Source organism: Suricata suricatta, chromosome 4, assembly GCF_006229205.1.
Source record: "Suricata suricatta isolate VVHF042 chromosome 4, meerkat_22Aug2017_6uvM2_HiC, whole genome shotgun sequence".
Lineage (NCBI taxonomy): Eukaryota > Metazoa > Chordata > Mammalia > Carnivora > Herpestidae > Suricata > Suricata suricatta.
Genome location: NC_043703.1, coordinates 127,808,971 through 127,881,059, shown reverse-complemented (window position 1 = coordinate 127,881,059; position 72,089 = coordinate 127,808,971). Strand labels below are relative to the sequence as shown.

General features: G+C 44.7%; 1 protein-coding gene across 1 annotated transcript; it reads right to left on the bottom strand.

The window, feature by feature from the left end:
* Positions 1-11,778: 11,778 nt before the first annotated feature.
* Positions 11,779-45,817, bottom strand: RPIA (ribose 5-phosphate isomerase A). The gene is made up of 9 exons (XM_029937763.1): positions 45,481-45,817; positions 36,721-36,781; positions 35,255-35,310; positions 24,225-24,284; positions 21,907-21,971; positions 20,501-20,569; positions 19,643-19,784; positions 17,790-17,889; positions 11,779-12,098 (listed from the first exon to the last, which is right to left on the bottom strand). Exons 1-9 carry the CDS (start codon positions 45,766-45,768, stop codon positions 12,001-12,003), a joined length of 939 nt encoding a protein of 312 aa, XP_029793623.1. The 5' UTR covers positions 45,769-45,817; the 3' UTR covers positions 11,779-12,000.
* Positions 45,818-72,089: the final 26,272 nt, after the last annotated feature.

The window sequence follows — 72,089 nt, the reverse complement described above, 5'->3', positions numbered from 1 at the left end:
ACATTTCATCCAAAGCAATCTTTAGCTTTAAGAGATTTTATCTTGTTTCCCAAAACAGAAAAACATAAAGTTGTAAAGCATCCTGTACTTATTTACCGGGGAAAGCCACATAAATAAAAGCAGATGGTCTCAGAGAGTAAGGGAGGGAAAGAATAAACTATCTAGAATTACATGACATTATTCTCCCACCTCACTGGATCTCTCCTGAATTTTTCAAAACACCACGTGCGCGCGCACACACACACACACACACACACACGCAGCAGACTGTAATGGATACACAGCCTGGTGGGGAGTTTGGGGGGGGGGCGTGGACTCCAGCATCCAGCTCTTACCCCGGAGTTTCTGTACCAGCTGCAGGTTGAAAGCACTCACTGTGGGGGCCCTAGTGGCAGCCCAGGGCGACTCCTCATGAGGCTATGGGTGCCTTCAATATCAGAGCCCCATTAAGGTTTTGCAATGTCTGCTACTCAAATTCTGACTCATTCTCCCCTGGGAAAGCCTACGCATTCCCGTGAATTATGTCCTGTGGCCCTGAGGACCTGTATGTAGATGTCTCAGAAAAATGATCTGCCTGAAAACCTCCTGGAGGAACTTCAGGGCAGGCAGGATTCCGGCCCACCTCAAACTGCACCTTCGACAGTGGGAGAGCTCTGTGCACCCATTAGAGCAGACAGAGATAAGCAAGCAGAAGTACCAAATGGTGATGCTACACACCTTAACACAAAGAAACGTCCTGAATAACACAGCTCTCACTGCTCCTGGCACTTTGCTGGTTAAGTGGCCCAAACTGATCTCTCAGAGTCGGTCACTTTAGGTGAAATGCCTTGCAGAAACTGTAAAATGTGAAGCTTTGCACTCATCAATTTGAGGTACTTGTTTAGGGAAAAGCCAAGATGGTTTTATAGAGCATTTATTCATATACAACACTCAGGGCCGAGAGCTTTCCCCAATGACCCAGTACCTCCATGCAAGCAGAACCAGTACTGTAAGGCCTAAGGGTCAGTGGGCACCATACCAAACACTGCAAAGGGCCCAGGAAGGACCCACGAGTTCCAGTGGTGGTTGGTTTTCCCAGGAGTCCTCCCAGTAGCCTATAATGAGAAGGAGCAATTCTGAGAGACTCTGGGAACCCTGGCCAGCCACCAGGGCAATGTCTCCTCTAGGGTTCTGCTCTGCAATCGCTGGGCAAATTCCAGTAGATCAGGCTCAGCCCGGGAAACCTTGGTGTGCTGAGCTGGAGCGCCCCCTGCTGGCACCCACCAAGGGAGCACTCCCAGCCTTGGAAGGTCCCTGGCAAAAGTCTGCAGCCTAAGGAGATTCTGTTGTTAGCATCACATCCATATTTACATACTTACTAACTTCGTAAAAGTGTTATTTGGCACCTCCCACACACACACTTGCCATATTTTAATAACATTGGTTGGGTTCTTAGACTATACAGAAGAACATATGAAAATAAATCCTATCCAATCCCATCAGCAAAAATAACGACTTTTAATATCCTGTAATATGCACAATTTAGACCTAGTTGAGATCACACTGTGTGGCAGTCATTGCCCATCTACTCCCTAATCCATTTCCTGCCCTGGGCTCCAATGCCAACCGGCTACTGGCTAGATTTGGCTAATGGGAGGCCACTGGTAAAAGCTTGGAAAGTGCAAAGAAAGGATAAGCCAAGGTATTTGTCCCTTTCTCTGCTTCGAGGAGGAATTTTCCACCAGTGGCTGCATCTCCTCTATGGTTTTAGATTCCACCAACTGCCCGATTTGTGGCAATACCACCTTCTCCAGTCCTGCGACTGGATTCAAGTGGCTTATTTCTGGGTTGCTTCAACATAATGATTGGCCTCTCTGCCTTTCCATCACCTGTGAAGCATTTCCTACAAAAATTCCTCTTTGTTTGAAATACCTGGACTGGTTTATTTTCCTGATTAGGTCCTAACTGATATGTCACATCAATAATTTTTAATTTATCACTTAATATTACCCTACAAAAGTTCTCCTATATCTTTACTTCTTTACAAGCCTTTCTTAATGGCTGCACAATACCTCATTACATCATACCTTCACTGACTTGTATCATTCAGGTTTCCAAGGTCTGCTAACATGTAACATTGGTGGAAAATCTTCATGCAGACATTTATATCTACATTTCTAAATGTTTGCTTCAATATTTAGATTCATTCAACATTCAATGGATTCTTGGAAAGGATTAAAAAAGAATGATCCATTTAAAGATTCTTGGTAAACGTTGCCCCAAAAATCCCCAGGAAGGTTAGACCAGTTTACCACCCAGCCAGAGGCCTAAGAGAGTTTATCTCACTATGCTCTCTACAACTCAAATCACAGCATTAATTTATTTGATAACTTGGTAGGCAAAAAGAAAAAAGGAAGACATGTTGTTACTGCTTTAACTTAGATGTGCTGTAGAACACATTTTCCAGGTATTTATTAGCGTGTACATTTCCTCTTTTGTAAATTATCTGTTTTACCATATAGTTCTTAGTCATTCCCTTATTGACTAGGGCATCTATCAATGTTCTAAGATGCAAACAATAGCAGTTAGCTCTGACTAAGTTAAGCAGAAATGGGGTTTATTCAAAGCATAGTATGCAGTTCCAAAATGGATAGGAAGGCTGGAAAATTAGGTTAAAAAATTGAACCCAGGGAACCTGGTAAGCTGACCAGGAAATATGACCAAGTCTTATCCCTGGAAAGGTCTGAATAAACGCCAGTGTTGATGCTGCTCTCCTGAGTGCTGTTCTTGGCGTTGCTGCTACCCGCCACCAAATTCTAGATGCCACTAGCAGAACGAACATTCTTGCACCTTTGTCATTCCCTGGGACAACTTGCAAACTCTGCATCAATTCCTTCTCTCTTCAAGAAGCAGAGTCAATTTCTCCACCTCTTTGAGTCTGGGCTGGCATTCTGAATTGCTTTACGCAATAAAAGTGAGAGTGACGTTGTACAATTTCTGAGGAAGCCTTGCAGCTTCCATGAGAATGCCCCTTCCGAGACTCCAGCCGCCATGCTGGGCGGAAGCCCAAGGTGGGGCGTACAGAGAGAGAGGCCCAGGCGTTCCCCAAACACTTCGGCCTCAGCCAAACTGCCCCAGCTGAAGCCACGTGCAACAGAAGTGAGTTATCCCACCTGTGAGTCTGAACCACTTACAGGACTGTGCAAATGAAGAGTGGTGGTGGTCTGAAGCCTCTACATTTTGAGGTGATGTTATGCACCAATAGATGATGGAGACACTGTCTTTACCTTCAAATCCTGGGCAGGAACGGCCAACTGGCAAAGCCTAGGTCTGTGCCCTGGTTGCCAGAGAGCAGGGAGAATGGACATTTCCACTTCAGTAGAGAGCAGAGGCGATATGCCCACAGCAAGTTCCTACAGTGAGGATTTCCCCAAATAGAAAGAGGGGGTTCAGACAGTAGGGAAAAGAAACAAACAAACAAATCTGTTAAACTTAGTAACTGCCTTTTGTATGTTTTTTATATACGGATTTTTCTCTACAGATATTGATAACTGTGGCTCCTTCCCAAGAATTATTTGTAGGATTCTTAAACAATGGATCACTTCAATGGAAATACTTTCAAGTTAACTGGATTTAGGAAGTTTCAGAGTCCCTGCCCTCGGGGTAAATAGTGACATTGCATAATGCCTTGAACAAAATGCCCACATGAGGGGGCACCTGGGTTGCTCAGTGGGTTAAGTGCCAACTCTTGATTCCAACTGAGGTCATGATCTCATGGTTCATGAGATCAAGCTCCACATTGGACTCTGAGCTGGTAGCATGGAGCCTGATTGGGATCCTCTCTCTCTCTCTCTCTCTCTTTCTCTCCCCTGCCCCCCATCCTCCCTCCCACTGCCTCTCTCTATCTCAAAATAAATAAATAAACATTTAAAAAAATACCCACATGAAAGAATGTTTCCTGACAGTGGCAGTGGAAGCTTCTTTCCCAACCCAGACTTGCTGTGCCGACATGGAAAAGAAAACATTCCATCATCCTTAAAGAAAGTCTTCAAGTAAAGAAGGAAGCTCCTCAGAACCACTTCTATAGACTCATCACAGATACCCTGGCCCAGACTCTTCCTCATCCGTTCCACCCTCTTCCCTGCAGCCAGCAAGGACACCGACCATGCCACTCCACTGCCAATCACCCCCACTGTCAGAATTAAGGCCACAAGTCCTTAGCTGTGGTGAACATGGCCCTTCAGTATGTGTTCCCTGCCTTCCATCTCTTCTCTCTCCAGAGGCATTACCGATTAGCCACACACTGGTCAGCCACACACAGCTCCTTCACATTATCTGTACCCACCAGGTCCTCACTAACCCTTGTCTTTGCACATTCTGTTCCCACTTTATGGAGTGCTTCTTTACATCTCTTCCACTCCTCCCTGCCTGCCTGGCGGGCTTTCACTCTTCCTGCAAGATTAAGCACCTAGAGCAACTGCTGAGAAAGCCCCTAAAGCATATACAGTAAAAACAAACAAAAACCAGAGGAATCAAAAAGGCATGCTAAAAAATATTTATTTAAATCAAGATGGTAAAGGAGAACTAAAACAACAACAAAAAGGAAACAATGAAAACATACATCCATACAGAAACACGTACATTATTGTTTACAGCAGCATTAGCCATACAACCCAGTGTCCATCAATTGACAAATGGAGAAATAAAATGTGGTCCAGTCATACACTGGAATGTCATTCAGCAATTAAAAAAAGAGAAAAAGAAAAGAGGCATTGATCTATGCTACAACTTGGACAAACCCTGAAAACATTATGCTAAATAAAAGCAGCAAGATACAAGACCATGTATTTTAAGATTCCATTTATATGAAATGTCCAGAAGGGTGGGAATCTATAAACCGGGGTGAATTCACGGTTGCCTAGAGCTGGGGTGGGGAGTCCTGGGGGAACAGAGGGAGTGCCTGTTAACAGACACAGGGTTTCTCTTGGAGTTGATGAAAATGTTGTAGAATTGATTGTGAGGGTTACACAACCCTGTGAATATACTAAAAAAACACTGATTTTTACACTTCAAATGGGTACTTATAAACGGCTTTAATCTCACGAAAGCTGAGAAATTTTTAAAACATTTTTTTTAATGTTTTATTTATTTTTGATACAGAGAGAGACAGAGCATGAGGGAGGGGCAGAGAGAGAAGGAGACACAGAACCAGAAGCAGGCTCCAGGCTCTGAGCTAGCTGTCAGCACAGAGCCTGATGCAGGGCTCGAACCCATGAACGTGAGATCTGACCTGAGCCGAAGTCGGAGGCTTAACCAACTGAGCCACCCAGGCGCCCCTAAACATTTTTTTAAAGATTCAAATGACGACCTACTGTACCGTGTTTCCCTGATTTCCCCAAGCAGAACACACATACACTTATCTCAATTAACCTATGTGGCATTTCACTGGGGCATGTAAAATTAACAATTTTTTCTTTCAGCAAATTCTAGGACAGAAATTGGCAAGTCATTTTAAGAAAAATGTTATGGAAAATAGCATACATATAAAAGTAGAGAGCAGTGGGGACGCCTGGGTGGCTCAGTCTGTTGAGTGTCCAACTTCAGCTCAGGTCATGATCTCACGGTTGATGGGTTCGAGCCCCACGTCCAGCTCTGTGCTGACAGCTCAGAGCCTAGAGCCTGCTTCAGATTCTGTGTCTCCCTCTCTCTCTGCCCCTCCACCTGCTCATACTCTGTCTCTCTGTCTCAAAAAAATATAATAAAATAAACATTAAAAAAAAGAAGAAAATTTAAAAATCCAAGTAGAGAGCAGTGAACCTCCATGTCCCTAGGACTCCACTGTGCCCCCTCCCCATCCTACCAAATTATTTTCAGCAAGAAACCTGGAAACTCTAAGTCCAAAGCAGCCTAATAGCAATGTGACATTTATTAAGTGCTTTATGTGCCTACAACTGGTCTAAACACTTGGCATGATGCAGCACTCTTAATCCTGGAAACAATCCTAAAAGGTAACATTATACCCATTTTACTCTGCAGAAATGAAGGCTTAGAGATGAAATAACTAAGTGGAAGATAGATATTCCAAACCGAGGCTACTAACTTAATCACATGTACCTCTCTCAGAAAAAGCAGCATAACACACCTAACGTAATCATTTAACTTAGAAGCTGAAGGAATGGTATTCTCTTTCCTGGAGTTAAGGCCACTTGCAAGGTCAAGAAGCAGAGGTGAAGTACGGATGGTCTCAGTCTACACTGGGGCTACTGAGTGGACCCCCTGGGGAGCCCTCCATTTGTCTCAACTCTATGGGCTCTAAGAAATATCCAGGCCACAGGAGATCCTCAGGCTTGCTCTAAGAAATCAAAGGAGCCTTTACAAAGCCAGAACAGGGGTGCCTGTGTGGCTCAGTCTGTTAAGGGTCCAACTCTTGATTTTGGCTCAGCTCATAATCTCATGGTGTGTGGGATCAAGCCCCGTGTCAGCCTCTGGGTTGACAGCATGGAGCCTGCTTGGGATTCTCTCTCTCTCTCTCTGCCTCTCCCCTGCTTTCTAGCACACACTTTGGTCTCTCTCCCTCTAAATAAACAAAAACAACATCAACAACAAAAAAGGCAGAACAAGGACAACACTAGAGGCGCCTTAAATTTTAGAGCTGTGCTCACCAATCTATTAGTCACCAGTGTGGCCACTGAACACTTGAAAAGTGACACGTCCAAACTGAGATGTGAAGTGAAATACATACTATATTTTGAAGACTGAGTACAAAATGTCAAATATTGATTACGTGTTAAAATCGTAATTTTTTTAGGGTTTATTTTAAGGTGATTTTTTTTTAAAGTTTATTATTTGAGAGAGAGAGAAAGAGAGCACATGCAAGCGGGCCAAGAGGGGGAGGGAGAGAGAATCTTAAGCAGGCTCCACGCTCAGTGCAGAGTCCAACGTAGAACTCGATGTCACAAACCGTGATCATGACCGGAGCCAAAATCCAAAGGGGGATGCTCAACCGACCGGAACAGTAGTATTTTAGATATGTTGGATGAAATAGGAGGTTATCAAAGTTAATCTCACCTATTCCCTGGCACCTTTTTAGTGTGGCGACTAGAACATTTAAAGTCACATGTGTGGCTCAGCTTTCCACTGGGCAGGGCAGTTCCTGATCATACCCGTGCTGCTCCCTGCAGGCTCTCACCGCGCAAACCCTTCTCACAGGGGGCAGCTCCGCTGGCACAGAGGAACATGGGCCAAGTGTGGCTAAAATCAGCTCAGAGCTCTGGAACCTTCAGAACTCACATGGGACTGGAGACCAGTCCAACCCGCCACTAACACCTTCTGAAATAAGATGTGGAAGAGCACCTCTATTTGAAACTCCGACTGGGATACCTCCAAACCTGGGAACGCCCTCCAATGTAGTTCTGCCACCAAGGAGACATTTGGGAGTCTTACTGCCACTAGGCCAAGACCTACAGAGATGCAGCCAGGGCTCTAGTTCCCAGAGATGGAGCCGTTTCCTCCCGCACCTTGCTGCCACGCAGAGATGCTTCTCCATGATCGGACACAAAGGAATCAATTTCAGTGCTGAATTTATTTCGTGCAGGATTCTGCTAACGTATTGACCACGGGACACTGGAATTGCCAGTCCGGGGACGGCCTTTCCCTCCCTCTCTGGATCCCACCCCCACCCACTGCCCACATTCACACACACTCTGCCCTTCTCAAAGCACCATTACAGATGTTGATTTGCAGAGGCAGCACGGGCACATTTGAATGCTGGGCTATTTTGGAGTGTTTTGCTGCCCTGCAAGACAACTTGGTCACTAAAAAAGCACAGGCACCGAACCTGTGACAGAAACACCATCTGATTACCGGGTTAGCGGAGAGTGGAGACTGATGCAGTCCTAAATCGGGCCGCCTCGGCTGCTGGGTGTGACAGGAAGTGAGCAAACTGAGGCATTTGCAAAGAGCTATGAGACACGGTTGTCATGGCATCAATGACGTCTTCGGAGGCCAGAGCCACATCATGGGTATCGGTGGCCTGACTCCTCCATCCCAGGGTCCAGTACACAGCAAGTGCTCAAGACTTGTTAATTAAAGAGAGAAGAAGACTTGATTACAGAATGCGCAGGCCTCCTGGTTCCTGGGGTCTGCATATCCTGAGAAAGAGAAAGGCAGCCCTGGACTAGCTCCACGGCCAGGCCTCGGTGTTGCTACGGGCGGGCCTGGCACCCACGGCAAGGCTGTGGTGTCCTCGTGAGGAACATCAACAATTTCACAGAACTCCAGCAGACATGACTGCTCTGGGACCGTGACATGAAGACAAAAGCCAGCCGGCTCCATAATTAGACCTCAACATGACAAAAATGGAACGTTGTCCAAATCACAAAAAAGGACCAGCCATCCGCATGCTCTGGCTGAATGACTGCTGCTTCTGTATCAATCCCAGATTTTTAGCCTTATTCTTCTGACCTACTTGGTAAAAGCGAAAATACCCAAACAGAATTTTCCTGCTTCCAATCCACTTCAATCCAACCCGATTCAATCCAGAGCAGAGCCCTGCTTCCTTGAGCCCTCCTACAGACCACCAGACACAGGCCCAAATCCCCTAGGCCGTAACACCCTCTGACTGAGACACCCCACAGCCCTGCATGGCATGTGACTTCCCTAATCCAATGGGTCAATAAAACCAATTCTGTTCAACCATGCGCTCCTGAAGTCTTTGGCCAAAAGGCACTAACAATCCTTGGTCATAAACACCGTTTCCCAGGCGAGCCATGCTGCTGATTGCCACTGTACCTACTATTCCCCAGGCCTGGAAAGGACAAAAGGGAACAAGCACAGGGGTCAATGTCAGTGGTGGCAGATGAGGACTTCTCCAAAGGACCCTTTCTCACGGCTCACCCTAAATTGGCGCAATGTTCTATTCCTTTCTGACATTTAAAAAACATTTTTAATGGGTTTTAAAATTTATTTTTGAGAGACAGAGACAACGCGAGCAGGGGAGGGTCAAAGAGAGAGGGAGACACAGAATCTGAAGCAGGCTCCAGGCTCTGAGCTCTCAGCACAGAGCCCAATGCAGGACTCGAACCCACGAACTGTGAGATCATGACCTGAGCTGAAGCCAAAAACTCAACCAACTGAGCCACCCAGATGCCCCTCCTTTCTGCCATTAAAGCTCATCCAGAAACAGAAATTAATATTACAGGATGACTCAGAAGCCTACATGCCACACACACACACACACACACACACACACACACACACACACACACCATTTCATTAACTTTAGTCCTTTAACAAGTTACTTGGGGCTCAAGTTGCAGATCATGGACACAAGCATGAAGGAATACAAACTATTCAGAGTCCTACAACTACTTGAATTAGGGGTAAGGCCTGCAGCCAGTTTAGGCTGGCCTGCTTTCCAAGGTATGACCTGAACAACTTAAACCAAGTTTCAGGTCTCACCCTGCAAATTAAGAGGTCAGACACCATGATGCTGGCGTACAGTAACAGGGCAAAGGCCAAGAACCACACCTGGCACAAGGGGGGTGACGATGGGTAGGGGGCTGTTGCCAGTCACTCCATAACCGCTTTTCCCACCTGCTGGCCCTCCTCTTCCCCACTATGCTGACAATTCCTTCATATCACTGCTCCATCCCAGCATTGCTCAGTCAACCTGCCAGGGCTCATCCACCAGGGTGGAAGCATCTAGAGCATGACAGGGGTCTTTACTAGGAATTGGCGCATGATGGGAACTCAGAAAAAGGTGAATAAATGAATCAAAACTTCATGAGCTCAATCTGAAACCAAAATTGAAGTCTTATTCAAATGCAAGTGATTTCCCCCCTCTGATGCCTCCCAGAAGTGCGGCAGCTTAACTCAGTTACAATCTTTCCCAAATGGCAAAACCTACAGCTTGCCCTGTGCCCCTTGGATTCATCATGTGCCTGAACATTTTTTCCATCCAATGTATCACCTGCAAGATCACATTACAATTTTGCTGAAGGATCTCCAATCAAATCTGACATCTAGAACAGAGCCCTGTATGTGTGCCTGAAGCACAGAGCTTGTTTACTTCGAGAAAACCTCACAGTAACTCACTGGAACTGCAGTCTGGCCACAGGTGTGAACGCCCCTGAAACCCGCTGAAAATGTCCACAGGATGTGAAGCATGCAGGTGGCTTTCAGACACCCAGTTTAACTTTATCTCTATCCCTGAATTTAACCCACGCCACAAGAGCGCTAAAGGATTCCAAAAACTAGTTCTATCAAGTTTTCTATGCTGTGCCCATTTTGTGCAAAACTCAGCATCTAGTCCAGAACAGGCTTGAAGAAAACTAAAGCACTCCTACCAATAGGTTTCCTTAGAAAGTATGGGGCGGCCACTTTTAAAGAGCATCCTGGGGTGCCTGGGCGGCTCAGTCCCAGGGTCACAGGATTGGCCCTGCATGAGGCTCCGTGCTGAGTGTGGTGCTTGGGATTCTCTCTCTCCCTCCGCCCCTCTCCCCAGCTAGCACTCTCTAAAAAAAACCTAAAGAATAAATAAAAATACACAGCACCTTAAGAGCATAGAAAAAGAGAAGGAAGTTGGCAAGGAAAAGAGCCTCCTTAAGGCTGGTTCTGTTCGCTTTCATCGCGCTACCTGGTTCAGCAGGAGCCGAGGCCAGCCGGCAAGCTCGGTAGTTAGAAGAGAAGCTTCAGAACGGAGGGCAGGCGCAGGGAGACGGCTAATCCGGGTCTCGTGCGAGGTCGGCACCGGGGAGACAGGGCCATGGGCCTCAACACCTAGCGGGCTGCATTCCTCAGTCCCATCCAGCATCCCCACCGAGGGGGTCGCGGCCTTCCCCCGGTCTGTGAGGCTTTCTGGCAGCTCTCTGCCCACTGGGCACACGGTCTGAAGTCTGGTGAGAATAAAGAGGGAATACGGGGAACCTGCTTCATGCTTGTCAGCTTCTGTGACACAAGGTCTGACTGACAGAACACGTGGGGATAATCTGGGACTTTTGTTCGGCTGAGTTATCTTCCATTAACGAAGAAAATCATGTTTGGCAAAGGTCTCTGGCATAAAATTGACATCCAGCTCTCAGAAATAAAGGAAATATTAATCAAGTCTTTGGCTCATCATTTCTCGAGTAAATTCCACCCCCTTTCAAAAATCCAATGTAAACTGGTGAGCAAAATTGAGCTCTATTTTAAATAGTAAAGACAAAGAGTCAAAATGGCACCATACTGTTTTATTTCAACCCTCAACAGTAAGAGGAGAGGACAGCTTCTGAAGCCCCACGCAGGTAACAATAAAGGAACAAAAACAGTAACAAAAAGATAATTACTTAAAAGTATTTCACATTTCACAGCAGTGCTTTGGCAGTACTGGCAACTATTCCTGGCCAATTGCTTCCCACAACAGGGGTCTGAAAGAACCCCCGGATCTTAGCAAAAGAACCACATTTTCTCCCTGACAGTTTATGCTCTGAGTCACTATACACCACACTGCTCCACTCGCCAGACTTGTGTAAACCTCCCCTACGTGTTGTACATGGTCACAACAAAAACTAAAGACAAGACAGTGTGGTAGAAAAGTAAACTCTAATGTTTCCAGTAAGGCATCAGGGAATCACTGCTGGCTGGGCCCTTCATTCCACCAGTTTAAAGAAAAGTTTTGATTTACATTTCTCGGCAAACCCAACATTCAGAAACTTAACCAGCAGACTCAAGTTAAAAGTTTAAAAGACAGTTCCCTTTTTTTTTCTTAATTTTTTTTTTGGTAAATGTTTCATATAAAACATGAAATCAAGTTCTACGTTATTAAAAAAACAGTATTTTTAATAGTAAAAATATATATGTTTATATTTCTCTTTTTAAAAAGACATTAAATAACAATACTTCAGGAGACTAGGTTTCACCCCCACCCCCACCCTGCCAGCGGTCTATCTGGCGCAGAGACATTAAGGCAAAGGCTCCTGGAGAGGCGTGTCTACCTCAGCCTTGGGCTGGGTCTCAAGGTGAACACACTTCGCTCCTGCGCGGTCAACAGAAAGGCTTCTCCCTCATGTTCACTGAGCCGTCCTGCATTCCAAAGTAGACTCTCTCGGCCATGTTGATGAAAAGGCCTGTGTCCACCACGCCTGCAGGATGAAGGAGGAAAGCGGGCATTAAGTTTCAGCTTCCCAAAGCAGGAAGAGTCAGGGATCATAGGGTCAGTAGAAGCAACTACCATGAGCAGCACTGGACAACCGACAGGTCTGAGGTTTTTCCTTTCCCAGACAATGAAAAGAGATTCTCATCATTTTTATTTCTTCTTACAATCCTTTCTCCCCTGCCAGCTTTCTATATCCAACGTGCCAACTTTTGAGCTGCCTCAGGGCCTTTGTTCATGCTACTGTGTGCTAGACTAGTCATCTTTGAGCACTTCAAGGGGGTGGTTCCTCTCTTGTCCTTCAGATACCAAATGACAAGTCTTCTCTTCAGAGGGGCCTTCCATTGACTACTCTAAGTAATCTCCACTCCCAGTTATTATTTTTTAATTGCAGTATAGTTGCTAGATTAGTTTCAGGCACACAATATTGTGATTCAGCAATTCTGTACATTACACAATGTTCATCACGGTTAAATGCAGCTTCCATCCGTCACCATATAAAGTTATTACAATATTATTGACTGTATTTCCTAGCCTATATTTTTCCTCCCATGACCTCTTAATCCCCTTCACCTATTTTGCCTATACTCCTCTCCCCCTCTGGCAACCACTGGTCCATTTCTGTGGTTTTTTTCCTGTTCATTTGTGTTGTTTTATAGATCCTACATGTAACTGAAATCATATGGTATTTGTCTTTCTAGGACTTATTTCACTTAGCTTAATACTTCTAGGCCCATCCACACTGTTGCAAATGGCAAAATCTTTCTTTTTTATGGTTGAGTAACATTCCATTGTACATAAACACCAAATCTTTATCCATTCATCTCTCAGCGGACACTTAGGTTGCTCCCGTATCTTGGCTACTGTAAATAATGCTGCAATAAACATGGGTGCTATATCTTTTCAAATCAGTGTTTTCATTTCCTTTGGATAAATACCCAGTAGTGGAATTACCAGATCATGTAATACTTCTATTTTTAATATTTTGAGGAACCTCCATATTGTTTTCCATAATGGCTGCACTAATTTACATCCCCACCAATAGAGCATAAGGCTCCCTTTTCTCCACAGCCTCGCCAACATTTGGGGTTTTTTACATTTGTTATTTCTTATCTTTTTGATTCTAGCCATCACAGGTGTAAAGTGATATCTCTTTGTAGTTTTGATCAGCATTTCTGTGACGGTGAGTGATGTTGAGCATCTGTTTATGGTGATTGTTAGCCATCTGTAGGTCTTCTTTGGGAAAATGTCTATTCAGATCTTCTGCCCAGTTATAACCAGATTATTAGTGTTTTGTGTTGAGTTCTCCCTTATATATTTTGGATATTAACTCCTTACTGGATATATCCTTTGCAAATACGTTCTCCAATTAAGTAAGCTGCCTTCTCATTTTGCTGATGGTTTCTTTTGCTGTACAAAAGCTTTTCAGTTTGATGTTGTCCCAATAGTTTATTTTTTGCTTTTCCTTCCCTTGCCTGGGGAGAAAGATCCAGAAACAATGTTGCTAAAGCCAATGTCCAAGAGATTACTGCCTATATTTTCTTTAAGGAGTTTTATGGCTTTAGGTCTCACATTTAGGTCCTTAATACATTGAGTTTGTTTTTGTGTATGGTAGAAGAAAGTGATCCAGTTTCATTCTTTTGCATGTAGCTGCCCAGTTTTCCCAACGCCATTTACTAAAGAGACTGTCTTTCTCCCATTGTACATTCTTGCCTCCTTGGTCATAGGTTAAAGTTAACCGATCATAGATGTGTGGGTTTATTTCTAGACTTTCTATTCTGTTCCACTGACTGATGTGTCTATTTTTGTCACAGAACCATACCGTTTGATTACTACAGCTTTGTAATATAGCTTGAAATCTGGAACACCTGCAGCCCTGCTCTTCTTTCTCAATGCTGCTTTGGCTACTTGCACTCCCAGTTATTTTCCGTCACACTGTCAGCCTTAGAAGTCTCCCTCAGAGTTCAAGGAGACGCTTGCAATGTATATATCCAACAAAAGACCCGCATCAAAATATATAAACAACTCTCCCAATCAATAAGACAACCTAGTAGAAAAATGGGCAAAAGACTTAAAGAGGTACATTACGAAGGAATCTATAAAAATGGCCAATGGACATAAAAAAGTGATGCTCAAACTAATTAATCAGTCAAGAGAATGCAAATACTCACCAGAATGAACAGAAATGAAATTTGAATAGAATGCAGAGACAATTCCACTCACAGTGGGGGGAAATTGGCAAAATCATTTTGGAAAACATCTGTTAGTACATCTTCTAATGCCAAACATAATCATACCTAACAATCCAGCAAGTCTACTCCTAGGTATATGTGCAATTTTTAGACACACATACGGTCATCAAAAGACATGTATGAGAATGTTCACAGCAGTGCTTTTTCTAATAGCCTAAAACCGGGAACACCTGAATGCTTATCAAGAATAGAATCGCTATACAAACACTTTTTTTCACAGGCGTAAATACAATGGAAAACTATTCCGTAATGCAAATTAAATGTATGCTACTTTACCAAAAACATTTACATGTATACACACACACCACAATGAGATACTACTGTTCAACTATCAGGAAAATAAAGTTTGATGAATGAGTGTGTAGGGAAAATCATTAGAAGGGTAAATTGGTGCGATCCACGGAGGGTAATTTAGCACCATCTAAGACAGGAAAAGATGGAGGGAAAGAATGAAGGGACTTTTCACTGTTTACTCTTGTAATGTTGAACAATGTAAATTAAAACGAATTTTAAAATTAAAACTTCGCAAGAGGGCCCCCAATACATGAACAAACAAAATCTTCTCTATCAGTGATGACAAGCCACCAAGCAGATAAGTTTCTGACACCTAGAGGTCGCTGGCATAGCACTGCACCAACACCCCTGAAGCCGCCCAAAGGAAACAAAGTGGCCAAGTTAAGACCCAACAATTCTGTAATATAAGGTGACAGCTTCCTCCTGATCCAAGAGAAAGACAAACCAGGTTCAAAAAAGGCTTCAAAGAAAGAGTAGAGATGAATGACAGGAGTTGAAGGTTCTGATCTCACAGCACCCTTGTTCAGGTTACTGATCACGCCCCAATGGCAAAAAGGGCAGAGGTGGCTCACTGTGAGCACAGGGGCAAGTGCCCATGAGCTTTGGCCCTTCTACAGAGCTCTGTGCTCTGGGTGGGACCCAATGGAACATCCAACGGACGGAGTGACCAGCCAAGCACCAGTCAGCTGTCCTCCAGGTGTCCTCACACACACACACATGTACAAGGGCAAGGGCAGGGCGGGAGGGACAGACAGGGAAACCTGCCCTCTTCCCTTCCCTGGGTTTTGGTTCAGCAGTAAGTATCCTAACAGACCAAAGGAGGGAGAGAAGAGAAAACAAGGAGGCAACAAGCCACATGGATGCTCCTGGTGGCATCGTACTGAATGATTTAACATCTAGCCTTTCTTTTCTCATTTTCTTTGGTTTAAGTTTCTACTAAGATTCTGAACCTCTCTGTGCTGTAGCTTCTACTTAATGACGCAGAGGGCAAATACAGGAGACACTTCCTCACGAATGACAGCTCCATGTCTCAGTAAGTCGAAAAAGGTCTGAGCAGGAGAAACAGAGCTCCCTAGTGGGCACTGCAAGAAATGCACCTGCAGGAACAGTGCCCACACTGGTGAGTGGCTTCCTACACCGGCCCCTGGGCTTATCTGCATCATCCTCTAGCTCTCTTGGATCATTACTTCTCCCATTAAATGAGAACACTAAGTGAGAAGAAGCACAATTCAACTCATCTTTTTTGCTTGATAACTCTGCTCAAAGACTGTCAGTCAAAATCTAAAACAGCAGACTTTGTAAAGTAAAAATAATTAGCTCTTTATTACATAGCTTTTATTCACACCATTTTCATTTCTAAATAGCATGGATAACTTAGAACCTAGGATGTTTAATTAATGGTGACAGTACTATCCTTTCTTCCTGGGGATTTATTCATTCAACAAACACTCCCTTATCTGCTAGGCACCATTTAACTCATTTAATTTAACAATCCTATGAAGTAAGCACTAACATTAGCTACTTTTACAGAGGAAGAAGAGTCACAGAGACTTTAACTAACTGCACAAAGGTCACAATGACAGAGTGAGACTGGATTAGAAACCTGATCCAGGCAGCCTGCTCCTGGATCTAATCCTAGTCACTACAATCTGCTAAACTGACCTTACCTGCCCCATTAGCTAGTTCCGGTCCCAAAACATCCTATGCCATGAAATATTCCCTGTCAGAATCTTAGTCTCTCAGTACTATATGACTGATGTTTCTCACATCTGCTTCCTCCATCTGGTCCCCTCGCAGGGGCCTTCATTACTTCCACTGGCCTGGGGACAGGACTCCCTTCCACACAGCCCCCCCCACCCCCCCGGCCTTACCCAGGGCCCCAGATCCCAGCTACAAGCATTAGAGGCTCTCCAATGTCAGTGTTCATGTCACAGACACCCCTCCTCAATCTGGCACTTGAGGAAGTAATGACTAAAGGTTCAGGGTCTAGAGGTAAACAACCCAGGGCCCCCCTCTTGCCCCTGCAGCCCTTGGGCAAGTCACTAAACCCTCCCTGATCCCTGTCCTCCTCTCCAATTATCTCAGCCAACTGGAGGATTTGTAAACACTTCGTGCAGTGTCTAGATTACACTACACTGCTAAGGAAGACGTCAAAACCCACCTCTCTTCCACAGAACTTTCCCACACTCTCCAAAGGAATCAACCTATGTGCACTCTAGACTCTTGGTATTTCTCTAGCAAACGTAGCACATTCTGTCTGTAGACATGGCTTCTACACAGTTTTTCCCCACGTATACGTGAACTTTCCTTGAGAAAGACTCATGTTCTAGAAATGGGAGCATTCCCTGTAACATGCAGCACAGCACCTGGCCTGTGGTCCGTAACTAAGGAGTATGGGTGAATGGAGTCATTTTCCCCACTGCTTAAGAAGAGAATCAACAAAACCAAAGAGGCTACAGTTAAGCTTCTGGAAGGGAAGGCTCTCTCCAGAGAGGGTCTGCCTATTTCAAGCCAACCTCCCTCTGACACTCCATCAGCTCCAAAACTATCCCAACTGGGGATTGTGAAATGCACAACCAACAAAGCTGTAAGGTAGGCAAGAACTATTTGGGGAGGGCCAGAGAGGAGCAAAGGCCATGAAGTCAGAAACACCAAGCATGGTACAAAGGAAATTCTTCTTTCTTTTTTTTTTTTTCATAATATTTTGTCAAATTGTTTTCCATATAACACCCAGTGCTCTTCCCCTTAAGTGCCCTCCACCATCACCACCACCTCTTTCCCCCCCTCCCCCTTCCCCTTCAACTCTCAGTTCATTCTCAGCATTCAATAGTCTCTCAAGTTTTGCATCCCTCTCTCTCCCCAACTCTCCCTCCTCCGCTCCCTCTGGTTCTCCCATTAGGTCTCTCCTGTTTTCCTGCTAGACCTATGAGTGCAAACATATGGTTTCCGTCCTTCTCTGCCTGGCTTACTTCGCTCAGCATGACACCCTCAAGGTCCATCCACTTTCCTACGGAAATTCTTCCTTCTAACCAAGCCTTACAAAACCCCACACCATTCGTGCCTCCTATGGCCAGAGGTGGGGGACAGTTACAAAGTGCTTGGGTGTCTACGCTCATGAACACCACTCACATTACCTGGGATCATTTTGATAGCTGTGTTCACCTCACCCCATTTGTGTACTCGATCAAACTTCCAGTCCAGGATAAAATTTCCATTATCCGTCACCACGGGACCCTAGAAAGTAATTTTCCACGTTTACAAAGGATATAACATAGGTAGGCAGAGACAGGCAGGTAAGAGAAAAAACTCAAATTCTTGTCACATTTAATAAAAGACTGAAATAAGAGGAAAAAGAGAAAATGACACTTTGAAACCTGAAATACTTGCTCCCCGGTGTGGGGGCTTCCCAAAGCCACAATCACACACGGATGGTAGCTCTAGTGCCCTGGGGGGAAACAGTCAGTTGGAAGCCTCACCTGAGGGAGGAGGCTTTGCCCAGGACCCTCAAATCGGGACTCCAACTGGGCTGTTCGCTGCAAGGCCTCCCCAGCCAGAAGGCTGGATGTTGGAAGGTTGGATGTTGTTGACTACCAACTTGATGTATTAACCCTTCTTTGTCCTTCTCTTCTCTTTATGTTTACTGTAATTGTTTAATTCTGTATATTCCCTTTCTCTTATAATTAATAAAACCTTCCTCCATGAAACAGAAAGTGCGGCTACAGTGAATTACTATTATTATTCAGAACAGGGGGTCATTTTAGTTACTTAATCCAAAATTCCTCCACAGCTTTGGGCACTAGAAGGCATCTGGACCACAAATGTTGACAGAGCACTCGTCACAGGCAAGAAAACCAGGCCTCCAGGTCGACTGGAGGAGGAGGGGTGGGAGTTCAGTGAAGAGCCCCACAACGGCAGGAGGCTGGGGCTCTTGTCGGCCACCACTGCAGCGGTGACAGAGGACCTCCAACAGTTTCCTCCGGGCTCTTCAGCTACAAAGGGAACCACACTCAGAGTTCTGCACAACCACTAGGACTAGCGGCTGATTTTTAAACATCACAATTGGGGCGCCTGGGTGGCTCAGTCGGTTAACCATCCGGCTTCGGCTCAGGTCATGATCTCACAGTTTGTGGGTTCACGCCCCATGTCAGGCTCTATGCTGACAGCTGGCTCAGAGCCTGGAGCCTGCTTCAGATTCTGAATCTCCCTCAGACCTCCTCTGCTTGCACTGTCTCTGTCTCTCAAAAATAAATAAAATAAAATAAAATAAAATAATAAAATAAAATAAATAAACATCACAAAACACCAGGGAAAAAAACCACACCAATATAAAAATTCATTACAGTAGAATTACAGATGATTTCTGTATCTTTCAAACTTTATTATACAGTTATGTCAATATTTACAATTGGTTTGGGGGCTATTAGTTTTGCTTGTTTGGTTATTTAAGTGTAAGAGAGAAAAAACAGTTCTATGCAGCGTACTTTCAAAGCTGAAGAGAAACATTCTGCACTAAGTTTCTGCAGCATATTCCTAGGGAGGGGCTCATATCCCCCAAGAAACTCAAATTCTTGTCACATTTAATAAGAGACTGAAATAAGAGGAAAAAGAGAAAATGACACTTTGAAACCTGAAACACTTCCTGCCCAGTGTGGGGGGCTTCCCAAAGCCCATTTTTAGCCACAGTTAATCATGGTGGTCCAGGCTACAGGTGCAAAGGTCAGGTCACCTGAGGATTGCCAGACCCCAAAGGACAGAGAGAAAGACCCATCCCCCACCCGTACAGAGGATATGCACCACAGTAACTGTAGTCTTCTCTACAGGGGTTTGAATACAGACACTAGTAAAGCCAATACTCTAAAATAAACCAATAACCTGATTAAAAAGAAAGAAGCTAGCTACCCAGGCTAGGCACAGAGGACCGAACTGAAGCAAAAGACACCAGGCTGAGAGCCTGGAATGCCCTTGAGAAACCTCCCTGGCCACTTACTGCCTTGTTGACGGCCATCCGAAGTTCAATCACACCCCCAAATTTCTGGGTCACAGCACGGCTCACTGGGACGTAGGCCATTGGGATGACCTCAATGGGGATTCCCTTGTGCCACTGATCCCCAAGGTTCTTTGAATCTTTTCTGAAAAGTCAGTCAAAAAATACAATAAATATAAATAAGCTCAACAACACAGATAATACCTAATCCAGACATAGTGAGAAGGCAAGAGACATGAGCACAGACAAGAACACAGGGCTTCAAGTACACTGGCTGTAGTTTACTATTTAAGAAATGAGGTATTTGAAATAAATACAACGAAAATGTTAAAACTGAATATGACTGGCTTGTGATTATACAGGTGTTTGTTATTCTCTAAAGCTATAATATCTTTTAAGTACACACAATTTTCTTTTTATCAACATGCTCAGCATAAGCACCTTTTATCAGATTCCTTGAAAGAGGATCTGAGCCTGGTCAAACAGGATACATAACACAAGTCACACGTGAGCCCAAAGGAAGCAGGGCATGCTGAGTCACTGCCCGTGGGCAGGGCCCGTCCTTCCTTTGAGGCTCCCTGCAGGATCAAATGAGTGGAATATGAGGACGTGCTCCTGTCACAAGAGTGACAAGCTGCTAAGCTGTTTCCTCCTCCTTCTAATGGACACATAACACAGCAGTGTCTCTCTTCAGCATGAAAACAAAACAAAATCCAAGACATGGCCCTAAGTCCTAGCCATCAAGTCTCAGAAAGTCACACAGTCCCTCCAGTTCTCTATTTCCTCCCTCATAACATAGGGATGAGGCCTGGGGTCTGGTCTACCTCCTCAGCGGACAGCTCAGAACACTGAACCATGTACCTGAAGTCGGCAATCACGATGAAGCGACTGGCATAGCCAGCCACAATTTTCTCCTGGGTCAGGCAGCCTCTGGGGACGGGAAGAGGCAAATGAACACAAGGTAGGACACAAACTCAATTTGAAAACTAATGTCAGATACAGGAAACCAAATCCACTTAATGAGAAACTCAATTTTCGGTTCTTAAAGGAAGATCCCCCACTCCATCATGCTGTGCAACGGACAGAATTGTGTCCCTCTCAAATGTCATATGCTGAAGCCCTAACTCAAACGTGCGCTTGGAAGAAGGGGCCTCTAAGGAAGTAATTATGGTTAAATGTGTCATAAAGGTGGGGCCCTGGGTCTGCCAGGATTAGTGTCCTTGTAAGAAGAGACACCAGAGAGCTCACTTGTTCTCTCTCCACCCTGGGAGGGCACCATGACAAGGCAGCCCACAGCATGCCAGAGTCTCCGGAGCTGTTGAGAAATGTTTGGTGAAGGCACCCAGTCTGTGGCACTGTGTTTTGGCAGGCCGAGCTACGAAACAGACGATGAAAACATGAGCCCGTGCCTGGGAGAAATGGCCCCCAGTCAGGCCAGGCACAGCCCCATCTAAGGTGCATCTGTGCTCAGGGAAAAGTCATCTGAGCACGCCATGAATGGAAGGGCCTAGAACTTGAGAAGGACAAGCTGTGAACCACCTGTCCTGTCCACTATCTGCCAGCTGGGGGCGATGAAGCAGAGAGAGGACGGCGAAATTCTAAATTTATGATCTGCTCGATTCTAAGAACCAGCGGAATAAGCCTTCACCTTCTTTGATTCACCATTTCCTACCCCCCAAATCAGCATTGGAGAAACACCCAGGGGCGCCTGGGTGGCTCAGTCAGTTGAGCGTCTGACTTTGGCTCAGGTCATGATCTCAAGGTTGGGGTGGGCGGTTCAAGCCCTGTGTCCGACTCTCTGCTGTCACCACAGAGCTCACTTCGGATCCTGACCCCCTCCCCTCCCCTCTCCTCCCTCACTAGTGCTCACTCACATACTCTCTCAATTTAAAAAACACCCAAGAAATGCTTTCCAAATGAATGAATATATATATAACCAAGTGCTCACAGAGATTAAGAGCAGCTTTAAAACACAGATTACCCACTCCCCTGCCCACAAACCTAATAATCTAGCCCCAACAATATACTTGGCTTAATTTATAAAATGTTAAAAATTTGAATCAGCAGAAGACTGTAGATACAGAGAATCCATTAGGATGAATAATCTCACCGAGAGACCCAGATTCCAGCCAAAGGCTGTCCACTTCTAGTACAAAGACGAGCTCACACATGTCACGGTGGCAATTTGGTTATTCTGTCTTCCAATCTGCTTTGCTAAGGATTAACTGGCAGATACTCTTCAGCAAGGAAGTCCCCACCGCACTTACCCACCGCCCTTGATGAGATTGAGATCAGCATCTACTTCATCAGCACCATCAATTGCCAGGTCAATCTGCAATGGGGAAGGGAGGAAAGACACAGAAACTACTAAGGGCCTTTGGAGGCGGGGCTCTGTGCAAAGCTTGGACATGCAATAACCCCTCAGATCCTTCGCAGCCCTAGTAGCCATTTTTAGTTGTTCCCATGTAACCAGTCAAGAAACTGAGGCTCTGAGAGGTTAAGCTACTCCACTCGGGTCACCAGGAAACAAATATGGGGCCTGGAAACCACACTCAAGTCCAGCTTTTACCCAGCTTTTAACTCCCTTTTCTTACTGATGGGCTTCTCTGTGGATTAGCTAGAATTATTTGAGAGTACACAATCCCAACATGGGTGACATCACCCCCCCAAGAGAGAAAAGATACACAGTACGTCTATGGCATTAAAATATCACTGGGCAGGGGGGCACACATGGGCGGTGAGTCGGTTAAGTGTCTAACTTTGGCTCACGTCATGATCTCGGGGTTCGTGGGTTGGAGGCCCACGTTGGGTTCTATGCTGACCACTCAGAGCCCAGAGCCTGCTTTGGATTCTGTGTCTCCCTTCTCTCTCTGTCCCTCCCCTGCTTGCATTCTGTCTCTCTCTCTCAAAAATAAACATCTTTAAAAAAAACTTATAATTTCACTGGAGGGGAACAATGGAAAAAAGGCTGAGGACCACGGATTTAGAAGTCTCCATACTAATGTGGCAAAAAGAAAAGCAGTTTCAAGGAGACACAGAAAACCCAATGAACAGTTACACACACTGGACATGATCTGCAATTGGAAATTTTCTGAGGCACCCCCACTACGACCCCACCAAAGCACCTGTCGGGGCTTGTCCACTCTCACTGTTAGGAAACGGCCCCCACCAATGCCAAGAGCAGTCAGGGGCAAAATGGGTTCATTTATCTTTCCAAACTTAAAATCAAGGAAGCTATATGTTTCTCTTCACTACTAACTCTGCACTGACAGGGCAGGAGCCTTAAGCCTGGTTATTTAAAGGAGCTGTATAAAGAAACCCCAGGGCACAAATCAGTTCAAGTTGCCTGGCCTGGCACAGGCGGGAAATGTCCAAAGCTTCAGCGTCACCGTGCTTCCGTCCTTTCACAGCTCCCGCCCTTTGTCTGAAGAAACGGACTGTGCCTCTTCTCCCTGCTCTGTCTGAGGGCCAGGCTACACCATGGCAACTCTCCAGGGCCTGGAAGGCTGCCTTCTTCGTAGGAGTTGCAGGCGCACCTTCGGCCCAAACCACCTTCCTCACAGCGCTGAACACGACTGTACACTGTGGACTGCTCTGCCCACAGAAATCCCCCAACAAACCCTTCCCATGTTCTTACCAACCCCACTGAGGCCCACAGGTTCCGGGATGACACAGGATAGTAGACCAGAGGCCCACTCTGCAGTTCGGTCTGCAAGCTGCCATCCTCTTGCTGCCTACTCTTGCGATCCAACCTCTCCCACCGTGCACCAACTCATTCCACCTGCTCAGTCCTTACCACCCCGGCCGGCCTGGGCACTGTCCACATATGCCACGTGGCCATGGTTCCCATCTACTCCTCTCTGGATTGCTCTCTCCTGCCCCCACCCCCTCACCTTCACAGTTCTGCTTAAACTTTACTTCTCCCCACAAAACCCTTCCAGGTAGCATTGCTTCAGAGCCAGAAGCATCCAAATTCATATTTAAGCTCTCTACCAGTTACAGAAGGCGTGGTTTTGGTAAATGGCTTGTCCTCTCTGTGCCTTTTTCACATCTGTAAAATGAGATAATGATGGTATGCACCCTCAAGACTACTAGAGATTAAGTAGTTTAATACAGGCCTAGCACTGAGCACAATACATAGTATACAGGAAAGGCTCAGTAAATGCTAACTGTGAGTCTGCTGGTCACCCTCCTCAACTTCAGTCTCCTCTGTGTGTTTCCCCAGCTTTGCTGTAACTCCTAACTGTAATCTGTTTTCAAATGTCCATGGCCGCCTCAGATTATTTCTCGTCTCCACTGAGTGGTAAGCCCCACAGGCCGGCTCACTCTTACACTTCTGTACACTGACCACAGGAAGCCCTGGATCCACCATACTCATACTGAGCCCTCAGGGTTAACCACAGGAAATGTACTGGAAACTAACAACCTCTCCTCTCGTGACCTCAGCCAGATTAAACATTCAAAATCCCAGGAGAAAATCTAGCATGACTCACTGACCTTTCTCCAAGATTCAACAGACATGGAGTCCAAGAGCAAGTGACAGCCTTAAAAAAGACAGAAAGACAAAGCAACCCAACTCTCTTACCTCTGGGTGTCGGTCCAGGTCACTGAGAGTTAAGCCATACTGCAAGATGAGCTGGCGGGCCTACAGAGGACAAGAAGAAGCACCCATGATCATTTACTCTGAGCACGTGGCAAAGATTCTCAGCATTCTTTTGGATTTAAGTGTCAGACACAGTCCTAACCAAGGCTCTCTCCCAAATCCAACTGGACCCATTAAGAGTAGGAGAGATACTCTATGAATGGCAAAAGTAGGCTAGCTCAACCTAGGAGCCAGAAGGCGGCAAATAGCATATAATGAAGATCCCCAGTGCCAGGCTAAGATTCCTCCTCTGTGACCTGCTATTTAAGACAATGCTGGGGCGCCTGGGTGGCTCAGTCCGTTAAGCCTCCAACTACGGCTCAGGTCAGATCGCACATTCATGGGTTCAAGCCCCACGTCGGGCTCTGTGCTGACAGCCAGCTCAGAGCCTGGAGCCTGTCTTAAGATTCTGTGTCTCCTTCTCTCTCTGCCCCTCCCCCTTTCATGCTCGGTCTCTCTCTGTATCAAAAATAAATAAAACATTAAAAAAAAAAAGACAATGCTATGGGAGCCCCTGGGTGGCTTAGTCAGTTGAGCATCCAACTCTTGATTTCAGTTCAAGTCATGATCCCAGGGTCATGGGATCAAGCCCCACATGTGGCTCTGCTGAGCATGGATCCTGCTAAGATATTCATTCATTCATTCTCTCTCTCTCCCCCCTACCCCTGCCCCCTACCCCCTACCCCACTAACACTCTCTCTAAAATAAAAAGAAATTTAAAAAAAGACAATGACATGGACTCCTAAAGTTTATTACCATAAACTGTATTACCTAAACTGTATTACCATACAGTATTTAAAAAAAAAAAAAAAAACAACTTCCTAAAATAAGAACTGAATGGATAGAGTGATTTCCAGGCTATAATGTTGAATAAAAATAAACAAAAGGGGTGTTTGAGTACCTCAGTCAGTTAAACATTCGACTCTTGACTGCGGCTCACGTCACAATCTCACAGTTACTGGGATCAATCCCCGTGTTGGGCTGTCGCCCCGCTTGGGATTCTCTCTCTCCACCCCATACCCACTTGCATGCACATGTGTGTGCGCTCTCTCTCAAAATAAATAAACTTAAAAATGTTTAAAAATTTAAAAAATAAGCAAAAAAATATACACACTCTGCAGAGTGTATTAAAGGCAGGATATCCAGAACGGCTAAGTGAAAAGCTCAGCAAATGGAGAACACCACACTGGGAAAGACCTGAGATTTAATTTCTAGGCACACCCCATATTAACCTTTCAAAGAGGCTGACAAAATAAATAAATAAATAAATAAATAAATAAATAAAATAAAATAAAATAAAAAGAGCAGTGATTACTGCTACCACATGGCCCTGGGTGGGATTCACAGCTGGAATAAATACACCTTGAATCTTCGAGTTTGACCACCCAATTCCAAGTGATAGAGATCTGTATTCATGTCCTTGTTTACCATAAGAAAAGGGACCAAAGGATAAAAAGTTTTCTTCCAAAGGCATGTCTTGAAAATTTTTTGTTTAAAATGAAAAACACCTGAGATTAAGACTCAGAAGGTCTCAACTCTAATCTTAAATAAACCGAACACATGACCATTGGCAAGTTTTCTTGGGATGGATGAAATGACCAATGTCAATCTTCAAATCCAAAATCCTAAGAGTCAAACCAAAAAGATCCTGGAACTTGCAACATATGGTTCTTGTTGGGGTCTTAATCAAACAAACTATAAAAAAATATGTCTTAAACATTAAGACAAATAAGGAGAAATTTAAACCCTAAAGGTTATTTTATGTTACCAAAGATTATTATTAAATTTTTTAATATTACTGAGATGTTTAAAAGCCTATTTTCCAAAGAGACATAATGAAATACTTATAATGAAATTATACTATAACTGAGATTTATTTCAAAATAATCAAGGTAGGAGCGCCTGGGTGGCTTAGTTGGTTGAGCGTCTAATTCTTGATTTTGGCCCAGGTTATGATCTCATGGTTCATGGGATCGAGCCCTGCACTGGGTCTACGCTGACAGGAGGGGAACCTGTTTAGGATTCTCTCTCGCCCCTTCGCTCTGCCCCTGTTCTGCCTGCATGCGCACACACCACTTTCTTTCTCTCTTTCAAAAATAAACTTAAAAAAATAGTCAAGGTAGAGAAGAATGGGGTTCAGATAAAAAAAAAAACCAACAAAAAAAAAACCTAGCCATGAATTGGTGATTATTAAAACTGGGTAATGGGTATGTGAAAGTTCATTATGTGGTTCTTTATCCTTTTTGAAGTGTGAAAATTTCCACATAAAAGGCTAAAATAAAATACTAACTGAAAATAACAAATTCAAAACAAAAATAACCCCATGATTCTGGGGCGCCTGGGTGGCTTAGTCAGTTAAATGTCTGACTCGGGTTTCAGCCCAGGTCATGATCTTGCGATTTGTGAGTTCGAGCCTGGCAAGAGAATTCTTGAGATTCTCTCTCTCTCTCTCTCTCTCTCTCTCTCTCTGTCCCTCCCCTGCTCTCTTCTCTTGCTCTCTCTCTCTGAATAAATACATAATGAAGGGAGAAAACAATAAAAATGTTATTGCAGAATTATTTCTCAGTTCCTAGATTTCTTCAAAGGTAGCGCGGGAGAAACCACCCTAATTCCAGACCCTGAAGCTGCAAGAACAATTAATAGAAAAGTCTGGAAAGTAGCCTCTAAGATAATCATCCCCACCTCTTGGTCTGCATGCCTTTGGTTAAGCCCTGCCCACAAAGTCCCAGGGTTGGTCTGAGTGACCAATGGTACACAGCAGAGGCGATGCAAGATACTTCAATATACTGCGGAGATTAGTTTATAAAGAATGCTGAAGAGGGTGGCACGCTCTAGCAAGATCCCTCCCTCCTCCCCCTGCCCCCTCTCTTATCACACACAGCAGGGGGAAAAGTTGCTGTGTCCTGGAGACGCTAACAGAGGCTCTACCAAACAGCCTGTGAAGAATGAAGGCCTGCAACACCGCCGTGACAGAGCCTGGACGCACAGCCGAGTCTCGAGATGACCGCAGCCCTGCCAACAGCTAAACTGTACCCTCATGGGAGACCGAAGCCAGAACCGCCAAGCTTAACCACTGCGGGTTCCTGACCCCTGGCAACTCTGAGATAATACATGTTTGTTGTTTTAAGCTGCTAAATTTAAGGGTAACTGGTTCCATCGCAACAGATACTGAATACAGATGGTGTTGGAAAAATGATACAAACTGCACAGAGTTCAATGTGATAGTCTACCATGCAAATATAATTGTGTGATGTACAATAATTTCCTATTAATCTTACGTACTTTAGAAATAATACTAAACTGCGTGTAGATATATAACATAAAAACTGAATGTCAGGAAACTGGTCTAGCAGAATTCCTAAGGAAAAAGTCCTGTACAAATATATCATTTTAATTTAACATTTCCTAAGCTCAAAGACTGCTTGCCCCACTGGACAGTGCTACTGTTCCATAAGGAGGTCTTAGTTGTCTACCTGGATTACAATCAGAGTGTGAGAGAGCACATTTTACACACACTTGCTACCTTACAGCTGTTAGCCTCATTTGAACCAATAGGTGGGTAAACAAGCAATCGTTCTGAGTTCATTCTAGGAGTTACCTAGTGCAAACCCCTGTTTTAAGGGAGAAATGGATGCCCAGAGAGGTCACAGTGGTAAGTTAGGGACAGAGTGACGACCAGAAATAGTCTCCCGCCTTCCTGTCTTATCTAAGGACTAAGAAGGGAATCAGAATAAAAGGAAAACAGAGAGAATGATAAAAGAACAAGAAGCAGAGAGGACAGGCCCGGTTATAAATGGAATTGCAGTCATCTTATATAATAACATGCTATTAACATAACAATTTTAAAAGGAGTTCTTTGAGGTCTTGGCGTTCCTCCCCTACCTTCTCCCAAACTCCAGCCCCATGTGCCCAGCTCAAATGTCATCCTTCCCGGGAAGCTCTCCCCAATTTGCTGGGCAAGGAGTAGGCTTTCCTTCCTCAAAAAAACACATTATCTCTACTTCTCTGCCATTTAATTGTAAATAACGACACACATAAATGTAGCATTAATTCATCCAACAAACCCGTACAGAGTGCTTAAAAGCAGGCACCACACTGGGCACTGGAGCTGGTGATTAACACCTCCCAGGTACAGGAGCCTCATATCCCTATAATTTTATGCATGTCCTCAATGATCACTATGTCCAACTGAATTCTGCCTCCTCACCACCAGCAGCAGCCACCCATCCTCGTCCCCATCCAAAGCCCAGCACATGATGACGCATAGGGGCACGTGGACCCCAATGTTTATAGCAGTGCTCTCAAGAGCCAAATTACGGGAAGAGCCTAAATGTCCACCAACTGATGAATGGGTAAAGAAGATGTGGTTTATATATACAATGGGATGCTACTTGGCAATGAGAAACAGTGAAATCATGCCATTTGCAGCAACGTGGATGGAACTGGAAGGTATTACGCTGAGTGAAATAAGTCAGTCAGAGGACAGATATCATATGTTTTCACCCACAGTGGATCTTGAGAAACTTAACACCACAAGAGAGTTTTAAATCCAGAGAACAGGGGCGCCTGGGTGGCTGAGTCGGTTAAGCGCCCGACTTCGGCTCAGGTCATGATCTCACAGTTCGTGGGTTCAAGCCCCACGTCGGGCTCTGTGCTGACAGCTCAGAGCCTGAAGCCTGCTTCAGATTCTGTGTCTCCCTCTCTCTCTGCCCCTCCCCTACTCATGCTCTGTTTCTCTGTCTCAATAATAAATAAACATAAAAAATTTTTTTAAAAAATAAATAAATCCAAAGAACAACCTGCAGGTGGGTGGGGGAGTGGTGGAGAGGAAAAATGGGTGATGGGCACTGAGGAGGGCACTTGTTGGGATAATCACTGGGCATTGTATGTAAGCCAATTTGACAAATTATACTCATTAAAAAAAACAAAAAAACAAGTCCAGCACATGAAAGGAGTGCCATGGGTAAGTGTTATATGGCTGGGAGGCCCCACCCCAACTCCTGCAAGCCCTGGGACCCTCATCTTCCCAGATAATAAGCAATAAACCAAGGAGAGGATCTGCCCTAGCTTTAAACAGTCCATACCCCTGTCCAGAACGTGGAGAACTCTGTACACGGACCTCAAGAACCATAGGGATAGGACCTGCTCCCATTTGCCTGCAAGTCCCACAACTCCCCCTTCTACCCATCTTTGACTGGACTCCCCACGGGTCCCCGGTGAGTGGCCTGCACACACAGGGAAGTCAGAGCCACAAACAACATGAGCTTCCTGTTATGGGATAAACTGTGTTCCCCTGAAAAGAAGAACAAGTTGAAGTCTTAACCTCCAGTACCTCAGAATGTGACCTTATTTGGACATAGGGTCATTACAGATGTAATCAGGTTAAAACAAAGTCATTAGGCTGAGCCCTGATCCAATATGACTGGTGTTCCAGGATGGAAAATCTGGACACAGGGAGAAAGCCATGTGAACGTGAAGGTAAAGATCAGGACGACGCACCTATAAGCCAAGCAACGCCAAAGACAACCAGAAAACCACTAGAAGCTAAGAAAAAGGATGCCAGATTCTCCTACTTGACCTCAAACTGCTAGCCTTCAGAACTGAGACAATAAATTCCTGGTTAAGTCACACTGGGTTTGTGGTCCCTTGTTACGGCAGCCCTAGGAGACCAATATACTGACTTCAACACAACACACAACAGCCCAACTGTGGGGGTATCGGACCAACACTGGCTTAGGCAGCACAAAGCAGCCACAGGTGCTCGAGCGATGCCAGGTTCTCCTGGATACCAGACACTCTGAGCTCACAAGCTTAGGGGTCTCCTGAAGGTGTACCGCAAACACCCACGTCTGCCTCTTCCAGCTCCTGAAAGTGCAGGCAGCAGTGAACCTAATGATTAGCTTGTGCTTCTGGAAAAAATACAGAAGCCAATGCCTTGTCACTGCAATCCCACAGCAGGGCTCCCAAAAGCCTCTGTGACTAAGGACAGTGGCATGCGGCAAACTAGCAGTTATGTTCATAAATTTCACAATATGTTCGGAAAGTTTGTATTTTCCTTTCTATCACCTAGTTGAGATGCACTGAAGGCTGACCTGAAAACAAAGTTTTTGGCCTAGACCAGGTCCAGCTTTTTTAAACACCTTTTTTACTGTCTTCTTCCAGAAACTTTTAACCTTAAAGAAAAAAAATCCACAAAAAATCATTTAAATCTCTATAGGTTTACTTGTTTAAAAGGTAAATCATGGGGGCGCCTGGGTGGCTCAGTCGGTTAAGCCTCCGGCTTTGGCTCAGGTCAGATCTCACATTCGTGGGTTCGAGCCCCGTGTCAGGCTCTGTGCTGATAGCTAGCTCAGAGCCTGGAGCCTGCTTCTGGTTCTGTGTCTCCTTCTCTCTCTGCCCCTCCCCATCTCACGCTCTGTCTCTCTCTGTATCAAAAATAAATAAAACATTAAAAAAAAAAAAGGTAAATCATGAAGTGTTTTGACATTTTCAATCATTTCATGAGTCTGTGTCTAGCTAAACTTCACATGAAATAAGTTTGGGTCGAGGGGGAAAAAACCCAAAACGGGAACTCTGAACAAATGAATTTTTAAAAGCCCTATGAACTGTGAATGACTCCTCCAATGAATCTACTGGAATTGGCCAGTATTTTCCACTCTGGATACATTTATCACTCACTACCATAAAACGTAGGTGCCTTAGGAGAATGTTATTTAAAAATACAGTATCAAACCTCCAATTAAAAATAGCAATTTTAATACCTCTATTTAGCTCAACTCTTTCCTAAAACCTCTGTAAAACTGTAATAAAAGAAATTTTCTAAAACACATAAACAAAAAGAGGAGAAAATAGTACCAAACTTTTAAAAGCTGGACCACTGATGTACAATGGGAACTGGCAAAAATGAGAAAGAAAGACAAATCCTAAGGCAACACTGGAGGAAGTGAAGAAGCCACTAATAGCACATAAAGAACCTCCCAAAAGGTTTGGGGTTCCGCAGCACTGCCAAGTTTGGGAAGCAGACATGTGAGAATAAAAGGGAACACGGGTTGAAAGGGTAGTTATGAAACTGCTGTATCTATCTTTCTCCACTACTCCCAAAGCAACATGTTTATTCATTTGTTTTCTGGAGAAGGTCAAACAGCAGGTCTCGGAACTGGCTGCAGGCACAGGTGGAGACAGGGGCCCTCCATCAGCGAGCCCTTGCTGCAGTAGCTACCCCAAAACTAAGGGGCTGAAAAGAGAGAGAATACTGAACAGACATTTCTCCATTTCTCTGTATTCTCCATACACAGACGGCTAACAGACATCATAAAAGATGTTCAACATCACTCATCATCAGGGAAATGCAAATCAAAACTACAATGAGATAACCACCTGTCAGAATGGCTAAAATAAAAAACACAAGAAAAACCAAGTGTCGTTGAGGATGTGGAGAAAAAAGAACGCTCGGACACTGTTGGTGGGAATGCAAAGTGGTGCAGACACCATGGAAAACAGTATGGAAGATCCTCAAAAAATTAAAAATAGAACTACTGTATGATACAATAATTCCACTACTGAATACTTACCCAAAGAATACCAGAATGCTAATTCAAAAAGACATACGCGCCCCTATGTTTACTGCAGCATTATTTACAATAGCCAAATTATGGAAGCAGCCCAACTGTCCATCGACAGATGGACGTATGTACATGTACACACACACACACACACACACACACACACAAAATGACACAATGGAAACAACACAAACCGAAAAATAGACTCTTAACCATAGAGAACTGGTGGTTATCAGAAGGGAGATGGGGGCGTGGATAAATAAGTAGCAGATTAATAGTACACTTATTGTGATGAGCACTGAGTAATGCATGGAACCACTGAATCACTTCATTGTACTTCTGAAAGTAATATAACACTGTATGTTAACTAAACTGGCATTAAAATTTTTTTAATAATTAATTTTGAAAAAAGGAACAAATATTTATCAATTCTCATGATTCCGTGGAAGTCTCTGGAACGGGCTGGTAGGTGTGGGAAGAAGCCTTGCCTCGCAGGCCTGGAGCTGCTCAGCCTCGAATCCTCCAGGAAGAGCAACCTGGGCTTGTTCACATCGTGGCAGAATGACTTCAGCAGCAAAAAGGGCCGGGCCTCACCAAAAAAGCGCCTTTCGATCCTCTGCTGGAATACCATTTGGTCACAGCCAGATGGCAAAGCAAGTCACAATCAAGCCCAGCATCACAAAGAAATATTGCAAAGTGTTGCAGACATTTCTTTCTCAACTATTACAGGTTTTTCACTGAAAACTGAGAGCAAATTTATATCCAGAATAATGACAGAGGTCTTCTAGCCTCTCCATCTACTTGGATCCCAGGACACAGGTAGCCATACATACCCTTCCCACAGGGGCACTGGCCAGTCTTCTCTGAGAAATCTGAGCAGCCAGAAGACAAATAACCTGATATTAGGAGTTCCCCAACAGGAGGGCTTAGCTTAGCTGACAAACCTGGAGCAAATCATCTTTATCCTACAATCTAGTTTCCAATCAGCTTCTTAGCCTACCAGTCTTCAGAATGAGCAGATAGTTAAGGAAAGCCAGAATCAGAAAGCAAGAACCTGATTAAAAAAAAAAAAAAGAAGAAGAAGAAGACCAGACACCTAACAATATTTTGACTGTGCTGGCTGGTTTGTCAAAACTTAAAATCATATGCAGGGGCGCCTGGGTGGCTCAGTCAGTTAAGCATCTGACTTCGGCGCAGGTCATGATCTCATGGTTTGTGGGTTCGAACCCCGTGTCAGGCCCTGTGCTAACAAGTCAGAGCCTGGAGCCTGCTTCAGATTCTGTGTCTCCTTCTCTCTCTACTCCTCCCCCATTCGTGCACTGTCTCACTTTGTCTCTCAAGAATAAATGTTAAAAAAAAAAATTAAAAAAAAATCATATGCAAAAAAAGAGACAAATTTTGCTGTATGTAAATTATACTTCCAACAAACTATAAAAAAGCAACCTAGAGGAAATATATATAAGGAGAAAAAAAATCTTGAACCCATTAAACAAGAACAAATAAAAAAAAAAACCTCTCAGAAAACAAAACAAAAAAAGAGATCTTATTTGAAACTAAACATGAGAGTAAAATAGGCTCAAAAGAAGGGTTAGAGGGGTGCCTGGGTGGCTTAGTCAGTCAAGTGTCTGACTTCGGCTCAGGTCATCTCATAGCTCATGGGTTCAAGCCCAGCAACAGGCTCCAGGCTGACAACTCAAAGCCTGAAGCCTGCTTTTAATTCTGTGTCTCCCTCTCTCTCTTCCCATCCCCTGGCTTGTACTCTCCCTCTCTCTCAAAAATAAGCAAACATTAAAAAAAAGGGGGGGGGTTAGAAAAGACAAAGCTAAAAAGATAATAGGACAAAACAGGCCAAGAGCACCAAAAACAAGACAAACATCCTAGAACAAAAGACCAGAAAAACCAAAGGCAAGAAAATTAAAAGAATAGGAAAAAAACTCCCCCAAATTGAAGAGTATGAGTTTGCAGAAAGAAATGTCCCAGCAAGGACCCCGAAGAGTGGATGAAAATGAACCCACACTAAGACACAATATGGTGAAATGTCAGGACACAGGACACAAAGATAACATCAGGGTTTAAGGGTTCAGAGAGTGTAAAAAACCGGTTTCATACAAAGGATCAAGAATCAGAATGGCATCAAACTCCTTTAACAGCAAACTGAAAACTAGAGAATAGAGAAATGCCTCAAAACTCAGAAAAGATCTAATATATAATTCTCTAAATCAAATAACCAATTTCAAGAAAGGCTAGAATAAAGACATTTTAAGGGGTGCCTGGGTGGCTCACTGGGTTGAGCATCCATCTCTTGATTTCAGCTCAGGTCATGATCTCAGGGTCAGGGTCATGGGATCAAGCCCCGCATCTGGCTCTGCGCTGAATGTGGAGCCTGCTTAATATTCTCTCTCTCTCTTTCTCTTTCTCTCTAAAAAAGTAAAAACTAAAATTAAAATTTTAAAAATTAACGACATTTTCAAAGTTGTCAACAACCTGGCATCCTACACACTTAGACAGCTTCCTAAAGGATGCGCTTCACTGAAACCGAAAGAAACAAAAGGGGTGGGGGGATGGGGGGAGAAATGAGGAGAAACAGGGAGATCTAAGAGAAGAAGAGAAGGATGGTTCCTGGCGGCAAAGGGAGAACTCAAGACAACAGCCAAGTGCAGCTGGGTAACACGTCACCAACCCCAGAGACCCAGAGACCTGGCCAAGATGAAACGGATGGAGTGGAATACCCAGAAAGAAGTGTTAGGAAGAAGTGAGATTTTTCCCATCTGGGAAAGAGCTTGGGCCTGAAGGAGTAAGGCGTACACAGATAACCACGCAAATGAAAAAACAGAGGCAGCATTTACTTAGCTTGCAGGAAAACAAAGCACCAAGGAGGTAAGGAAGAATAATCCCAGCACAGGACACAGTGCAGCTGTCACTGGGACAATCCTGACTCTGTAAACACTGAGTAGCGCTGCACCAGAATGTAACGGTGCTCGAAGATTAGGAGAGAAAGCTGCTTGTGAACTGGAGAGCAAGGAGGTAAAAAAACAAGCAAACACGCATCTTCCACTCATTCATTCCACAGATAATTATGACACTAAGTTGAAAAAGAATTTTAAACACCAAGGAAAGCATGCAGTTTCCAGATACTGGAGCAAATATCCAACCAGCTTAGAGTTTTAAAACTCTCCATAGACCACAGTGTGCTACCACGGGATACACTGGAATATTGATAGAGAATAAGTGAGTGTATCAAAGGCCACACTTCTAAGGAGCAATCCTCAGAAAATGAACTCCTCTCCTGCTCCTGGCTCTCCTGGCCACAGCAAGCCTGGTGCACAACCCAAAGCCACACCTCCATGTACTCGGGACCCAAGAAGATTCAGCAGCCAAGTGCCAAGATGCAGAATGGAAAGCAGGACCTACCTGGAAGGAGGTGGGAATGCAGACGAGGTTCAGATTCTCTTGTTTCACTCTTTCAGCTGTGGAGACAAAAGCCACGATGGTGGTTTTTCACTCTCCTCACTTTATTTTTCTTGTCATGGGCACATCTGCTCAAATCCAACAGCAAAGGAAGTGTCTATTCCCTACTCCCCTCCCCCAACAGCTGCCTTTCATTCTGTATCCCCGCCTTGGTGAAAAATTTTGTGAACATGCATCGCACACACAAGACCAGGACACTAAAAAGCCCGAGGAGTAAATACTAACTACAAATAGAGCCATGCCAGGCATTTGCGACTACTAGGCGCCTGGCAATATTCAAAGACTTTTGTACTTGAGAACTATTTTAATCCTAACGACCCAGAGGTAAGTTGCAATTATTACTCCCACTTTGCAGATGAGAAAACTGAGGCACAGATAGGTAAAGTCACTGGGCAATTATATTACTAACAGGTGGCAGAGCTGATATCCTACGCAGTCTAGCTCTAGTCTTAGCTGTCTTTCACAGAAAAAAGAGAACTTTACTTTTTTACATGCATAATACATATAATCGTTTATAAGCCACAGAGGGCGGTTAAACAGGGTTTACTTATTCTTTTTGGATTTGTACATTTCAGGGGAGGGAGGGCAGTCTTACCAAAAAAAAAACCTTATTAAAAGTTCAAGTCTTTTTAATCATTGGGTCTGCATCATGGGAGGTTCAGAAGCCACTATTATGAAATGCACAGTAATTCCCATGCCCTTCAATCCTCCACACACTCAGTGCTAAGGTAGAAAGGTATGCAACACAAAAGCCCGTGTTAAGCCAATGAGGATTCCAGAAGCCATCACGCCATCACCACAGCCACTCTTTTAAAGACAGAGTGTTCCTGGACTTTGTCTCCTGCGTACTGCCCACTTGGCACCTAGAAGAAGCAATCAGCATTCAGGCAAGTCTCTCCTCTAGGCTTTGTTTTAACAAACAAAAGCAGAGCAGTAAAACCTGTCTAGCAGCCACAGGAGCTGATAAGTCTGGAGCCTTTCTAAGCTCAGGGACACCTTAATCAGTAAGAAGCCAGCACCTGCAGGAAGAAGCCACCAACTCTGGGTGCCTCATAGCCACTCCAAGTCATGGACTGGGTGAGCCTGCTCTGAGCTCAGTTTGTCCACCTGAGATTGACTGAAGGACCCAATGGCTTTAGAAGCCTTGATCCAGGGCCCCAGGGGCCACAGATGAGGATTAAAATTCTGCTGAGATCTCATCCTAAATCCGCCCCTGCCCTCCACATGAGCAAAGTACTCAAGGCCAGGTCACTCCCCAAAGTTGGCTAAAGAGGCCCAAGAATACCTCTCAGAGAAGAGCAGAGTTGGGCAGGTGCAATGTTGTTGCCCTCTTCCTCCCCCCTCCACACACCCCCCTTCCTCCCCCTCCACCGCCCCCAAAACATCCAGCAGACAGCCCAAGAGCATACCTATTCGCTGCACAGCATGAACGATTGTCGAGCCGCTTCCAATTCCCAGCACTTGGTTATTCTGCCAAAAAAAGGGAGAGGAAAAAGCAAAACTCATTAATATCATATGTGACACGCTCTTTAGCCACTTCCTAGATCAAGGTGCTGTGCCCGTTTTATAGCAACATGAGCGCTGAACAGAACCACCGGAGAGCACTGTAGCCTAGTGCCCATGGCAATTTATCAGCAGCACCTTCTACTCTCATCTAACACTAACTTCACCATTTCTTCCTGTTAAAAAAGTAAACTGAGGTATATTAAAATTTTTAAGTTTATTTGAGCAAGTCAGGCAGCACCCAATCTGGCAGATACAAAGAGCTCCCAGGAGCTACACAAAATGAAAGACTTTTATAGCCAGAAGGAAGCGTGAACAAGGAAGTGACAGCAGTCAAAAAAGCAGACTGGTTATTGCCAGGTTACTTTTCCTTAAGGGACGGCAGGGGCCACTCAGGCAGATACCAAACTGGTGCTGATCTGACAACTCCTAACTGACTAATACAACATTCCATTTCTGGGAGGGTTGAAACTGTCATTAAATCTCCTTTTGGTGATATAGGCTTAACACAAGTAACTTACTTTTGGGGCCTGTTGTCACTGATGAAGGAGGGTGGGGCAAGCTGAGGGCAAAATACAGGCTGGCACCACCCCCCTCCCCAGGTGGAATGTGTGTGATATTCCCCAGATACTCCTGGCTGTGCAAGAACAAAGGGGTCTAAGTGCTTGTCATGGTGATGTGGGAAACTAAGGCAAATGAAAAATTAAAATCCCTTACTGCCTACAGCCCATTGACAAATCCTGAAACTGGTGGAGTGACCTCCCTCTAGGAGCTCAGCTATCTGGATGATGGCACTTTGCTAGAGGCAGAAGAGAACCTTGGCTTAACCTTGTCCCAACCTTGAGGATCTATAAGTCTACTTCCTTTATCTCAGTTACCCCAAGATACATGCTGGCAATCATACTCCAAGCTTATGGCCCCCCATATTACATCTAAAGAGTCTCATGACTGAGGTTATACTAAATGGTAATAAATGGCATATCCCTAGCCAACAGCTAGCTCCTCAGGGTCCTGGAAACCTTGCTTCCAAAGTTTCTTAGAGACTTCTGTATCCCTGATTGTCCCCGCCCAATCTGAGGGTACATAATGAGTAACCTGTCACAACACCCAGTGCAGCTCTTCCTGTCCATGGGGTCCTGTGCCTTAATAAAATCACCTTTTTGCTCCAAAGACATCTTCAAGAATTCTTTCTTGGCCATCGGTTCTAGGCCACCCCACCATCACCCCAAAACTTCATCATTTATAACAAAAAAGACACACTACGGTCTTCCTCTTGCTCAATGGATTGTTAATCAGTTGCTGGAACTCTAAGAAATTTGACACAAAATATTTCAGCATATGGAACTTCTTGAAGTTGCTTGTTCAAAGTAAAGTTATGTAGGAGGTAACTGATATTGTTAAAAGATGATTTTTAAAAAACGACCAGGGGCGCCTGGGTGGCTCAGGTCATGATCTCACGGTCCGTGGGTTCCAGCCCTGTGTTGGGCTCTGTGCTGACAGCTAGCTCAGAACCTGGAGCCTGCTTCAGATTCCATGTCTCCCTCTCTCTCTGACCCTCCCCTGCTCATGCTGTCGCTGTCTCTCTCTCTCTCTCTCTCTCTCTCTTTCTCTCAAAAATAAATAAAACATTTAAAAAAAAAGAAAAAAGAAAATTTGCATTTCTATGGACAAAAATTATGTGCGTTGCTAAGGGTGTTCTACAAGTTAAAGGTCTCTCCACAGAGTTCTATGCAGCCTAGTGGAAGGCAAAGGCAGGTTCTGGCATTCCAAAGAGCGGATGTGCAATCATCTCTTTTGCTCGTTTTCTTAAATTTTGTCTTACGGTGTTGAAATTCTTCCCTAAAGTGAGAATAATTAGTCTTGAGGTCACAAGGGATTGGTGTGAGATTTGACTTATATTAACATTTAATAAACATTCTTGGTTAAGTGCTTATTGATAAATGGTACCTTTGCTTTGGTTTCTAGCTATTTTGCCTTAGACTGGCAGGAAGTTGCTTAGGAACTGAGTGAGCTCCACGTTATTTCCTAAATGTAGTACCCTGACCGTTTTGCTGTTTGTGGTCTAACTGACCTCAGCTGAGTCCCTACTTTGCCCTTTGTCCACTCAAGGGATTCTCCCCCTTTCTTAAGGGGGCTCAGTGAGGCCTGTTTCCTGTCCTTTGTACTCACTCACAAGTGCTCTTACCCATTATCCCTACTGCAGGAGAAGACTCTTTCTCATAATGGTAACTAAGTTCCACTCTTCCTGTATTCTGAGGTAGGCTTCTGCAAAATAGGGACCTTTTGGCATCAAATGGACAGATGCTGATGTGGTTTGCTATTTCAAAAATGTCTGCCATCTCCTTCAGACAGGGAAACTGAAGAGACGCCATGAAAAAAAATTAAAAACCACCTGCTTTTTTGTTCCTTTTTCTAGTTTCTATTCTTGCTAGTGATGAGGGAGCCAAAGCAAGCTGAGGGCAAAACACAAGCTAACACTCCAAAACCCCTGTGCCCCAGGTGGGATATGTGTGACATTCCTCAGGAGTTCCGGACTGCCCAAAAAGAAAGGAAAGGGAAAATCAAACTGACAGAGATCACAGGCAGAATAGGAGTCTCCGTTAGTTTGCAACTAACTGTTTTAATGATTTATAAGAAAAAAAAGGCAATCTCTAGAAACCCACAGACTCAGTTTCCAGGAACCCTAAAATCACCCTCCCTCTCCGTAGTGATGTGGGGAACAACGGCAAGAAGAAAATGTAGATAAAATTAAATTTCTTTATAACCTGCAGGCCACTGACAAATACTTGAGTAAAACATTCCTCCGGGAACTCCCACCGGTCTTATAATGTTAATGTTTTGCTAGAAAGAAAAATAACTTTGGCTTAACAACAGGCCAGGCCTCCAGTATCTGGGGAGGCTTCCTTAGCATATGAAAGCCTGGGAACTGCCCACTGCCTTTACACTCACACCCTCCCCCAAACTTCCAGGTGCATGATGGATCAGAAGCCCACAAGAGCTACTTTGGCCCACCAGTCCTGTCCCAAGCTCTAAGTCACCGTGGCACCAAAGACATCTCAAGAATTCTTTCTTATTAGCCATTGCCTCAGGACCCTCACCCCCACCACTTCAACCTCATCACTAGGGCTTTCACCCCCACCCTAGATATGCCTTTAGTATGGGTAAAAGTATGTCTTCCTCATAAAGGTCAGGGAGTTCATGGTATCTTTAGTCTTCTAACACAATAAATAACATCTAAGTAGTGATGGGGTGCGGTCATCATGAAAGGTTTGGAGACTCCTAGCTCCAGGGCAGAGGCATATGTGACTTATGGAGGACACCTGAGCACTCAACCTTTTTTAAAAATTTTTATTTATTTTTAATTTTTTGAAAGAGCAAGTAGGGGAGAAGCAGAGAAAGAATCCCAAGCAGGCTCTATGCTCAGCACAGAGCCCAAAACGGGGCTCGATCCCACAACCCTGGAAGCCGAAATCAAGAGTCTGATGCTCTACCAGTTGAGCCACTGAGGCATCCCGAATTCATCCCTGTTTTGACCAGCTCCTGGATGCCTGAGAGGCACAAACCTCAGGCCACTGTCCTCAATAAACCCCCCCCCCCACCCCACTGTCCTCAATAAAAACCCCAGCCCCCAGGGAAAGATGAGATCTCTCTCCTTTCCTTCCTGGATCTCCCAGACATTCAGATTCTGCTATAATCTATCACTCGCACTATTCAATAAACACGGCTCTCACTTCCTACCAGCTTGAGTTTGATTTTGATCCTGTGCGAAGCCAAGGACCCTCTTGGCTGGTGCTGAGGGATCCTCTCTGGTTCCCTAACCTGGCCAGCCTGCATCACCTTGAAGGTTACTTCGGACTCTACCCCTTCTGCTGACTTCAGGGAGGCTCTAGTGCTCGCTTCGGCAGCACATATACTAAAACTGGAATGACTTCAGGGAGGCTCTAGATGGTGGGCTTGATGCCCTCCTGAAGTTTCCCTGTGAAGCCACCAACCTGAAGGCGCCTGTGATCAGTCCCCGAAAAGTCACTGAAGCTAGAAAACTCTGCTTTTTGCTCTTAGGGTGAAGCTAGGCTGTGTTTTTTGTACAGCTTTTCCTGTCTGACTGCCCCTGGGGGTTGGCCAGGAACCTTTCAGTACTCACCTGCAGAACATGTTCATAAAGCCAGCTTAAACTGCACATTTTAATAAAGCTAAATCTTTTGTCTGATAGGAAGTAAGGAGTGTTTAAACAAACAAACAAAATAAAGGCCCAAAATGGAGTCACTTATACTAAGCCCCAGATCACCAAACCAAGACTTGACTTAATTACAGTGTTGGCTCTGTAAATGGAATCTTAAGCCAATCAGGAACTGTCTGCTCAGCACTAGCTAGGTAATCTGCCTGAGAGACCTCTGCCATCCCCTAGCAAAGTGACCTTTACTTTTATGCCTAGTAGAACTTCCTAGGTCCTGTCCCTTCTGACTAGAAAAGGCTTTCATTTTGCAGAGCTCTTTGCAGTTTCTTCCTATGTGCTAGGTTGGATGCCACCCGATTCACGAATCACTGAATAAAGCCAACAGATCTTTAAATTTTACTGTTGAATTTTGTTTTTTAATACTTCATAGGAAACAAGAAAAATCCTGGGGGCAACTCATAACAAACTGAGAGCCAGAGCCAACACCCCTCATTCCCCACAGGACAAATACCCAATGCCAGCCCCTGCGCCCATATCTGATATGGTCCTTCTCAAAGCAAGACCACATCTCAAACTGTAAAGGATTAGAAAGAATACCAACCAGAGGGAAAAGCTACAAAAAAGAAATCAAATGTTAATACTCCAGCCACTAAAGCACTTCCAGCCGGGCCTCTACCTACTGATGGCTTTACTCACTAGTCTCTGTTTGCTACCTGATGGAAATCACTTTGACTAGCTCATAGCTACCAAATCATCAAAAAGACCGCAGGGCCCTTAGAAGAGAGCTTGTTCTAGGTCAGAATTCCACCGTCAGTGATGCCCTCATGAAGTCAATGCATCCAGTAGTTATTTAGCTACCTGTGCAAACGTTAACAGTAAGGTCTTCAAGACAAGCAAATGGTATGTCACAACACAAAAACATTCAAAATAGCTGAATCTCTGGGGGCGCATGGGTGGCTCAGCCAGTTAAGTGTCCAACTCTTGGTGTCCATCCAAGCCATAATCTCAGTCAATGAGATCAAGCTCCGTGTCGGGCTCTGCGCAGACAGCACTGAGCCTACTTGGAGAATCTCTCTCTCTCTCCCTCAAAATAAATAAGTTTTAGAAAAACAGCTGAACATCCTCAAGAATGAGAAAATTACTTCATATACTAATGCCTATGTAGGCTCGACCTGACTCTCACACCTGACCTGAAGCTGACAGCACTTAGCTATACAGTAATCCTCATTACCATACACTGATGTCACTCACAGGCTCCCAGCAGGCAGGTGGCACACAGATGAACTTTGGTGAGTCAAACAAGTTCTATGCAAGGTTCTTCTTCCTTTTGTGGAGAAGGCCAGGAATTACAGGGGTCTGCCAGGAGCAAGCAAGGACCACATGGTCCTCCTTCCATGGAATCAAATGACTGGCCCAGGAATCAGTGTCCTAGCCAAAATGAAACAGAGATAGCCGAAGGTTGCCTGTGAGGTGGCCCAACAGCAGACAGCCGCTAAGCAAGCTCTGCAGGAGGAACAGGCCCCTTCTGCTGGGCTAAACCACATGCCATACATGCAATACTGGAACTTCACCATGTCGAGTAGGTAACTTGGAAATACTTCTGCTGACCAAATGGAGCTACTCTCACCAAACTAAGCTAAGCTGCCAGTCAAAAAACAAAACCAGGCTCCAAAGTGAACAAAGAGAGCTACAGACCTTCAGGAGAACATGGCCCTCCATGAACCCATCCTGGGTGGCTATACTCCCAGAAACGGGCAGATCTGAGGTCAGGGTGGCTACCCGAAGGGTTCAGCTGAGAACTCTCCAAGTTCTCCATCCATCCAGATGTGGAAGTGGTCACCACAATGGAACACTAATAGGCTGGGCAACTGCGAACCCTACGCTCCAGAGATTCTAACTAAGCAAAGGGGCACCAATAACTCCACAATCTCCGTATTTGTGTCCACACTCCATCAACTCAGCAAACATTTACCAGGCAGGCCCGCGACGACACTGAGCGAAGATAAGGTTAACTATCCACTAAGAGCTTACTTTAGGAAGACAGGAGAGATAAACATACAGATGACTGGAACATAAGACGCCATAAAGCACCTAAGAGGTATAAAGCACTACAAAATTGAAAACATCTCCCCCACATTTAAGAGGCTAAGGAAAAACTGAAAGGAGGAAATGGTCTTCGAACCAAACCCTGAAGGACGTATATGATTTCAACAGGCAAGGTCAGAAGACAAGAGCGAGCAGTTTAGGTGGAGTGTAGTGATGTTAAAACACACTACATGTCAGTAGTCTGACTTTTCCAATGCTCTGGTTCACAGAGGACAAAGGATTATAGAAGGAAACAAGACTGTGGGCTTCAGGAAAAGAACCACAGCCTCTCATCTGTGTATTCTCTCCAGCTGGCCCAGTACCTGGTTCACAATAGATACTTCAGATATGTTCCATGGACATTAAAATGATGCCACCTGAGGGCCACTGTAACAAGAGCAGATGAGAGCCTCAGAAGATACTAATGCATCATTTGGCAGATTGGCAGAGGGGCCAAGATAAGGGCAACTGCTATCCTCTGGCCATGGGGAGAGCTTAAACTGGGAAAGGTGATAGGTCAAAGGGAAGGGTCAGCTCTAACAACATTCCAAAGGTGGAAGCCCCAGGACTTGGCACATGACCACCTCGACAAACTGACACGAGTAAACAATTTCAAGACACAAGGCACTAGAAGAAAATACGGCTTAGATGGGGACAAAGGATACTCTTCCTGGAGAGGGCAGCTAGCTAAGCTTTGACTATTAGGCACATGGCTACGTTAGGTAAATGTGTAGATTTGACTCTCCTGTTTGCCAATTATCCAGGACATGATTTTCCTTCTCCCTGGAGCCACCTTTCTGGCGACCACACCAATTGCTTGACACATATTAGGCACTCAAATATCTGGCAAACTAATGAAATGAACAAATCAACGTTGAAAAGCAGAAAATACAAAATTCAGGTAATGTTAGCATCTCAGGAAAAAGCTTCCTAGGGAAAACGGGTGCCCCTGAGATTGGGGTGAGGTGCCCCCAAAGTGCCAATGAAGATCTGCCCATGATCACCTTGTAATTTCACAGAATAAGGTAGCTGGAACCCAGTGGTTTGTATCTCTAGCCTGAGGTAGGGGCTCGAGATTTTAACGTAAGCAAATACATTCATTATAAAACGAAAGTCAAGAATACTGATGTCAGCAAGTTAATAGGAACTAAGTTAATAGGAAAACTAGGATATGTACAGATTTCATTTACCCGTCTATTAATTATTCACTGTATACAGGCATTTTGAATTTCAGCTTACTGTTCCAATTTTTCAGCTGAGGCACTGAATCCCAAAAGCAGAGCCAGACTACACATTTTGCATTGTCTCTGAGGATTCCCATAGAAAACTCCACTGCTAACCAGACTTGTAACAAAATACACCAGAACAGAAGCAGCTGTGGAACTGGTGGAAGGGCACTGGAACAGGAGTCACTCAGTTTGCGTCCTGGAGGATTCTTGGCCATTCCTCTACAGAACTTGCCAGGTCTGTACAAACAGGTTACCACACTGGTCCCTCCCACTTAGTCAAGCTGTTTGTGGATCAAACATCATCTATCTATGGAAAGGAACTCTGTAGGATGAAGCATTAACAAATGTAAAGAACTATCATTAAAGGAGAAAGAGACTCCGACACCACTTTATAAGAAAATAGAAGAGAAAGACCAAAAACCCAACAAAGCCCAGGAAACTCCACCAAAGGGCAAAGATACTCCACTTGGCTCGTAAAAGTGCCACAATTAAGGTAATTAACTTGATTGATGACGGTAAATCCATTCAAAAGACTTTACAAAACAGCACCACACCCGCCACTTAACAAGTGGGGCCACGACCTCACCGGTAACACCTAGACTCTGCGCCGCAACCTTAAACAGCTCCCTCCAAAATCCAAGCGCCCACCCAGCCCTATGAAACGCAGGAGATTTAAAGCCTGAGTCTTCCTGTCTTTCACTAGCGAGCACACTCAAGACCTGGCGCGCGCCAAGCTAAGAACTTCCTTAGAAGTGAAATTCCAACGCAATTTGCAAAGCGGCTCACCCCGGGCTTCAGCACAATAAAGAGAAGTGAAGATCTCTTGGCAGCCTCAGAACTCCATTTGCCATTTGTTGATAAGGAAGCCGCACGGCACGTCCCTTCTAGCCCCACTCCAAACACATCAGACACCGCCAGACTCCACTTTGCAAAATGTTACCCGGCTAGACAAGGAAGGAGTCTTCTTAGAAAGCTCAACTTTTAGGAAACTCGCCCCCAACTGATCCCACATCTAAAAGACCTTTAAGGAGCAAGGAAAAGGGGGCGGGGGGGGGGGGGAGGAATCTAAACCCGGATAAAGTGTGCACCCTCTCCTCTTTTCACGCAGCCCCCGCCCAGAGCGAGCAATCTGAGCCCGTCACGCCGAGCACAGGAGACCCACGCCCGGAGCTGCTCACCCTCACGTGGTTCTCCACGGCCGCGCGGCCCGCCAGCTTCTTGGCCTCCTCGGCCTTGGACATCGTCGAGGAAGGGGCCGGGCAGGCGCTGTTGGCGTCCCCGCCGTGGGTACCTATACGGCCGACGCCGGCGCGGGTACCGGACTGCGAGCGCCCGGGAGGCTGCACGTGGGAACCTAGGACACCCCAGCTGTTCCCGCCTCCACCAGAGGCCGCGCCCCCGGCCCGCCCGGGCAGCGGGGCCAAGACCCGCCCGTAGAGGGTGCTGAAGGGCCCGGGGCGCTGCATCCCGACGCCCAGCTCCAGCCTCCACCACGGTCCCGCCCCCCGGTTCGTCCGGAAGTATGGTCGCTAACGCACCGGCTCTCGCCTGCTGCTGCTGCGGGAACCCTTGCTGGGAAGTGTAGTTCTATGGCTTCGGCAGCTAGAACCCACGCACCAATGGGGACTACCAGCCCCACAATGCTGCGCGACTAGCGCGCAATAGCCCGCGACGAGCTTCGCGCGCAGGCGCGTGTCACCCTAGTAGCCTAGGCGTAACACCCAGCAGAGAGGCGTTTTTACCGCCCTTGGGTGGGCCGGGGAGGAGGGGGAGGGCGGGTTCTTTCTGCCCTCAAACCGAGAAAGGGGTGGTAGAGCTGACCTTGTCGGTTTTCCCAGTAGTGGGAACGTGGCCGTGGAGTCCTTCGGCCAGTCGCTGTTTTGGAGACGTTGCCCCCTTTTGAGAGTGACTAATTTAGATACTCCCCGGGGGAATGCACAAAGCGGTTTGCGCGGGCTTGTTATTGGACAGAGAATAGGTTCTGAACTCAGGTTCAGCTGCTCCATGCTGGAAAAATCAATATTCGAGGGACAAGTAACGGTGGGGGGAGAAAAGGGTTATTTTGTTTTTTATTCAGGAAGCCAGCAACCTGGGAAGCTGGTAGACTAATTTCTCAAAGACCATCTTCACCGATCAGGCGAAGCCAAAGGGTTTTAAAGGGGAAGGCATTGGAAAAAAGAGGAGGGCTAAGTGCAGAGAAGCAGGTGCCCAGGCAATTAGTCCTATAGTGGACATGACGCTAAACAGACTTGTTGGCCTTAGTGGCGGCTGTTTGTGAATGTAGTAAGGCCTTATCTTCTGGGAAAGCTTGGGCCTTCATTCCTCAAGGCCTGCAAATCTCAAGGAAAGTAGCATGGTTCTGCTGTTAACCAAGGAACTTTCATGATGACTTACGAAAGGATTCAAAGCAGGTGTCCCCAAAATATGCTACTTTGTCAAGTGGACTATTTTGAACTGAAAGCAATCCAGACCCAGAAGAACTCGAGAGAAACTTTTGCCCCTCCCTTAACTGCCTAGAAGTATCTAAATTGGGTGTCTTTTCTAGAATAAGTTATCCAAATGATAAATGTTATCTGACTCATCTGCATAGCAGCACAAACATCTAATTACCAAACATCTTGTTATGCCCAAGATTTCAATATCGTCCCCAAAAACCAGAAACTGCCAGGGAGACTGAGTCACGCATGCAAAAGCAAAGGGCTTTATTATGGGCTTAGGCTGGCTGGGCCTAAACTTGGGCTCACAGACTTTACCAGTGCAGTGGATCCCTGCTGAGAGCCCCGAACAAAGGCGGGGTAGGGCCTTTATGGGTTTGGGAAGGGGGAGTTACAGGAAATCGTGACACAGGTACAGTGACCCAATCACAACATTTAGAGTGTTAACCAATTACAGAGTGGACCCAGGACCCAGGACCCTCACGTAGAGTGTAACTAGCCTTAAGCAATAAGTGATTATAGCTTCTATCTCTAGGCCTGCCCTTATAAATGTTAAGGGTATTACAAGGGTGGTCCCTCCTGCCTTGGGCAATGTGTGTCCTTTTATTGTCTAATGATTCTGAGAAACCAACACTTAGGCCTCCAAGGTCAGAGGGAAACTTGAAGCCTCTCATGGAGTCAGTTTGATTCAGACCTGCGTCCTTACAATCTCTCTTACAGCCCTGAGAATTGCCCTTCTCCTGTTTGAAGCTTACGGCACTTGTCCCATTCCTTGGCTGAGGATCCGTATATATTACCTCATTTGTCTCACTCTATATACAAAGAACTTGTATTTGTGAATTTGTCTCTGTGAAGCCTTGAACAGCATCAGTCTGATTTACTAGGTACCCAGCCCCAAAGGAGGAGTGGATTTGTGCCTCATTTCAAAAAGGAGACAAGAAAGAAAGTAACCTGTTCTGCCACCTCAGTATATCAGTGAGTTCTCCAGAGAAGACAGAGGGGCCCTTTCTAAGACTAACTGCACCTTTAGCCAGGGATCCTAACACAGCTGGCACCCTCACCTCATTCAGGTCTATCCTGCTCAAGTGATCTTCCTTGCTTGTTTAATGAAGTACCCCTGCCCCAATCCTCAGCCCCTCCCAGCCCCCACCCCATGCCCATCATATCATCTGATTCTGCTCTAACATCATCTTGTTAAGGAATCTGTTTCTTTGTTTATTGCCTGTATTTCCCCCTTCTAGAATAGAAACAGAAAACATGTCTTCTGTTTGAATGAATATAGGGCATCAGCCCTTGGCTCCTCCTTCCCCTCGTCCACCAACTCTCCACCCTCACCCCCACTCCACCTCAGTCATGGCACAGAATAATTTCCCTCTTTGATTAGTTTACAAACAGTTTTAAGAGTTCAAGAAATAGTTTTACTAGAAAACAATGATAAAACAACAGATCAAAATAATTCCGTCTCAAATATTTTTCCTGTCTCCGGGAAGCTGTCGGCTATGTAAGAAGCACACTGCAGGCGTTGGATGCTCTGCATGGCATTCCTGATGTCTTTTACAGCAAGCGTTTCCTGCCGATTTCCCTGACTCGAGGCTCAGCCACATTAGGAGAGAGGGACTTCGGGTAGAGGCTGCTGGGCCTGGCATCACCACACCAGGGAAGGGTGAAGCAGGAGAGGAACAGACCTGAGGTCAGCTACATTTGTTCCTACCCCACCCCCCTGCCCCATTAGAAAAGCAGGATACAATCTGAATACCATTTAAGTGGCCTGACATAAAGTTCTATTAATGAGAAAAGAAGCTATAGGAAATGAGCATTGTGGGTTCTTTTTTTTAAGTTTACTTATTTTGAGATAGCATGAGCAGAGAAAGAGAATCCGGGGCTGGAATGTGTATTCTGTGAGATCATGACTTGAGCCAAAACCAAGCATCAGATGCTTAACCACCTGAGCCACCCAGGCGCCCCCATCAACATGTTTTTCTTAAGTTGGTTAAAGTCGGCTAAGTCCAGGCTCTCCCAGGCTTCAATTTTTTCTAAATGATAATCTAAATATTTATTGGGTTTATGACTCAGATGTTTTGATTATATTTTAATAGACTTTACTATTTTTATTTATTTATTGATTGATTTAGAGAAAGAGAATGTGCAGTAGGGGCAGAGAAAGAGGAGAGAGAGAGAATCCCAAGCAGGCTCTGAAATCTCAGTGCAGGGTCCGAGTCAGGGCTTGACTTCACGAACCCTGAGATCATGACCTGAGCTGAAACCAAGAGTCAGACACTTAAACTACTGAGCCACCCAGACGCCCAGAGACTTTACTTTTTAAAGCAGTTTTCCATTCATAGCAAAATTGAGTAGAAGGTACAAAAATTCCATATATACTGTCTGCCCCACACATGCATAGCTTTCCCTCATTATCAACGTCCCCCACCAGAGCAATATATTTATTACAGTTGATGAACCTACATTGATGTATCACCCAGAGTCCACAGCTTGCATTATGGGTCACCCTCAGTGTTGGACGTTCTGTGGATATAGACAAATGTACAATAACATGTATCCACCACTGAACTTTCATACAGAGTAGTTTCACTGCCCTCAAAACCCTCTGTGCTCTGCCTTTTCATCTCTCCCTCCTCCTTGATCCCCGGAAACCACTGATCTTTTACTGTCTCCATAGCTTGCCTTTTTCAGAATGCCATAGAGCTGGAATCCTATCCTATGTAGCCTTTTCAGATTGGCTTCTTTCACTTAATAGTATGCACTTAAGTTGACAGCTCACTTCTTTTTAACACTGAATAATATTCCATTGTCTGAATGTACCATGGTTTTTGTCCATTCACCTACTGAAGGACATCTTAGTTACTTCCAGATTTTGTTAATTATGAGTAAAGCTGCCATAAGCTGTGTGCAGATCTATGTGTGGACGTAAGTGTTCAGGTCCTTTGGGTACAGCAAGGAGCACAATTGCTGGGACATATGGTAAGAGGAGGTTTCGTTTTGTAAGAAACTACCAAACTGCCTTCCAAAGTGGATGTACCATTTTGCATGTTAACTAAGTAAAATTTAAATTTAAAAAATAAATAAATAAACAAAAACCAAAGTGACTCTACCATTTTGCATTCCTGTTGACAATGAATGATTATTTCTGTTGCCCTTCACCCTCGCCAGCATTTGGCATTGTCAGCATTCTGGATTTAGACCATTCTGATTGGTGTGTAGTGGTATCTCATGGTTATTTTAATTTGCATTTCCCTGTTGACCTATGACGTGGCATATCTATTCATATGCTTATTTGCCATCTGTGTATCTTCTTTGGTGATGTGTGTGTTAAGGCAGCTGGCCCATTATTTTCAAAAAAATTTTAAATGTTTATTTACTTTTGGGAGACAGAGAGACAGAGTGCAAGCAGGTGAGGGGCAGAAAGAGAGGGAGACACAGAATCCGAAGCAGGCTCCAGGCTCGGAGCTGCCAACACAGAGCCCAATGCGGGGCTTGAACCCACGAGGTGCAGGATCATGACCTGGGCCGAAGCTGGATGCTTAACCAACTGAGCCACCCAGGTACCCCAACCCATTTTTAAATCATATTGTCTGTGTTCTTATTGTTGAGTTTCAAGAGCTGTGTATGTATATACAGCAGTCCTTTATCTGATGTCTTTTGCATATATTTTTTCCCCAGTCTGTGGCTTGTCTCCTAATTCTCTTGACAGTGTCCAGTTTATCAATTCTTTCTTCCATGTCTCATGCTCTTGGTATTGCATTTAAAGAATCATTGCCAAACCCACAGTCCTCTGGATTTTCTCCTATGTTTCCCCCTGCTTTTAAAAACTACTTTTATAGTTTTGCACTTTATATTTAGGTGTGTGGTCCATTTTGAGTTAATTTTTGTGAAGGGTATAAAGTCTGTATCTAGATTAATTTTTGCATGTTCCAGAACATTTGCATGTAACAAATTCCTTTAGAGTTCAGGTCCCAAGAAACCTTTTGTGTGCTCCTCCTAGTTAACAGGAAAATTCCTGCTATTAAGTAACAAACGCTATGATCAGACTTTTCCGAAGCTCAAACCTTTTTTTCAGTAATGGAACACAGCTGGTGGATTTAAAAGTTTTTGCACATTTCCTATTTGTCCAGTATGTTTAAGATGACCTTGTATTGTTCCTTATATATTCACCTGAGACCAAAATATAGGCAGTGCTGCACCTTCTGTATTTTGTGAATGCCTTTAACTTTTACACCAGAAGTCTTTGAAAGACATACATTTATCCCAAAGCCACACTATCCACTAAGGAGAGAAGTCACCACTGTTCTTTCAAATTATGCTCTACTGCCTATACTGAATCATGCAATATGCACCAAATAAGACAGACACCAGCGATGTAAGGCCTCCCCCAAGTTGCTAACACCCTACAACATTGAACACAAATTATCAATTTTTTCCCTCTCCTTAAAGAAATCTCCCCTTCTTTGTTCCCATGGAGAAAATGTCTTCCCATTCCCTTTTCTTCTCCATCTATTCAGCCTAAGCAGACAGTGTCCATTTGGTTGTCACATATATTCATTCAACAAATACTTATGGAGCATTTAGTGCGTGCTGGGTGCTGCTCTAGACACTAGAACTACAGCAATGGGCCACACAGCCAAACACCTGTTGTTCGGAAGCTCACATGCAAGTCCAGGTTCCTGCCTCCATTGCTGAGACCAGATCATCTTCCAATGAAAGTGACCCCATTCCCTTAGCACCGCAAAGGTGGATGATGCTATTAAAAAAGAAGTCTACAAAAATAGGTAAAGCAGGACTCTTACACAGGTCAAAAGTTAATACATTGTTTACTGTTCCAGGTAACTCATGAAGTGAGGTGTTACAACCAGTTTAAAGTTAAAAAAAAAATCACAGATTTATAAGGAGTTGGGATGTTGAAATGAACATGCCGGTGGGGACAAAACAACCTATTCCACAGTGGGACGGGGACATCAATTGAACCTCTGCTAAACAGACTTTCCATGACCATAGAGAAGAATGACTATAGATGGCAGACTCCCAACAGGGAGAATTGTGTATTGCTGTTAGTTATCTATAGCTTACAGACCTTCGAAATAGCTTTCGTAGAATCGGATAACCCGGAGGAGTGTCCTCTAACCATCTAGACAATGCAGTTTTCTACCAAAGCATAAAATTTTCCCTACAATGCTAACATTAAGTCTCCCACAGATGCTATCTCTCTAAGGCTATAGGGAATTGGCAAAGGACTTCTCAGACTCAGCGCTGTGGATGTTGTGAACTACACAATTATTTGTTTGAAGGAAACGCAGCATCCCTGGTCTTTGTTCACTAGAGGTTAGTAGCATTCCCACACCCTGCAGCTGTGTGACCAACAGTGTCTCCAGACATTTCTACCCTCTGAGCAAAAGCCTTCAGCTTCACTTTAATCAGACCAATGTAGGGAATATGCCCGCTAGGAACCAACAGGGGCAGAGGTGGGAGGTAGGGTGAGTTTTGTTTAGTTTGAGCCTCAAATTCTTTAGAATCTAGAGTCACCTTGGCCCAAGGATGATGGAAAAGAGGGCTGAAATAAAAATTAGGGTACTGTTACTGGGTGGGAGAAAGGAACGGATGCTAGGAAGCTGAAAATAGCAGATGGCCACTTGTGCATTGGAGTACTAATTCTATCAATCTTTTGCTATTGTGTTCACCCTTATTGTATTTGTGGTTCAAAGCAGACTGTTCTGAACTCCTTCTGGAAACAGGCAGAGTTATAAATACATTAAAGAAGGTATACAATGTTAAAATGAGTCGGCAGCTACTGTTTACAGAGCCACCCTCTGCTAATGCCAGGGGCATGGTCTGTGAATGAGCAATGTGGTAAAGGAAAAAAATAGCTGGAATTAAAGTGCTTTTGTGGGCAATTTGCATTCTAGATATTTGACACAAAGCAAGGGAAAGTTGATTTACAATCCTATGCTGGTTAAGTACTATCATGACCAATGCCAGATCATTGTGAATGTCTCTATTTCCCTGCAGATGATATATTTAGACAACTGACAAACAAGAATCATTGTAATGAATACATAGACAAATTCCAAGCCAGGGTTTCAGGAACAGGCCCCTCTTTCACTACATCCAATTAACCACTTTCTACCTACATGCCCTGCATCCCTTGTAACAGTTGGCCCAGACCCTGTCTTTATGTTCAAAGGTCCCTCCCCAGTCCAGGCCCTTGTCAGTTCTAGATCACCACAAGAGCTTCATAACTTCTGTCCCTTTCCCCAGTCTCAACTCTCTTCCATGACCGTCAGTGCAATTTTTTTAAAAACCAAATCTGATCATGTTATTCCTGCTTAAATCTTACAATGGCCCCTCATGGTGCTCAGGTTAAGTTCCAAACTTCCTAACAAGGTGTGAAGGGGCTTTCCATGAGCTGACCCTTGCCTTCTCTGTCAGCCCTGGCCTCCCTCACTAGCATCCCCAGGGACCAAGCACCAACTGTGGCCAGCCAACGAAGTTTCCCCAGTGCACCACGCTGTCACGCCATCATGCCTCTGGAAGACCTGGTGCTTCCACCTAGAGTGTCTTCTCCACAACCCTGCCATGTCCCCAGCCTGCACTGTCATCTGACTAACTCCTACTCATCCTCTAAGACCCAGCTCAGGCCTTGCCTACTGAATAAACCTACCATATCACTACTTTTCACACAGAAACACACTATGTGCCTATGCCTATTTTTGCCCCCTTAGAGGGCAGGTTCCTTGATTGAGGGCTTGAGCCCACCCTTCTTAAGTCCATATCCTCAGGGCTTTATGCTGGCACAAGGCAGACACTCAGTGTATGATTATTGGATGGCTGAATGGATGAATGAAAGAATGGATGGATGATGAATGGACAAAATTAACATATTAAAATTTTGCACAACCCAGAAATTGTATAATTGCTAACGGTTTATCAAAATATGATTTAACATATATAACATATATGGTTAACATATAACATCCTATAGAACTATGTGATGTAATGGAAAGAAAAAGGAATTGAGTTAGAAGAATTAATTTTTAGTCCTGTCTTTGTACTCACTGGTAAAGACTGCCTGCATTTCTTGGCTTTTGGCTCCCCTCTACATCATTCCATCATTTTTAAAAAATATTTATTTATTCCTGAAAGAGAGAGAGTGAGACAGGTTAGGGGCAGAAAGAGAGGAAAACAGAGGATCTGAGGTGGGCTCCAGGATCTGTGCTGACAGGAGACAGCCCAATGCAGGACTCAAACTCAAGAACCATGAGATCATGACCCAAGCCAAAATTGGACACTTAACTAACTGAGCCACTCAGGTGCCGCTCCAACATCTTGGTCCATGGTCACATCTCCTACTGCTCACTCTCATCTCTTGCTTCCCTTTTGTAGAAGACTTGTGGATACACCTGGCCTACATGGACAATCCAGAATAATCACCCCCCCCCCCGAACTCTAACTTAATCACATCTACAAAATACCTCTTGCGATATAAGGTAACATTCCCAAGTTCCAGATATTAGGATTTAGACACCTTGGAGGGGCCACTATTCAGCCTACCACAAATAACTCTAAGCAAAACAAACAACAACTAAAAGGCAAAAACAAAAACAAAACCCTCAATTTAATCTTCACACTTCATACAAAAAAATTGATTCATGCTGGTTCATAGATTTAAATGTAAACTATACAACTATAATTGTTTAAAAGATCCCGAAAAGGAAAACTTCCTCCTCTCTGCTCTACTGCCACTCTCCATACTTGACTTTTGACACCAGATGTGTGGGTATTTTCCTACCCCAGCCAGTTCTCTGACCCTATACAGATATCGACTGGGTGTCCTATAATTCAATTCGGTTCTGACACAATCTATCTGGAGTAAGTGCAGACCCTACCGGTGAAGGGCTCGTTCCCACAAGAGAGCCCCCACTTCAGGGGCACCTGGGTGGCTCCGTTGGTTAAGCATTTGACTCGACTCTTGATTTCAGCTCAGGTCTTGATCTCACAGTTTGTGGGATCAAGCCCCCCATCAGGCTCTGCGCTGACAGCACCTCAGAGCCTACTTTAGATTCTTTCTCTCCCTCTCTCTCTGCCCCTCCCCCCTTCATGCCCCCCCAATAAACAAACTTTAACCAAAAAAAATTACTTGAAAAAAAAAAAGCACCCCCTTCAAGGCCAATCACAAGTCCCAGGTTATCACTTAGGCTTCTTTCTAAGTGGCTATAAACTGGAGATTCCCACAACCCCCTCTTTGGGTTCAATAATATGCTAGAATAGCTCACACAACTCAAGAAAACAGTTTACTGGGGCACCTGGATGGCTCAGTCAGTTAAGCGTCCGGCTTTGGCTCAGGTCATTATCTCACAGTGCATGGGTTCGAGCCCCGCATCGGGCTCTGGGTTGACAGCTAGCTCAAGCCTGGAGCCTGCTGCAGATTCTATATCCTCCTCTCTCTCTGACCCTCCCCTGATCACACTGTCTCTCTCTGTCTCTCAAAAATAAATAAAAAACAAAACAACAAAACAAAACAAAAAAAAAAGAAAACAGTATACTAACTAGATTATCAGTTTCCTATAAAAGGATAAAATTTAGGAACAGCCAGATGGAAGAGATGCATGGGGCCAGGAATGCGGGAAAGGGCTCTGAGCTTCCGTGCCCTCTCCAGGGGCACCACTCTCCCAGCAGCTGCCCTTGTTGACCAGCCTGGAAGCCCTCCAAACCCCTTATTTTAGGGATTTTTATGGAGTCTTCATTACATAGGCATGATTCCTTAATCCCTAGCCATTGGTATTTAAACAGTCTCCAGCCCCTCTCCCCTCCCCTGAGATGGGAGTGGGACTGAAAGTTCCAACTTTCCGATCACAAGATTGGTTCCCCCAGCAAGCAGCTTCTCCCCAACCCTGCCCTCCTCCCATCTTTAGGGGCTTTCTAAAAGTCACTTCATTAACCTGACCTCAGATGTAGATGAAAGGAGATGGTAATGAATAACACAAGACATTCCTTTCACCTGCTTGGGATTCTCTCTCCCTCTCTCTGTCCCTTCCCCACTTGTGTACACATACACACACACTCTCCTCCTCTCTCAAAATAAATAAATAACCATTAAAAAAAAAACTTTTAAAAACTCTAGCCATTTAACTATAATATGACCAGGTAATTGTATTCCTAGGCATTTAGTCCAGAAAAATGGAAACGTGTCCACACAAAAACCTAGGCATAAATGTTCACAAAAGTGTTCTTTTTTAAAAATGTTTATTTGTGTGTGTGAGAGACAGAGACAGAGAGAATGAGCAGGATAGGAGCAGAGAGAGAGGGAGACAGAGGATCCAAAGCAGGCTCTATGCCGATAGCAGAGACCCTGATGCAGGGAGATCATACCAGGAGATCATAACCTGGGCCGAAGTCAGGCACTTAACCTACTGAGCCACCCAGGCAACCAACAAAAGCTTTATGTCTAATAAGAAAAGACATAGTTGGAAGCAGCTAAAATGTCCTTCAGTGAGTGGATGGTAACACAATCTGTGGCACATCCTTTCCATGGCACTAGACTCAGCAACACAAAAGAGCAAACTATCAATACACACGACAAGATGGATGGGCCTCAGAGCTTTATACTGAGTGAAGAAAAGCCAATCTCAAAAGGTCACATACTGCCTGGTTCCAATTAAATAATGTTGTCAAACGACATTGTAGAACAGGTTAATGGTGCCAGGTTTTAGGAATGGCGGACAAGAGAGGTGTGAGTGTGTGCATGTCAATGCCTAACAGTCACTTTTTTTTTTATCATAATGTAAGTGCCTGCCATTAAGCTTTTCCACTGCAGAGACATCCATCTCCAATTAACACATTGCCAAGTACACAACTAGATAAAGAACCAAGCTGCCCCACCCATGAAGTTCCCCTTTTAGAAAGTCCTGGTTGACCCAGATAACTGACCATCTGAGTGACCCTGCTTTTCCCTCCTGTGTTTTCGTTCCCCCAAAGGGTGAACCTCAGACTCCAGGCACCCCACCCTCAACCCCAATAGAGGCAGAGCACCCGGTCCATGCTGTTTCTCTCTACCCACAACCTCACTGTGTGGCCCTGGACAAGCAGGATACCCTCCAGGACTTGTGAGTAACAAACCTTGTTTTGTTCAAAGTTCTCTGATGATAGTTGATGAGGTGTGTTTAATGGCATAATAAAAACCACAAGGGCCAGTCTGGCCGCACCATTGGCTCCAAAAGGGGAAATGTCTGTGGGGGCTCACAGAGTGAGAGGAACAGGCATTTCTAGCCAACAGCATCGCCGTTGATAGGCTGAGATTCTCACAAAACAGTGTGACTATAGAGGGGGTTTTTGTGGTGCTGGAACAGTTGGTCTCTTGAGAGGTTACATGAATTCACACGCAGGATAAAACAACATACATAAACACTGTACCAACATCCATTTCCAGTTTGGAAATTTTCCTGTAGTTTGGAAGATGTAAAATGTTTCCAACTCCCTGTAAATGTGTAAATATTTCAACATAAAATGTTAAAACATACAATTACATCGTATGTAAACTACACAGCAATGAAGTTACTTTTTTAAAAGGTCATCTGTTAAATGTCTGGGGAAATGCAATAGAAAAGCCTGAATTCATGCTTTGGAGCCAGAAAGAATTGTGCGGTGCCCTTTATTTTCTTGTTTAATCTCAGAGAAACATGTTAGGGTCTCTGAGTATCGGTTTCATGGTCTGTAAAACAGGCATAAGAGTCTATATTACAAGGCTGTTGTAGCAAGAAGTAATCTATGTAGAATGTCTAGTTCACATACATATTCCACAGATTTTTGTTTCCCTTCTTTCCTTACCCCGTTATGAGATGCCTCATATAAAAGATTTCACAAACCATTTAAAAATATTTTGGGGCATAAAGAGATGGGCAAATGGGTGAAAGGGAGTGGGTGACACAGGCTTCTAATTCTGGAATGAATAAGGCACTAGAATAAAAGGCACGACATAGGGAATATAGTCAATGATACTGTAAAAGTGTTGTACAGTAGATGGTGAGCATAGCATAATGTATGGAGAAGTTGAATCAGAATGTTGTACACCTGAAACTAATGTAACATTGTGCGTCAACTATACCGAAATTAATTTTTTTAAATTCTTTGTCAGGTTTTTCTCTTTTAGTGATTAGAAGTGTAGTCGTAACACAGGGACTCTGTCGGCCCTCACCTTCTGCGATACGTTGAACCAATTCATTATGGTTTACTGGGGAGCGATGCTAAAAGCTACCACCAGGTGGCAGACCATCCTCTCTATTGAAGAATCTGTTTGGTCACTGGAGGCAATGGTAACTAGCTATATTTAGATTATGAAGTCTTTCTGAATCCTGCTGTGAAGAATTTCTGGAACTGCCCAATTTCCCCAGATATTTTGGCCTTGGGGTTTTGAATGTTGTCCAATAATGTACTCAATTAAACTTGGTTCAACAAAACACCAAATATTTATCCAGGCTCATATGACAGACACGAGTAAAGGACTAGGGAGCAGAGCCATGTTAAATGTTCATGCTATTTGGCACATTTGTTTGTAAGCTGTGTGTGCATGCTTACTGCAAGGTGTTTTTCTATTAAATCCCCCTATATGAAGCCCTACAAGGTGGCCTGCCAACCAGGGCACCACCTCTAGCTGTTCAGTAGACCTAAGCCACACTTGGAATCTGGAACAGTGTCCACAAGCAAATCTGAGACAGCAAAGCCTAGGAAAATCCAGTAAGATCAAAAGAAGGTCACGCTGAGGACGTGGCATTTGAGCTGAGCCCCAGATGAAGACAAGGAGGCGGCTATCTAATGTTCTAGGAAAAAGCGTGCCAAGTCCCTGAGTGCCGAGACCCCAACACAGGTGTCGGTGAAAAGCAAAGTCCTCTCCGTGTGGCTGGAGCAGAGAGAAAAGGGGGGTGGAGAAAGAGGTGAGTTTGTCAGGGTAGGCAAGGGCCAGTTCAGCCATGGTCTCTTGGGCCTTGGGAAGGAGTTTGGATTTTGTTCTTGATAAAGAGAGAACTTGATAAAGAGCATCTTAACGTGGGGAGGAGGACATGACCCAGCTTGTGTTGTAAAAAGATTTCCGTAGGTGCTTCGGGAAGACTGGACAGTGAGGGAGCTGGAGCAGAAATGGAGAAACCATTCAGTTGAATCAAACTCACCATGTTGGACTGAGAAGAACCCCCCTACTGCCATCTGAGGCACAGAGCATGGTCCAAGGCAAGAGGACTGCCACCAACTGCATCTCCTCAACCAGAATCTCACCCTGGTTTCCCACAGCCTACTTTGTAGCTAAGTGGCAGCTGAGTCACCCAGCCTGAGACCTCACCAAGAGTCTGTGGTATGGCCCCAGGATGATGTCCCCAGAGACAGACACCAAGCATGTGGAACACTACTGCCCACACTACTTCACCCTGATGAGAGAGACAAGAGAGTGGGGAGATGTGGTAGAACAATGAGAGAAACATGAAAGCAGGAACACTTTTAGTGTTCTGAGTCCTGAAATGCACACTCGTTGCCCAGTCACCCCAGTTTTCCCCTTCTCTCCCATGTGATGTGGGGCCGAGCAGAAAACCATTGGAAGTTTCCTGCAGAATCTCAGGATGCAACTGCTGTAAGTCCTTGAAATGGACAGGGGTGGGGACACGGGACCAGCCTTCCCCAGCATGGCAGAGGCACCTCCCCAACAGGCCGAGTCATTGGAGCGGTCAGGTTCTAGAGAGCAGTGGAGCCTATCGGGCACCCCCGCCCCCAGCCGAAGGGCAGTGCTGAGAATTTGGGTAGCAAAGGCAAGAGCTGTAAGAGAGCGAGTGAACAGTAGGAGGTTCCCCAAATGGTCATGCTGCCTGCATTTCTGGGAACCCCATTTCACCTACAGACTGGGCATGGGCAGATGGACAGTGATTCGGGAATGCAACTCGGGGCAGACAGAGGTGGGTCGGCAGGTGCTAATGAAAACACTCAACGACACATGGTCTGTCTTCAGCAATGCCCCATTCCCACCCCCCTGGGCCCAAGGAGCATGTGAGGTACACAGCTCTGCATTCTGTTGTGAAGAGCATTTGGTCCAGTGTGGTTCAGAGCAGCCACCAAATAGAGGCTTGAAAGAAGTGAGGGGGATAGCGCCAAGGTAGACCACCTGGGCCACAAAGGCTGTCACCTGGGTGGGCAATGCTGGAAACAAAGAGGGACGTGGGGCCAAGGAAGGTGGGCCCGGGCAGCGGTTTGCCTGGTACACGGCCTGGAAGTCAGTCATGGATGTGCTGCTGTGAGCGTGCCAAGTTCTCAAGGCAAACAAGGCTCCGGGCTCCACTGCTAATTGGCTCCGTGGCCAGTGTGTTTGATCTGGCAGGACCAGGTTGGGAGCGGAGACAGACATCCCGTGATAATGACTCATAGCTGTGCTAGTGACCGTGCCTGAGAACGGGGCCACCTGAGAAGGGCAGCAGTGGGGGAGGGCAGGTGAGCATGCGGGGGGGGGACCCAAACCTCATCTGAGAGGATCACAAGGCGTTGTCACCAACATCGTTCTGTCCTCCAGCCTTACGGAGGTACAGTCATTTCATTCAGGCTCTGGGGGAACAGACCGATGTCCATAAAGATAAGCTTCCTCTTGCTTACTCTTTGGTAAAGTGTGAGGTGAAATCTGTATAAAATGAAAGACAGATGACTGACTATCTCTATTTATAGGACTCCATCACTTTTAGCACGGTCCTGACTGAAAACACCCCACTTTTACCATTGTACTTGGTCACCCACATATTTGCATGTCTCCCTCACTCAGCTGTGAGCTTCCTGAGGACAGGGCTGGTAGCAAACACCCTCAGAGTCGAGTAATTTTCCTGGCACATAATTGATAGTCAAGACTGTTGACTGAGTGAATAATTGTATTATGGTCTGGAATTTTCTGTTTTTTTTTTTTTTTTAATGCTGCTACCACAGACTACCAAGTAGGACTTCTCTCCCACTATGACCTTGACTCAAAGGGAGAATGGAGACTTCATGATTAAAACAAAACCCACAGCCTCCAAACTGAACAGTAGACCCAGAATCTCTATGTGAAGTGCAGACAGCGGGGCTATGAGGTTTCCCTTTGTTCAGACCCTCTGGTCTTTTTCCTCGGCTTGCCCAGCTGTGAACAAAGTCTTCTCATTATACCTATATCACAGCTGAAACATCCAATCTCTACTTCAAGAAGGACTAAGGAAAGATGCCCAATCTTTGAGTATGAGCACATTTTTTTTAACTTGTGTAAGAAAACATCTTGTAGACCTCTACTAGCTAGTAGTTGTTTTTCTATTATCTGTTGACTGAATAAAACTCACAATTAAAAATCTGCCGTAGGGCCACCTGTTTGGCTCTGTGGGTTAAGTGTCTGACTCTTGATTTCAGCTCAGGTCATGATCTCACAGTTTGGAGTTGGAGCCCTGCATCCGGCAGAGCATGCTTAGGACTCTCTCCCTCTCTCTCTTTCTTCCTCTCTGCCCCTTTCTCTCTCTCTCTCTCTCTCAAAATAAATAAACTTTAAAAATCTACTGTAAATTCTATGATGATTTTAAATATATTTGTATTTTAATAATCATGTCATTTCTACATTTATGAGATTCTCATATATCTGTGTGTGACACTATTTATTCAGCCTACAGCCAAAGGCTTAGTGATTGTGTGGGTTTTCAGGTGCCTTGCAGTGATTCCTTGGTCCTTAAAGTTGGGATGCAACATGGTGCAAAAGAGAAGGTAGCTTGGCTACCAAGTACAACTTCACCCCAAACTGGAGAAATTCCCATTCCATTGGGATCTTAGGAAAACACAAAGGATCATCCCCTTCTTAACCTCTCAACTCTTCCTTCAGGGTCAGCTCTGACCCCACATCCTTCTAGAAAGGTGTTCTTTCAAAATCCTCCAAATAAGCGTTTAATAATTATAGTAGTTCTTAGGGATTGGATGCCAGTTCAAAGGTCTTTGGCTTTGACTAGTAGAAAGCAAAGCTAAATAAAACAAAACATGGGGGACTTTCACATATAAGAGAGTTCTGTGTCCTTAAAAGAACCCTGGATGCCATCAAGCATGTCCATGAGAATTTTTTGGCTCTACCATTTGTCTCCTTATAAGCTGCATCTGTTTTGGCCCCATATTTTTGTATTTTCTTTGTCTTCTCCTCCGCCTTCCTCTTCTTCTCCTTCTTCTTCCCCGTTTCCTTCTTCTTCCCCTTCTCCTCCTTCTTCTTTGGTATTCCAGATGTTACCCTTGGTCCATTCAAAGGTATTGGCTTTCTACGTCTTATTCTAAACACTTGGTGTATTGGCCAAGGTTTAGTTTCAAAGAACAGAACTCCTGCTACCTTATGCAGAAAGGATCTAATTCAAAATAGATTTAAACTCTAGATTTAAGACTTAGGGCATTGTGGGAAGGCTGAGCATTCATGAACAATCCCCAGGTTCATACTGAGGAAATGGTCTACCAGGGGCTCTGCTGCACTGGGAGGTACCACCCCACTCCAGCTCTAGAACTTTTGCTACAATCCACAGAGCAACATGGGACTTCTTATTTTGCCACCTGCCTCACTTAGTTATGAATTCAAATATCAGCTGAGTGTTTACAACTGGTGGGATGGGAATCAGATTCAGAGCCCTAGGTGTAACGGGAAATGAGGTTTTTCCGTTTCTTGCCTCTGCAGTGCAGGAAGGCACACTAGAAGAGGTTAGAACAGACATGGAGATGTGCAATCCACAGCATCCACTATACCTGGTCACACTTCATCTTGACTCTACCCCCAGTGGAAATCTTGGTATCCCACCCAGAGTTTCTGGTACCTCGTTAATCCAGTGAGTTATGGACCAATAGCAGCAGCAGCACCTGAGAGCTTTTAGGAATGCAGACTCTCAAGCCTTAATTAGAATCTGCACTCTAACAAAACCCCCGGGTAATTTGTATGAATATTAAAGTTTGAGCAGTACTGGCCAGACACTGGTTCTCAAACTAGGCTATCCATTGGAATCACTGGGGGAGATTTTAAAATCATTGAAGCCTCCTTCCCACTCCCAGAGATTCTGATTTTGTTGGTCTAGGGTATAGTCTGAGCATTAGGATTTTAAAAACCTAATATGCTGTAAAGTTAGAAAACTACTAACCTGGGAAAAGAGAAACATGTACTTTGTGCTTTGGCCACAGTGCTGATCATCTGCACTGGCCTCACTGAGATTAGATGCTAATTCCCACTCTCTTACTCTGCTAAGCATCTCAGGCAATCACAGACCTATGTTACCATTTCAAGGACTTGCTGTTTAGTTGGCAAGACCATGAAAATCAGGATGGTGCTAAATATTAACATTTCCAAATTACCATGAGGAGTACATTCCAAGACAAGGGAGTTGCAAGTCAGACTACAGTCTTTTCTTTTTAAGTTTATTTATTTATTTTGAGAGAGAGAGAGAGCGAGAGAGTGAGAGAGCGAGAGAGAGAGAGAGAGAGAGAGAGAAACACAAGTAGGGGAGGGGCAGAGAGAAAGGGAGAGAGGGAATCCCAAGCAGGCTCTGAACTATCAGTGCAAACCTAATGCTGGGCTCAATCTCTTGAACTGTGAGATCATGACCTCAGCTGAAATCATGAGTCAGATGCTCAACCATCTGAGCCACCCAGGTGCCCCTACACTCTTTTCTTCAAGTCTCCTGCTTAGATACTTGACACAATAACCACCTTATGACATATACATGTTCACTAAATGGCCACAGCAATGAATTGGATATTGATGACATACTGTTTCATCATGGGTACAAATGCTTTCAGACTGGTCTTATTCCTAAGAATATGCACTGTATGTGAACTGTACATTTGGATTAGAGCAATTTTCATTATGTTCATACATTTGGGTTCCACGTCCTGGGGCCTAGTGTGATCCACTGTATTCTATAGCAGATAAATCCTTGATTTAGTTCCAAGATGGACCCATATTATAACAAAAAAATTTTAAACATAATGGCATTCAACAATATGTGGTGTTATGTATTATAGGATATGTATATCAATAGAGGGTCTTATCTAGGCTACATGTTCAAAAATATTTTCTACCTTTGAGTACATATGCTTTTTCATTCAATGCTGGATAGATCCCACTTACAAAGACTGGAAAATTAGCCACAAGCATGGACAGCAGCGTCGTTCATTTCCCAAAGTGAATATGCATTCTCCCCCCACCTTCTGCCATTCACATTGCCATGGCTTCTACAGTCCATAGTGAGGCCACCTTGGATTAGATACAGTTTTCCATTTTTGACAAGACTTACGTGGCCCCACCCACCTAGATCCCTCTTATACATTGTTAGTATTAGAAAAGTTAACATTCCTCAATGCTATGATGCCTGAGCTAGTCTATTGTGTAAAATGAACACATAGCATCAACATCTATTTGCATAACTAGTCTCCAGGTACTGTTGAGGGACAGAAGCCTGGCTTCTAAAGAGTTCTAGTTAGTACTGACATCTCCAAAAAGGAAAAAGAAAAGGCAAGGGTAAGATTTCAGAATGGGAAGACAGGAGAGAAGTGAAATTTAGAAGCTATTTAATAGAGGAAACTCTAAAATTGCAAAAATAAAAACAACAAGTCTTAATGAATCTGAGGCTGAGAGTCTAGGGGGCGTCTAACCAAGTCACCATGGCTGCAAATATTCTCTGCCCTCATCTGGACCCATAGAGCGCGACACAGGTTCCCTGACTGTGCACAAGCCATCTTTCCCCACCATGCATCGCCATCCACAAATCTCCTCCCATGCTCCGAACCCAGTCCTTTGAACATCAAGGCATTGAATGGCAGGGTTCCTGCCTGATGCTGTCTGGTAGCCAGCAACTCACGTTCCCATTCCACGCTGCCATTCTCTTCAGTGTTTAAATAATTGAACTTACAGCTTTTAGTGTTTGAAGGGTGAGGAAACTCTTTGGAAAAGGGACCTCTTTTTTCCCCTATTTTACATATAGTTTATTGTCAAGTTGGTTTCCATATAACACCCAGTGCTCATCCCAACAAGTGCCCTCCTCCATACCCAACACCCCCCTTCCTCTCTCTCCCACCTCCCATTAACCCTCAGTTTGCTCTCAGTATTCAAAAGTCTCTCAGGGTCTGCCTCCCCACCTCTCCATAACTATTTTTCCCCCTTTCCCTTCCCCATGGTCCTCTGTTAAGTTTCTCCTGTTCCACATATGAGTGAAAACACATGGTATCTGTCCTTGTCTGTCTGACTTATTTCACTTAGCATAATTCCCTCGAGATCCATCCACGTTGCTACAAATGGCCAGATTTCATTCTTTCTCATTGCTATGTATGTAGTATTCCATTGTATATATAAACCACATCTTCTAGATCCATTCATCAGTTGATGGACATTTAGGCGCTTTCCATGATTTGGCTATTGTTGAAAGTGCTGCTATGAACATTGGGGTACATGAGCCCCTATGCATCAGCACTCCTGTATCCCTTGGGTAAATTCCCAAGAGTGCTATTGCTAGGTTATAGGGGAGTTCTATTGTTAACTTTTTGAAGAACCCCCATACTGTTTTCCACAGCGGCTGCACCAGTTTACATTCCCACCAACAGTGTAGGAGGGTGCCAGTCTCTCCACATCCTCGCCAGCATTTATAGTCTCCTGATTTGTTCATTTTAGCCACCCTGACCAACATGAGGTGGTATCTCAATGTGGTTTTGATTTGTATTTCCCTGATGATGAGTGATGTTGACCATCATTTCATGTGTCTGTTGACCATCTGGGTGTCCTCTTTGGAGAAGCATCTATTCATGTCTTCTGCCCATTTCTTCACTGGATTATTTGTTTTTCAGGTGTGGAGTTTGGTGAGTTCCTTATAGATTTTGGATACTAGCCCAGAAAAGGGGCTTTAAAGACAAAACTATAGAATGCCATGTACACTAAAGCTGGTTTGATGCATTTAAGAGAAAGGCTCTGTCCACTTTGCATACGAACATGGCTGTACCTGAGTGAAGTGTTTAGTTAGGACCTTTATTGCACAGAGGGATAAGCAGCTTGAGAGAAAAGTGACCCAGGAGCCTAGCAGAGTGAGCCAAACTCCACAGCACCCCTGGGTGTAATGGTTAATTTCCTGTGTCAACTTGACTACACCACTGTCCTCAGTTTTTTGTCAAACACCAGCCAAGATGTCATAATGAGGTATACTCTAGATGAGATTAAGATTTGAAGCAATAGACTTTGAGTAAAGTAGATTATCCTTCATAATGTGGGTGGGCCTCATCCAATCAGTTGAAGGCCTTAAGAGAAAAGTCTGAGGTCTCCCAAGGAAGAAGGAATTCTGCCTCTAAACTGTCTTAAGACTACAACATCAACTCTTCCCTGAGTCTCCAGCCTGCCAGCCTGCCTTAAAAATGTCAGACTGGCCAGCCCCTGCAAACATAGGGGCCAGTTCCTTAAAATAAGTCTCTTTCTTACCGTCTATCTCTGTTTCTACACACACACACACACACACACACACACACACACACACACACAATCACATCCTATTGGTTCTGTTTCTCTGGGGAACCCGGGCTAACACAGGAGGTGACTTGCCTACCAGGTCCAGTTTTCCCCATTACAAACATCCAGTGTGCTAGTGGGTTTTATGCTTTGAGAAAAGGAGAAGTATAACATCAAGGGGAAAACCATAGCACAGAGGCCCCTGCAGCTCTCTGAGGAGCACCCTCTCTGGAGTGAGTTTCCTTGCTGGCCAGGGAGGAGACAACCATGGGCAAGAGTCACATAGGAGGTCTCCACAAATGCGGGCAGGCAGTGGGGGAGCAGCGGCAGCCTGTGGAGCAGGACCACGTGAGCCGGCTGTGGGTCTGAGCAAGGCAGAGCACTGTCCCTCTAGCCCTTTTGTTCAAGAAGAAAGAAACATAACTGGAACTGCAAACTGGCCAAGCCTAGGAAACATGGGGACGATACCTGTGAGTGTCCCAGGAAGATTCGTGCAAGATTTTGTGTAAAAGCACTGAGTGTTGAGCCTTGTAACATTACCACCAATGGAGCTTTACTCTGAGGTCTCTTGCTAGTGGGGTTTGGACCTGTGGGTTATATTTGCCTCGTACTAAACTGATTGACAGTATCCTGGTACAAAAGCTACTTACAAATTCATTGTCGTGGGATTGGCTAGAAAAATGGAATCACATCAGCAATACAATCTGCTCCTGAGTTAAGCAGAGTCAAGTCAGTTTCTTATGACTCCTCAGAGACTTTAAACCAAATGTGCTTGGGGTGTCTGGGTAACTTGGTCAGTTAAGCATCTGACTTCAGCTCAGGTCATGGTGGTTTGTAGGTTCCAGCCCCACATCCGCTCCTTGCTGACAGCTCAGAGCCTGGAGTCTGCTTCTAATTCTGTCTCTCTCTCTCTGCCCCTCCTCTACCTGTGCGCGCTCTCTCTTTCTCTCTCAAAAATAAATAAGCATTGGCCAAGCAAGGGAGGGATGAGAGAAAGGGAGACACAGAATCCAAAGCAGGCTCCAGACTCTGAGCTGTCAGCATGGAGCCCGTTACAGGACTCGAACTCACGAACCATGAGTTCATAAGCTGAGTCAAAGTCCAACACTTTAACTGACTGAGCCACGCAGGCACGCCCACGTCTCACCAAAAATTTAAAGATGCTTTTCCTGTTACTTCCCACCTTTCTCCCTTTTTTGCTTACAGAACAAATCCCTTAGTCTGATGTGGAAGGCTCTTTTCTTTGCAATCTAGCCTCCTCCTCTCTAGGCATGTTCCCCACACTTTCTGTTCAGTGATGAGCTTCTGCAGCCAAACTCACCATTCCTAGAACCCATCAAGTCCCAGCCCATCTTTCTTTCACTAAACAGGCCTTGTTGGGTTGTTGTGACAGTAAAGGCCTATGTCCACAGGTCCCGTCCTAGCTTGTGCACAAAGGGCCTTCTGGATTTAAAGAAGAAATGTGTAGAGCTACTAGGTTCTTTGAGCCCCTTACACCTCTGAGAAACTGAATCTGAACTAAGAACCAGTCATAACACCTGGGGTTTATATTGAGAGGGCTTTTCCGAATGTTTCCTTCTTTATAGTTTTGGTTATTTATATGCGTTGGTTATGCAGGGGTCCAATTATAGCTTCCTCCTTTAGCCACACAGCAAAGCAAAGCAAAGCAAAGAAGAAAAAAAAAAAAGAAAAGAAAAAGAGTCTCTGGTATTTCCATAAGCTGAGAAATACACCCAAATGCCTATGCAGAATGGTGGTCCATGTGGTTAGGCTGGCCAGGAGTTAACTAGATACATTCATGACCTGTGACAGTATTACAGCTCAAAAGTTTTCTTTCAGGGAGAACATTGTCTCTGGCATTCTCCAAGAACCCTTAGTTGGGGGTTGTCTCTTCTCCCTGCTGGGAAGACTTCCTGTTACACATTCAAGTGCATGGTGTATTTAGGCTTTAAAGTTAAAAAAAAAATTCTGAGGAATGTGGGAGGCCAGAGCCATGTATAAAAACTGCTTTGGAGTGGTTCCGTTGGCTGGTTAAGTGTCAGACTTCAGCTCAGGTAATAATCTCAGGGTTTGGGAGTTCGAGCCCCACATCAGACTCTGTGCTGACAGTTCAGAGTCCGGAGCCCGCTTCAGATTCTATTGTCTCTCTCTCTCTCTGCCCCTCCCCTGCTCACATTCTGTCTCTGTCTCGGTCTCTCTCTCTCAAAAATAAATATTAAAAAAATTTTAATGCCTTTCTGTCTGCCTTCTTTTCAGAACCAAGATCAAAGTTCTTCTATTAATCAGCACTTTTGCCCCCTAATTTGGCAAAGAGGGAGAAGGTCATCAGTGAGGTGGCCAAAGGGCCACTCCTCCACCTCACAGTCTGGCTTTTCCAGGTCTGGCCAGTTCTCCCAGAACAGACTGGCAAATAAAGGCACAGCTCCTCCAGGCCCTGCCCACTAGCAGCCCAGCCACAGCCGCATCTGCCTTCAGGGTTTCAGAAAAGCAGATACAGATCAGAGTCACTCTTGGCCTCTCTGAGGGAAACTGGGGGGGCTGGGCTCCAGGTCAGGTGACTGTCACCCCACTGAAAACACAATTACCAAGCCAATAGGAAGAGCTTATTATAAGCACACACTACTTGCTTCTCGAACTCGGGCCCTGCCAGGAAGCTGCTTTCAAAGAGAGAAGAGGAAGCTGCAGAGGGTTGACAAAAGGAAAGTATGGAAACCTCTCACCTCCAAGCGCAGCCACAGGAGAGGAAGCGTGTGCTCCGAGGACAGAGCAAAGGGGCAGACTCAGCAGGCTGACAGCTGTCCACATCAGAACGCGGCTGCTGGAGGAAGGGTGAGGCGTGGGCTGGCACTGGCCTTTACCCAGCAACTCCCTTCCCTCAAAGTTGTCCAAACACGGCACTCAGAGGAGGGCGGAGATCCCTACAGTCTCAGCCGGAGAACAAGTCCAGGCAAACACTGCTCTTTGAATCATTCATTTATTCACTTGTCACCTGACCGATATTTATGGATCCTCCGATGTGCCTGCTTGGGCACATAAACTGAGGAGATGGCAGTTAGCCAGAGGGCCCACACGCTGGCCGGGGGCAGCAGGACACTGGACAGCATCCCCCAGTCACCAGCCTGTCAAGATTATCTCTTGCTTTCTTCATTTTCCAACTACCAGTGTGATTTCCATTACACCCAGGAAAATGGCACTGACTGACTCAGGATCAAGAGTGTGAACACTGAATTATTTTTCTAGTCCTGGATCAGCACTTTTCACCAGCCTTATCTGCGGCCAATTGCCCCCATTTAAAATTTTTTAATGCTTATTTATTTTTGAAAGAGGGGAGGGGCAGAGAGAGAGAGGGAAACAGAGAGAATCCCAAGCAGGCTCTGAGCTGTCAGCGAAAAGCGTGATGGGGGGCTCGAACCCATAAACCATGAGATCATGACCTGAGCCAAAGTCAGACCCTCAACCAGCTGAGCCACCCAGGTGCCCCCAACTGCATTCATTTTAAAGAAAATTAATGGGACCTAGTCTATAACCAATAGAATAGAGGCTGGGAGGGTAAGTGTTTATTTTCCCTGCTGTGTCCATTCACAAGATAACCAAGAATTAAATAATGCCCCTAACACCGTTAGTGCCTTGACTTGATCAAAGAAAGTGTACAAGTGATAGGAAGAGAAAAGGCAGGGAGGAAGAGGAGAAGAAATGGAGCTTCCTAAGAAAGAAGTCAGGACCTTGCGAGAGCAACTCACTGTGATTGTGGGTAAAGCAAGATTTGAATTTAATAACGCTACTTCCTGAGCCTCTCATAACCACTGCACCAAAGGTTGTAGATCTTTCTGAAAACTGAAGAGTAGAGATAACAGCTGCTTGTTCTCCAAATCTCAACAACCAAGCTTTGGAACGTGGGAGCCAGCAATTATTCAATGTGCCCAAAGAGGCGTCAAAATTATAACTGAAAGACACATTATATTTTGGCTCTCAAGAGAATAACATCTTAGAACCAGAAGTGCCTAGAAAATCCATCTTGAAATTGGTATTTAGCTAGAAATGTATTTTACTGTGTATTTAAAGATGTCCTAGGCAGGGAATTCCACAGCTTCCTGGATGAATCACTCCAGTGTGTAGTAACTTCCTTAACTTTCCCTAAATCCACTCCCCTGAGTTTATTTGTATGCTCTGGTTTTGTGATCAGGAGTGCTACTATTCTGTTTCCACAATTCAGCATCTTCAATGAGACAACCCTCAGTGGGCAGTACGAGCCTCTCAAGCAGCGGGATCCGAGGGAGATGGTGGTACAGGTGAATTGAGAATGGGCTAAACACGGAGCTGGCTAACCTGGCCAATGAATGGAACCTTCTCTGTCAATAGCACATAGCAGAACTCTTGCCTTGAGATACAGCAAGTCCTCCTGCTCGGGAATCTTTAGTGTTGTTTCTTCTCTTTTATTCATTTGAACTACATTTTAAAATATTTATTTATTTATTTATTTATTTTGAGAGAGAGAGAGAGAGAGAGAGACTGCAAGTGAGGGAGGGGCAGAGAGAGGGAGAGAGAGAGAGAGAGAGAGAGAGAGAGAGAGAGAGAAACCCAAGCAGGCTCTGCACAGTCAGCGTGGAGCCTGATGCAGGGTTCAAACTCTCAAACTGCATGATTATGACCTTAGCTGGAGTCGAATGCTTAATCCACTGAGCCACCCAGGCACCCCTGAACTATATTTTTTAATGTCCAGGGTGTTTTAAAAACCTCTGTTGGACAGGACAAGACAGGACAGCCTTTTCAGCAAATGATGCTGGGAAAACTGGATATCCACATGCAAAAGAATGAAGTTGGATCCTTACCAGACAACACACACAAAACTTAACTCACAAAAGATCAAAGACCTAGATATAAGACCTAAAAGTATAACTCTTAGAAGAAAACATAGGGCAGGAGCTTCATGACGTTCAACTTAGCAGTGATTTCTTGGATAGGACAACAAAGACGCAGGCAACAAAAGAAAAGACAGACAAATTGGACTTCATTAGAATTTTTAAAAATTTATGCAAGAAAGAACACCATCAACAGAATAAAAAGGCAACCCACAGAATAGGAGAAAATATGTGTAAATCCATACAGTCCATGTGTAATCCATAAAGGATTAATATCCAGAATATATAGAGGCTTTCTAAGATTTAACAGCCAAAAAAATGAACAACCTGACTCAAAAACAAGGAAAAGACTTGAGTAGATATTTTTCATAAAACAGTATATGAATGGCCAGTAAATACATCACAAGACTCTTAACGTCACTATCATTAGGGAAATGCAAACCAAAACTACAAGAGGATACCACCCCATAACCATTAGTATGGCTACTATCAAAAACCCAGAAAATCACAGGTGTTGGGCAGGATGGGGAGAAATTAGAACCCTTATGCACTGATCGTGGAAATGTACATTGGTGCAGCCATTATGGAAAACAGTATGGAGGTTCCTCCAAAAATTAAAATAGAATTACCATATGATCTAGCAATTCCACTTCTGGGTATATACACAAAAGAACTGAAAGCAGGGTCCCAAAGAGATATTTGTGCACCCATGTACCTAGAAGCATTATTCACAATAGCTAAAAGGTGAAATGGATAACCAAAATGTGTTGTATACATACAATGGAGTATTAATCAGCCTTAAAAAGGGGATTCTGACACATGCTAACAACATGGGAGAATCTTGAGGATATCATGCTAGTTGAAGTAAGCCAGATGCAAAAGACAAGTACTGTATGGATCTACGTCTATGAGGGCCTTAGAATAGTCAAAATCATATAGACAGACAGTAGAGCGATGATGGAAAGAGTTCTGGAGATGGATGGTGGTGATGGTTGCACAACATTATGAAT

Coding starts and splice junctions, on each gene's coding strand:
- RPIA (XM_029937763.1), bottom strand. CDS start 45,768: ATGCAGCGCCCCGGGCCCTTCAGCACCCTCTACGGGCGGGTCTTGGCC. Junction 24,285..35,254: donor GCATTCCCACCTCCTTCCAG/GTAGGTCCTGCT, acceptor TGTCCTCTGTAG/GCCCGCCAGCTCATCTTGCA. Junction 12,099..17,789: donor AGCTATCAAAATGATCCCAG/GTAATGTGAGTG, acceptor TTCATCCTGCAG/GCGTGGTGGACACAGGCCTT.